Source organism: Rhinatrema bivittatum, chromosome 2 (assembly GCF_901001135.1).
Source record: "Rhinatrema bivittatum chromosome 2, aRhiBiv1.1, whole genome shotgun sequence".
Taxonomy (NCBI): Eukaryota; Metazoa; Chordata; class Amphibia; order Gymnophiona; family Rhinatrematidae; genus Rhinatrema; species Rhinatrema bivittatum.
This window is the reverse complement of record NC_042616.1, coordinates 246,310,718-246,371,091: the sequence shown is the minus strand read 5'-3', so window position 1 is coordinate 246,371,091 and position 60,374 is coordinate 246,310,718. Positions and strand designations below refer to the sequence as shown.

General features: G+C 44.3%; 1 protein-coding gene across 1 annotated transcript; it reads right to left on the bottom strand.

The window, feature by feature from the left end:
- Positions 1-7,129: 7,129 nt before the first annotated feature.
- On the bottom strand, positions 7,130-59,701 carry ENTPD3 (ectonucleoside triphosphate diphosphohydrolase 3). Its single transcript, XM_029587072.1, has 7 exons — positions 59,608-59,701; positions 40,838-40,972; positions 34,529-34,646; positions 15,923-16,073; positions 13,942-14,101; positions 8,532-8,762; positions 7,130-7,231 (listed from the first exon to the last, which is right to left on the bottom strand). Exons 2-7 carry the CDS (start codon positions 40,955-40,957, stop codon positions 7,130-7,132), a joined length of 882 nt encoding a protein of 293 aa, XP_029442932.1. The 5' UTR covers positions 40,958-40,972; positions 59,608-59,701.
- Positions 59,702-60,374: the final 673 nt, after the last annotated feature.

Genomic DNA, 60,374 nt, shown 5'->3' with positions numbered 1-60,374 from the left:
AGAGAGAGAGAGAGAGAGAGAGAGAGAGAGAGAGACTAGCCATACTGTGTTCTCCCCTAGATAGGTATTTGTATCCTATGGAAGGCCCACCTAGTAACTCGAGGTGAGGTGTACGTATTAGTATAGGGGGTCAGGGGCCACTATGACATTCAATGTTAGATGTATGAACAGAACAGTGGTCTCTTGTGAACATTTGATGACCCTCGGAATGAGGAAACTCTCTCCAAGATGAGATTTGTGCAATGTTCTCTCAAGCTAGCTTGATGTTACCCAGGTAGAGAGTCCATCAAGCACTCTCTCTCTCCCCCTCCCCCCCAACTTAGCTCTTCGCATAGGTAATTAGCGCAAATTGCGATAAACTGTATATTAGCATAAAACAAGCCCCTTTTGCTGTCGCATGCGATACTTATCGCATTTTGATAAATCTAGGCCTTAGATTGTAAACCCTCTGGGGATAAGGAAATATCTACAGTACCTGAGTGTAATCCACCTTTGAAGCGCTGATAACAATGGAATAAAAAAAATGTAAACCCTCCTCCCCAAATCCTCTTTCTAGCCTAGCCATTCCAGCAACAGTCCTTTGGCGAGAGGCTACAGCTTCCTTCAGAATCTGCTAAATGTTCTATCTGGAGTGTGGTCAATAGATGTCACCATTGGCTAATGACTGGAACACGTTATCTCCCAGGGCATCCTAAGTCCAGCTAACAAACCCAGGTCACCAGCACTGCTACTAAGCCAGCAGGCCGTTCCGAATGATCTTTTTTTTTAACTACAAATAATTTGATGACCAAGGGAAACAAACATAAATAACATTCCCCTTTTCATTTTTTAACTTCATCCCTGAATAGAAATAGCACTGGCTAACTCATTGCAGCTTCTGAAAAATGCATGGATTCATGCTATGGGAGCAGGAATCAACAAAAAAAAACAAAAACAAAATAGGCTCCAAGGGATCAATAACAAAAAAATGTATTCCACACAAGAGGTTGAGCTCCAAAACAAGAAAAAATAATTTATTGAAAGTAAAAAAAAAATCACAGTTCAGAAAAAGCAGAGAAAATAGTCCAAATCACACAAAACCAGGAGATATCCCTTCTTTGACACTTCACAGTTCTCAAATTGGCTACTTGCTCTTCCCTCATATAGCCTGAGACACTAAATAGAAGAATTTTCCAAAAAATCACCACTAGGACCACGTTGGTCCCAATGACAGACAGAAGACCTTTTCTGCACCCGAGGAAGATACTCAGAATTACGCCCGCCTTCCTTTAACTTACGAGTGGCTGCTCTGGCACAGTTCTTTCTGCTTTGGTGGCAGAGACCCAGCTGTTCCTTCTGATGGCGGCCCCTCCATCAAGCACCTCGCTCTCTCTCCGGCGATTTTGGCTGGGGGGGGGGAGGGAAATCTGATCGTCGTGGTTTGGTTTTTTTTTTTAAATCGTAAATCGGGGGAGGGCGGGAAAAACCGGCACACAAGCCAAAAAAACCCTAAAAACCCACCCCAAAACCTTTAAAAACAAATCCCCCACCCTCCCAAACCCCCCCAAAATGTTTTAAATTACCTGGGGTCCAGTGGGGGGGGTCCCGGCACAATCTCCCTCTCTCTGGCCATGACTGCGTTAATAGAAATGGCGCCGGTGGCCCTTTGCCCTTATCATGTGACAGGGCAAAGGTAGCGCCGGCGCCATTTTGGTTCCCTGGCTCCCGACGTCACGCGTGCAGATCGCCCCCGGACCCCTGCCTGGACCCCCAGGAACTTTTGGCCAGCTTGGGGGGGTGCCTCCTGACCCCCACAAGACTTGCCAAAAGTCCAGCGGGGGTCCGGGAGCGACCTCCTGCACGCGGGCCGTATTGCCAATATTCAAAATGGCGCCGGCGCTACCTTTGCCCTGTCACATGGTAAGGGCAAAGGGCCATTGGCGCCATTTTTTTAGCGCAGCTGATAGCGTGGGAATGGGAGATCGGTCCCGTGGCCCCCCTGGACCACCAGGTATGTGTAAAACGTTTTTTTGGGGGGGGGGGTCGGGAGGGGGGGGGAGGCTAAGGGGGTAATTTTAAAGGGTCGGGGTGGGTTTTCTTTTAATCGGGCCATCGGCGCCATTTATATTAGTGGCAGCCAAAATGGCGCCGATGGCCCAAGAGCGGGAGATCGCGCCAGGACCCCCCCACTGGACCACCAGGTAATTTAAAAACATTTTGGGGGGGTTCAGGAGGGTGGGGATTTGTTTTAAAGGGTCGGGGTGGGTTTAGGGGATGTTTTTGTGTGCCGGTTTTCCTGCCCTCCCTGGATTTACGATTTTTCACGATAAATCGGGGGAATTTCTATTGTATCGCGACTCTAACGATTTTTGATGATTTAAAAAATATCTGACGATTTTTTTAAATCGTCAAAAAACGATTCACATCCCTACTGGCCATATGGGCCTCTCTCACCCGCAGCGAGCGCCACCAACCTCTGCCCATGTAGCAGGATGCTACCACAGACACCACTTCCAGAGCTCACTCTTAGGTGCAAGCATGCCCAACATCGGCAGATATAAAGGGCCCACAGCACAAACAGCCACAGCACCCTCTGATGACCTCATTATCTCAAGCCCTTTATAAGGGCCTCTCTGATGCCTCTATTTTGCCTCAGCAATGGGTCTTCTCAACAGTCTGTGTAGTGTGTGTTGCTGCTTCTTAGTTCCTGGTTCATTTGTTTCCGGTCCTTGCCTCATCTCTCCAGCCCAGCCTTGCCTCATCTCTTCAGCTCTGCTTGCCTCATCAACTTGTCTCCCTTCAGACTGACTTATGGATCTGACCTCTACCTGGCATTGACCATTCTTGTTTACCACCTGTCTCTGGCCCTTGCATGGACATTGATCATTCTCTTTTACCACCTGTCTCTAACCCTAGCTTGGCTCTGGATTGATGCCTATGTCACTGCCACAGAGACTCTCACCTAAGACCTGCTGGCCTCCAAAACCAAAGAGCTCAACCCAGTGGGAAAGGGGTTGGTATGGATGAAGCTCCCAGTCAGTCTCTGTCCTTCATCTTTCTGCCAGCTGTCTGTGAGGGCCTCTTAGGCTGAGCCAATCTCACCACAACAGGAAGGGCCACAGATCTTACAGATTGTTGAGACTATGGACTCGGAGGACCTGACCTCGCTCCAGGCTATTCCAGTCCTGACCCAAAGTGTCCAAGAAAGCAGGAGGTTATTAACAGGTGACTAACCTGCTTGAAAGATTTCTGCACCGAATGGACGCTCTCATACAGACACTAGCTTATCTTCCAGAAGCTCCACCTCCTCTCCACCCTCTGTCTCCACACAGACTGGTTCCTCCACATTATCATGGGAATCCCACAGAATGCCACAGTTTCATCAATCAATATCGCATGCATTTTGAGTTAGTCTACTCTCTTCCCCACCCATTCTTTCACTGCTAAGTGGCACTGTGCTAACTTGGGCCTCCCCATATGGGAACGTATTGATCCTCTGCTCCAGAGCCTTCCAGATTTTCTCCAGGAGTTTCGGCTGCTGTTCGAAGATCCAGAACGGACTTCCTCCTTGGCAGCTGACCTGCTCCAGATCCAGCAGGGCTTAAGGACTCTCACAGAATATGCTATAGAATTCTGTATGCTGGAAACTGAACTGCACTGGAGAGAAGACAGTCTCACCCATCTTTTGGCAAGGCCTTTCTAGCAGATTCAAAGATGAATTGACTGGCCAAGACATTCCTAATTCCTTACTTATTTATTTATTTGCAAATTTATGAATTGCTTATCTTCAATCCTAAATGATTTACACAGTGCACATTCACAATTAGTTACCTTGATTTCAGTGACTGGTCATATTGATTGACGCTTCCAGGAAAGGGCTCGGTAGAATAAGGCCATCCGGTGCCCGGTAGTGTTAGCTCCCCATTTCCAGGATCCTCCCAGCCAGGTATCACCTTCAGAACCCAAAATTCCAAAAGAGCCCATGCAACTGGGACAAGCCAAGCTCTCCCCAGAGGAGAAGCTTCGGAGAAGGTAATTAAGCTTATGTCTATATTATGCTGATCATGGATACCGGGCATCACAGTGCCCTGAGAAATCGGGAAACTCCCGTGCCTAGGGTTGACTGAGGAGGCAATCCTAGGTCGGACACTCTCCTTCCCTCAACCACTGGCTCCCATTTCCATCTCCACAGGACAGTACCAGCTTAATACATAGGCCTTCCTGAATTCTGGAGCTGGAAGGAACTTGATTGATCAAGCTCTGTTTCTTTATCTTTATTAAAATGTGTTAATCGCTTAAAATCTAAGCGACTTCCATATGGCAACATACACAGTTCAAAGTACAAACAACCCACACAACTCATAAAATATCAAGTAAAGCAATATGTAAAATACCATTACTTAAAATATAATTTAGTAAAACTAAAATAACCAAATAGATAGGGTAAAAAGAGCAAATCTTATTGTCTCACTTATTATAAATAAGCCTGCTTGTATCAAAATGTTTTTAACAGCAATTTGAAGGAATTAAAGCATTCACAAAAATGAATCTCCTCAGTGAGAGAGTTCCACAAAGATGGTGCAGCCACCGAAATAGCACACTCTCATTATAGATAAATGTTTGATAGAAAGCACATCTAACAGACACGATGAGAAGATCTCAGCGAACATGTTGGTTGATAAATTCTCAAAAGGTTTGTCAGCATCAGATCTCTACCACCATCCTGGAACATCCTATAACAATCTCCTCAGTATATGGAAATCCTCTCCCTGACCGCCTCACTGAGATCTTAGTGCCACTCACCCTTCAAACTGGCTTCTTCCACAAGGAAACCATCTCTTTTCATGTGATTCCTCAAGCCATGAATTCGGTTATTCTGTGTTTGCCCTGGTTACAACAGCACCAGCCAATTATTGAGTGGCAATCTTTGGAATTGGCATGCTGGGGACCCACCTGTTCTGCCATCTGTCCAACACCCGTTCAGCCACCAGCCCACTTTATTCTGGCTGCCACTATACCCAGACTCTCCCCACTTGCCAATGAGTTCTCTAAACAGTGGGCTGAAATCCTGCCACCACATCATTCTTAACAATTGTGGCATAGACCTCCTTTCTGACAAGATACCACTGCGGGGAAGGATTTACCTATTATCAGTTCCTGAAACTGAGGCCATGAATCAGTACATTAAGGAAAAGATGGCAAGGGGCTTTACTCTGCCATTTTCCCCTGCTGGAGCGGATTTTTTCTTTGTGGGCAATAAGGATGGGATTCTCAGGCCTTGTATCAATTACATCACAAAAAAGAATTTGTACCCACTACCTCTCATCTCCAAGCTTTTTGACCACCTGCAAGGGGCTAAAGTCTTGATTAAGTTAGATCTATGGATAGCATACAACCACATTCACATCAGGGAGAGAGATGAGTGGAAAACTGCCTTCAATACTTGAGATAGGCATTATGAAAGGTTCGGCCTTCGTTATCAGCCGCCGCGGGAAATTTCATTTCCCGCGGTTCGGGCTGATTTTTTTTCGGCTGCCCCGAACCGAAAAAAACCCAAACCATTCCAACCCTTCAAATTTAATTAATTACAACCCCCCACCCTCCTGACCTCCCAAGACTTGCCCGACTCCCCCCAAAACTTGCTGAAAGTACCTGGTGGTCCAGCGGGGGTCCCGGGAATGATCTCTCGCTCTCAGGCCGTCAGCTGCCAGTAAACAAAATGGCACATTTGGCCCTTTGCCCTTACTATGTGACGGGCTATCGGTGCCATTGGCCGGCCTCTGTCACATGGTAGGAGCAATGGACGGCCGGCACGGGCCATCCATTGCTCCTACCATGTGACATAGTGGCAGCCAACGGCCCGAGAGGGGGAGATTGCTCCCAGGACCCCGCTGGACCACCATGGACTTTCGGTAAGTCTTGGGGGGGGGGGGGGAGGGTTGCAATTAATTAAATTTGAAGGGTTGGGGTGGGTTTGTGTTTTTTTAATTTTTTTTTAATTTGTCCTTTCTCCTCCCCCCAAAATGATAAGAAAACCACATGAAATTTCGTGGGGTTTCTTATCGTTTTGCCACCCCCCTGAAATGCGACGAAATAGGAAAAATTGTCTCTATTTCCTATTTCAACACAAACGAATGCACATCCCTAATGAATACCTTGTCATACTATTACTGCAATGCTCCAGCAATATTTCAAAATATGGTGTTACACTCAGCAGTCTGCGAGCTATTTCAATGGATCGTCATACTCACCTCCTGGCCGGCCGTGCACTGCACCATTGCCCACCCTTAGCCCGACGTGATACTTCCTGATGTCAGGGGAGGCCCCGGTCCAGAACACTCCAGTCTGCTGGGAGCTGCTGGCTTCATGGCTGTCCCTTCTGACACTGACAGCCTTCCTCCAGCACTGCTCCCCGGGCCTCCCATAGGCATGTGCATGCCCGATTGAGCTCCATTAAAGGGCCAGTGGCCGGTAATACAGCAGAGATGCCTTTTGATGACATCACAGCTTCTATTGGATAAAGGCCTTCTTGGATGCCCCTCCATTGCCTCGGCAATAGGTCTTTGCCTCAACATTCTTCTCTCCTGATGTCTGTTCCTGGTTCCTGCTATGCTCCTGTATTCTTGTGTCTTGGTCCCAAGTTTTCACCTTCCCAGAAAGTTCTCCTTGTCTGCCTTCAGTGTCCCTCCTTGTTCCTGTGGCTCCTCGTCTTCCTTTTGTTTCCTCGTCTCCTCGGATTGGATTTCTGGCTTGGACTCATCACTAGTTGACCTCCGCTTGCCTCTGACCCCTGCCTGTTTACTGCTGTTGACTGAATGCTACCTGGCCTGACCCTCTGCCTAGACCTTGAACCTGAGTGTACTCTGCCCGCCTTGACCTCAGCTTGAACCGATTCTGTTTGTCTGCCACCTGCGCTGACCTCTGCCTGAATGGACTCCACTTTCCTGTGCTGGCTGCCACAGCTCCATCTTTACAAATCTTCATCCCCATAGAGGCCTGCACCTAAGTCCAGCTGGTACGGCCCCTGAGGGCTCAACCTAAGAGGAACGAGAGCTGGTAGTGGCGAAGCTCCAGTTGGGCCTCTGCCAATGGTGGGGACCTGCAGGGCTCCTCCCTGCAGGTTGCGCCAACTCCCCCTCGGCTCAAGGGCTCACTTCTGCAACATTTGGTATATGAAATTTTCTGAGATCTCTTGTACTCCTATGTTGTGGTCTACCTTGATGAAATACTCATCTACTCTCAGTCCTTGACTCTGAACCGAGAACATGTTAAACAGGTGCTAAAGTGACTACGAGACTATCATCTATATGACAAACTTGAGAAATATCTCTTTGAACAAGGGTAGCTTCCCTTCCTGGGTTACATCATTTTTCGGACCGGCTTCCTTAAGGATCCTGCAAAGCAGAAAGTAATAGGGATGTGCATTCTTTTGCAATGAAATAGGAAATATCGTCTATATTTCCTATTTTGTCGCATTTCGGGGGGTTCCAGAAACAATAGGAAAACCCACGAAATTTTGTGTGGTTTTCTTATTGGTGTTTTTTTTGGGGGGGGGGGAGAAAGGGAACGTAAAAAAAAAACCCCAAACCCGCCCCAACCCGTCAGATTTAATTAATTACAATCCTCCACCCTCCCGACCCCCTCCCAAATCTTGCCTAAAGTCCCTGGTGGTCCAGCGGGGGTCCCGGGAACAATCTCCCCCTCTCGGGCCATCAGCTTCCACGAGCGCCGATGGCCCTTTGCCCTTACCATGTGACAGGGGCTATCGGTGCCATTGGCCGGCCCCTGTCACATGGTAGGAGCAATGGATTAATATTATATTTTATTATTATTTTTTATTTTATACACAATGAGATGATACAATTGAGTTTGTTTAATTTATAATTAGATAAAACAAAGGTAAACAAAATTAATTACACATTATAAAGGTTTAAATACTATTTATAATTCACTAATGACATGCGCATTTTTTGTAGATTCATTATCACTTTGCATCGCCCACTATTAGAAATTTGTTCTTTGATGTTTCCACATCATTCAAAATTTACCCGAGTCCCATGATTGTTCAAGGTAAAGATGGATAATAATATTGGTCATTATATATAATTAAGGAAAATTCTATATTTTTTAATTGTTTATACAAGCATTACACCAGCATTATTCTGCATGTCACATTTTCTATTGAGTTACAGATGTCACCATTTTACAATTTCTATTGAGATTCATAAGGTTTCTGTATGGTAATTGTACGTTTTTAATTTACTGATTATATTTTTTGTATGATTTGTTTATAGCCCCTGAGGCAGCGGCTGTGAAAGCTGCGAAACTCGGCCTGAGTCGGGCATTGTTTTAAAAATACGTCTCTACTTTAATAAATATTCGAAAAAGGACCAAGGCATCTATTTCCTTTGTTTTCCTAACGGCTATTTTAGATCACCTACCTCTTTGCTTTTTGGGACCATCCCTTTTGGTTGTGAATAAGGCCATGTTACTGCGATTATGGTCAACGGGGGAGGGAACAAAGAGTATTTAATGTGTTTCTGAAGTAGTACCTGAACTAATGATGCCAGGAACTTCTTTTCTGCTTCATCTCTCCCATAGCACTGGAAGCTGTGAGTGTACACATTGTACTGATAGCCGTACAGCGTCACCTGCGCAGTACTGGCGGAGCTTTGCCCAGACTCCTCAGGGATAAATGAGATTTGTGTGGAGGCGCCTCCCAGATCCAGAGCACCGGTGGTCTCCGCTCCGTGAGGGCGGGCCCAGACTCTCCAAATATTTTTCTAATGGGGAAAAAAAAAAAAAGGTTAGGCATTTTGTTAACCTGCATGTGCTTTTCGTCAACGGCTCTTCTCATCAGTCACTGTTTTTCCTCAGCACCAGAGTACCGCTGTAAAACAATTTTTAAGCTCCGAGCAGAAATGTTATGCTGACCCGAAGAGCTTGTCAGTAACAAGCTTTGCTCTGAACTGGTTACAATTTACAAGCTGCTCTTTAGAGATTAGATTCCCACAGCATAATCAATGAAAGAGAGAGGAGAAGGATAGTAGCCTGGCGTAATTCAAGATTAGATATCCAGGGTACATTAAAATGATGGCAGATACTGCCCCTGAATGAGGGAGGAAGACTCTCAGATTAATTTAGTGGGTTCAGGCATTAAGTCATGCAGCTGCTGAAGTGGATGCTGAGAGAAGCAGCTGGGTCTCATCACTTTCTCTTGCCTGGTTAGGGAGAGCATCATCCCTAACTCCTCTTCATGAACCTGGCCCCTAAATCTTCTCCAGGTGCTGGCAAAAGATATGTCTTAAGCACAGAGGATCACCACTCACAGATATAACTAAAACTCTCAACTTTATTTCTGGTTCCCAAAACCAGTCACCCGGTACACATTAATGTAGGGAAGAACATTTCAATACTAAATAATAAGAGTTCATGGGATACACAACAGAGTAATTAGTAGTAACAATAATATATTATTTGGTACCCAAAAGGGTTAAAGTACCAATCTTTCAGCCTTCACTTGAACAGCAATTAGATCATTCCATCCTCCCATAACACTCATGAATAGAAATAAGATCTCTTCATACCACCTCTTTATTACAGACTCCCCTTCCTATTCTCTCAGGTTCCTCTTCCCTTTAAACTCCATCCTCCATGTGTGGGACATGGGACTCACATCCCTGAGGCCGCTCATTCCCAACCCCATAAGAGCTACTCACAACCGGGCGACCTCAGGCACCAGGCACTGACTCACTCCAGGTCCTGGATCTTCTCCCAGTAGTGTGCAGGCATTCCCGGTCTCCTTCGCACTCCAGATCTCACTGGGGCCCTCCTCATCTTGGATAACCCCTTCCACTCCTTATCTCCCCATTTCCTCATGGGAAGGAAACTCCTCTTGCACTTCATGGCCTTGGGCCTCCTTCTTTGAGGGGAAGAGGCCTTGTGAGGCCCACTCCATATTGGAGGGGTCCCCAGGCCCCACCAGCCCATGGGTTGGCTAATCCATGCCATCCTGGAGGTCCCTCTCTCTCCAACTCAATCTAGAAAGGGCAACTCCTGCTATTTGACCTAGGATTCATACTTTTCCTGGGACACCTCTCAACCAACAATAATTCCCATTACCCTTAAATGGGATAATACATGACTCAAATTCAGTGCTCAAATGCATTCCATATCGCAGCCCCTCATTCCATTAATTCAGCATCACACCATCTGCCATCCTTGCCATTCTGCAAAATGCAGGTTCAACCATTCAAACATTTGTTCAGCACCATCAGGTAACAGTAATGCATGGGTCTTCCCAACTCAAAATATCTTACACTACTAGAATGGTAAAAAGACAACAATTTGGGGGTCCCCCCCACCATACTTGGTTCCTTGTTTGTTTTGAAAAGGTACCTACCTATTCATTTCATATTCTCTGACTTCCGTTTGGCCAACAGAGATGCTATGAGTTGGCAGAAGCTTTACTTGGGGTCCAAAACATACTGTATTGATCCTCAAACCCAAACCTTTGTAGGCCAAAGCTTTCCTCAGTTTCCCTTTTTAAGAAAGTTTATTGTCTTCGGGGTGAGTTCTCTGACTTTTTCATTACAGGCAGGGCTGGCTTTTACTTGTGGGCGCCCTTAGGCAAGGTGGGGGATAGGGGACCTTCCCCCCTCCCTTCTCCTCACCTCTGAGGTACCCCTACTGTCCTCTATAGGGGTGCTCACCCTGGCATGCTCGGAGGCCCTTCCCAGGCATGAGTTTCCATAGTAACTGGAAGCCCGTGTGGGAGGAAGGGTGGAGCTGGCAGGCCCCGTGCTGAATTTCCTTTCCCGAAGTTGCTGCTATTGTTGCGCCAGCAGGACAGTGGTGCGGCTGCAGGCCTGGATTGGCTGCATGGCAGCAGTGGCGCCTATGAAAATTTCGTACTGGAGGCAGTTGCCTCTGATGCCTAGGCTTAGATCTGCACCTGATTACAGATTAAATAGCGCTGTAAAATGCTAAAGAGGAGTCGGTTAGCAGGTAAGGAACCCCCATAGCACAAAAGAAATGTCATGAAAAGAATCCACATAAGTTGCTAATGCACATTGAATTCAAATGGTGCTTTTCATTAGGAATATTTGTCCCAAAAATAACTATTATGCATCACCACCTTGTTCTCCCCCAGTACCTCTTTTTTTCTTGGATTGTGTTTTTATCTTAAGGGCACACAAAATAATTTCTTTGGGGACTACCTTCTCTGCCACTTCCCCAACAGTCCCTTGAGAACAGCTATTTAATCTGTAATCAGGTGCAGATCTAGGCCTAGGCATCAGAGAAAAGAATCCTTTTCTGTTGGGGGAAAGTTAATCTTCTGGGCCCAGGCAGGTATAATCTCCCATGTCTGTATGCTACCATAGCTCTTTGGGCAGGGGAAAATTGCAAGCCAGACTGGTGGCCTCTGAATGTGTGTTCGAATTCAAGTTTACTGTGATTGTTCTTAAAAGAATCAAGAGATGCAAAAAATAAACGCCTGAATTTTAAGAGGCCAACAACACACGGGGGTTGCGCTCATGGCTGGGCCATGCGGACACGAAGCACATTTTAGAAATAGCCCAGTCACGCGTGTAGCCCCCGATATGCACAGAAGTGCAAGGCCATGGAAAAGGGGCTGGCTGGGGAGGGGGCTGGAAGCCGGCTGGCTGGCAGGCGGAACTTACTTCATATCTTCAGATGAAGTAAATTCCGAAATAAAAAAAATAAAGGTAAGGAAAGGGGTTTTAGGGGTCAGGGAGGAGAGGGGAAAGGGGAGGCAGAGTAGGAAGAGGCATAGGGAACTGGGGAAGGCCTACTTGTGTTGCTGCATGTTGGTTTTTAAAATCCCCCCCCCCCCACACACACACACATGCACGTGGGAACCATATTTTATAACATGTGCATGCCGACGCGCGCATGTTATAAAAACATCGCGTCCATGTGCGCTCGCCAGTGACCGCGCACACATGGATGCACACACACGCTTGTTTGAAAATCGACCCCAAAGTGTCCAAGTACATCCAGGGTCCTCAGATTTAGGAATTAAGTTTTAAATAATCTCTGCACCTGTGTAAAGTGTCCCTTCAGGCAGAGGCTTGAAACCTGCTAATCCCCCATGGAATGCAATGGGCTGGGGCGTCCTAACCGTGACTGGGTCCCCCTACCACAGCATCTGGGGCCCATGAAAATCCTGCACTCCAACCTGGCAGGGTCCTCCTGTGTCCCAGGGGTGGAAACTCCGTTGGAGCTCTCCAAATGTCTTTCTCCCCTTCTCTTCAATTGAATAGATGCAGCCCTCCAGGCCAAGTATTGAAAGCAGCCCTCACAGCATCCAGCTCTGGGCAAGAAAGGGTGAAAAAAAAAAATACTTCCTTCTCTCTGCAACAGGAAAAATCTCAAACTGGGGGGGAAAAAAACCCCCTTCTCTCTTCCTTAAAGAGCACTGTAACTTCCTCTTGGTCTAGGCAAAAAGGTACCCAGCTCCTCCTGATCACCCAGAGCAGGGGATAGAACTTGGGGATAGAACTTGGTTCAGGTCAAAACTGTAAAAAAAAAAAATAAAAACTTCAGAAAACTGCATAAATCCTTCCACCTCTTTCTCTCCCATCCAGTCCTATCAGAGGAACTGGCAGGGCAGCGTCTCTCCCTTTCTTTGATAGAGTGGGGGGTCTAACTTGGAGAGCACACTGAAAATAAACTCCTTCTCCTTCAAAATCAAATCTGCACTGCCACACTATAGACTGGGCTATTCCCTCTCCCCTCCTTGAGCCTCAAGGGCTCTCTAATCCAGACAACCTCCGAGGGGAGGTGCTGTATCTCATGGTATATCCCTTCGCAGCTGTCTATCCAAGGGCTGGGAACTAGGGCCATCTTTACACCCCTTTTTCCTATCTGACAAAAAAAAAAAAAAAGTGGTTGAAGACTTTCTATTACCCAGTTAACTTCCCATTTAGCTCTCCACTCACACCTCTCCAGGACGAGCGCCCACTGGCTGGGCAATTTCAGGTTCCTTTTCAGGTCAACTGCTTCCTCCAAGGCTGGACGCTCTAATGCTGTTTGCGCACCACCAGGGGCACACAATGCTCTTTCCTGGGTCCAGACACATCAGCTCTGCCATGTCTTTCCCTGCTGCTGGTCTGAAGGGAGAGAAGAGGAAGCACGCCATGGCAGAATCGTGGAGGCCGCTGAGATCTCTCAGGCTTCTTGCAACTTCAGAACCTAAAACCTGACACTTACGGCTACCATAAATAAGTCTTACGCAATACTGTAAAAAACTATGCCAGCGGTGCGACAGTTTATTAACTCCTTTCTTCAAGGGTAATTTTGGTACCAGAAGGCCTCCTCTTCTACTCAGGATCTGCAAACTAATTCATGAGAGCCCATGAGCATGCAAAAATTATTTTGATGCTCTCTCTTCATTTATTCATGATCCATGCATTGAAAATGCATTAAGCACCGTCGGGCCGACATCGCAGGAGATCAGGAAAAGAACAGAGGGGATACGAGTGAACACATATAAGATTTTAAACCTGGGACCTGCTGAAGGTTTTTGGAGTACAGGAGTGTGTTCAATTAATTTTCTTCCTAGGCTGTAGCGCTCTGGATGCAGCTTTTGGTTTATAAATCTGACCGCTGGATGTTCTGTCACACAAATGCAGCTGCAATGATTGTGCCCGTAAACATAGTTTATAGCATCCTTTCAGCAATCTGAATTTAAATCACATTTCAATTACTCTTCCCCAGAGATACACAGGAGATAGCATTTCTTTCATTTGCGCTCACTGATGTTTTTAATTAGTATAAATATTGTTAGGGTTTATGATGGCCCTAAGGCAAAAAAACAAAAAAAAAAAAGAAGAATCACATTATTTATTTCTGCATCATCTGCTAAGAAATCTTTTCAAACTGAACAAGATTAATGAAATAATGGTAGAAAAAAAAGCATGCTCTTATTCCACACACCTCCAAGAAATTGCCCATTAAATAGTTGGCTGTAATCCATCCGTACACCCCTTCTTCTTGCCCAGTTATGATCTGAGCACCCCTAAAATCAAAGGATTGGTTTCTGAAGTAGTTGTGAATGCCCGCAAGGATTTCGTTTGCTGCTTTCTCATTCTGTGACCTAAGCAATATACAGAAAACAACCTCAGGAGACGCTCATGTCCTTTCATTATGCCCAAACCCTGAAATTAAGGAAGATCTCTAAGAGATATCAGATGAATCCATGTTGTCTGAGATAGGCTGATCCAGTCCTGGTTTTGCCCCATGGCATATATGGAAGATGTAGTGTTTTTTCTCTTTGTAAATCAAGTCTGTAAGACCATGCAACCCAGGAATACATCAGGTGACTCGGAGTCATCTGGTAAACCAGATATCTCACTATATCCTTTTTGGAAATTATAGCTAAATTATTAGTTTTATTCTGACTTCAAGGCTTCCATGAGATAGAGATGAACCATATTGGGTTATATTAACATAAAATCCATTGAAAATGGCAACAATAATCTGTCTCTGAGCCTGCCCTCTGAAAGAAGAGAAGGCTTATGAGATCGCTGTGTCTGTGTGTCATCCTAATAATTTATTTGTCTGGTGTCCTGTCCTATCCATGCCAAATTTTCAGGACAAGGATGGAATCAGGCAAGAAGATTCTGGGGTGTCTTTAGATTCGCCATATGTTCGGACTGTAGATATCTGTATATGTGCATCCTGGAAAGTAAGCTCCTTTAATTCTTGGTGGAACTTCTTGCTTTTTTTCAGCCAGTACAGTTTCAGTACAAAGGGGTACTAATGTTGTCTCTGTGGCTCCTCTGAAAAATTCTTTGAACATTTAACAGAATTTTCATTTTGTTTTGTTAATTATTCTTTACATTACAATTCCTAATCTGCTACAGGACACAGACAGAACTTTGCTTTTACAGCTGATTTCAGCTTCTTAATAGCAATGAATAACGTGATTGATTGTTGTTTTATCCTAATTCTTGCTCAGTTTTACTGGGATATCTTTGCTTTCGGAGTAGATTCTCTCCACCTTGCCCCCTCACAGCCGGTGGCTTTGATCCCCACAGTTGTCGATGCTACTTCAGTGATGAAAGTAAAAGCACGTTCGCTATGTACCTGCCAATAGGGCCATTGAAAGAGGCGGGCATGACAGGAGCCCTCCCAGGGTGCCAAGCTGGGGGGAGCACCAGTGCGCCATGCCACCCACCATCGCTGAAGAAGAGAGAGCTGCCACAGCACTGGCTTACACCAGAAAGCTTCCCATGCACCACGCACAGAAGAATCCCTTTGGCTCCCGCGCTTCTGAACCGTTATCCTCTACCCGCTTGTGGCAGTGGCCTGATTCATGGCCTCACTCCATTTACAGCAGTAATGCATCTGGAGCTGTTCTTGCTGCTGCTTTGCATGCTTTTGCTTTACACTGCTCTGCTGGCTCAATTCCCTTTTGAATCCAGGGGAACCCCCAGAAGGGGTTCCCCTGGATGAAGGCATGCTTTTTGGGGAAGGCTCACCTCCCACTTCAAGTACCATAGAATTCTAATGAAAAATAAATGAAGGAAAGTTAGATTAATTAGGAAGAAGTAAGGAGTATAACATATGGCCATAGTCAGGACATCTGAGAATTTCTAATCTTATCTAATCTTTTTTTTTTTTTTTGGTGGGCTTTTCTTTTCTTGAGATGTTTGTTTTTTGTTTTTTTTTACTCCACCTGTTTTCTGAATTGTTGTCTTACTAAGTTATATGTAAAGCCTGTTGCTGAATTATTGTTCATTGTAAACCGATTAGATGTTCCAAACGATTATCGGTATATAAAAACACCAAATAAATAAATAAATAAATGTTTGTCACCATTAGAAAGCTAGTTAATATAAAAAGACATATTTTGTTACACTTCTTCATCTACTGCTTTTTGTTCGGCATACTGAGATAGAAAATTAAATGTTACCTGAGTAACCGCATTCCAGCTGTGGCACCGAGGTAAACAGGGGTGCTATTCTGCTGGTGACCTGGAATTTTCTCTTTAACTTTTTCCATACAGTCCTCGATGGATTTAGCAGCTCCTTGAGGATTATTCCCATAACCCGATATTCCAGAACCTGAAAGACAAGCAATAGTCATAAGTCCATTTTTTCTCTCTCCCAGCAACACTAATAACATTTTCAAAATCACATCAAGAGCATACTGTGTAATAAAACATACCAAATACTTTAGCTACCAGTTGCATGTACAGTAGCTTACCTTGCTGGGGGATTTTTGCTCCTTTTATGCATATATGAAATATATGTGAATATACAGTACCTTTTAGTGCCCAATATAGAGTTACACATGGTTATGCACAATAGAGATGTGCACTGATTTTTTTGTGTGTGTTTTCATTTCAGGTAGTTATCTGTTTGATTTCATTTTTAAAATGTTCAGGGTGTTTATTTTGTGTTTCCCTAATTTCAGAGTTAGTGCACGCTAAAGGAACTTAGTGCGCACTAACTGGATGTTATTTTATCCTAACTGGATGTTAGTGCGCCCATTAACTGCTATTAATCAAGTTTACTTAGGGAATAGCCACTGCTATTAATTGCATCAGTAGCATGAGATCTTCTTGGTGTTTGGGTAATTGCCAGGTTCTTGTGGCCTGGTTTGGCCTCTGTTGGAAACAAAATGCTGGGCTTGATGGACCCTTGGTCTGACCCAGCATGGCAATTTCTTATGTTCTTAACTGAAAATGTTACTGACAATAGGGATGTGAATTGGGTGCCGGAATCGGTTCCGGTTTTGCTATCGTGGACCCATGGGAAATTCCGTTTCCCGTGGTCCAGATGGTTTTGTTTTTCGGCTGTCCCAAGCCGAAAAAAACCAACCCACCCGACCCTTTAAATGTAATTATTTACAATGCCCCACCCTCCCGACCCCACCCCCAAAACTTTCCTAAAGTACCTGGTGGTCCAGCGGAGGTCCCGGGAGCGATCTCCTGCTCTCGGGCCATTGGCTGCCAGTAAACAAAATGGTGCCGGTGGCCCTTTGCCCTTACCATATTACAGGGGCTATCGGTGCCATTGGCAGGCCCCTGTCACATGGTAGGAGCAATGGATGGCCAGAGCCATCTTAAAAATGGTGCAGGCCAACCATTGCTCCTACCATGTGATAGGAGTCGGCCAATGGCACCGATAGCGCCTGTCACATGGTAAGGGCAAAGGGTCATCGGCGCCATTTTGATTAGTGGCAGCTGATGGCCCGAGAGCGGGAGATCACTCCCAGGACCCCCGCTGGACCGCCAGTTACTTTAGGAAAGTTTTTGGGGGGGTCAGGAAGGTGGGAGATTGTAAATAATTAGATATAAAGGGTCGGGGTGGGTTTGGGGTTTTTTTTTCTGTGTGCCCTTTCTCCCTCCCCCCCCCCCCCCAAAACTATAAGAAAACCGCACGAAAATTTTGTGGGGTTTTCCTATCATTTTCGGTGACCCCCGATACATGATGGATTTGAAAATATCATACAATATTTTCATCCGTCAAAAAAACGATGCACATCCCTAACCAATAAGTTAAAAAGTGTCAATTGGGGAGCAGTTCGTTAGTAGAGATATGGTCCTTCATTCCCATTGGCTGTCTCCTTTGTTACTTGTTTGTGCTGCCAAGATTGCAAGGTGATATTTGTGGGGTGATAGCCAGTGCCTGGTAACAAGTGATGTAATAAATAATAGCCTCAAGTTCTAATCAGCAAAAGCATAGCGTGTATTGCAAATGCATATTTTGAATTCGCCAAAACCTTTGTATTTTAGGAAAGGGGCCCTGGCATTTTTGGACATGCATACTTTGAATTTCCTTGGTGTGTGCTGGTGTGTTTGGGTGGAGGGGTGATTGGTGAGAGGGGAAGTGACTGGAGTGAATGTTTGAGCTGACAGGTGGGATAGAGACTGGATGGGGTGGTGAATGGTGAATGGTGAATTAGAAGCAGCCTGGTATGTGTGGCAGGTGACCTGACACCCCATACAGTTACCCCTCACATACACCAGGCTGCCACACTCTCCCACAGGTCACCCCATACAGTCACTCCAAGCACTTCCGCTCTCACCAGTCACACCCTCTCCCATACACGCAACAGGATGCCTCTCTCTCTCTACCAGTCACCATCACAACCAGTTTCTTTCCTCTTACCCCTCACAGTCACCCCAGTTATTCTCCCTCTCACCAGTCACCCCCACATACACCAGGCTGCCTCTGTCTCACCAGTCACCACCTCAACCAAACTCTCTCCCACCTGTCACCCCATACAGTGACTCCAGTCACTCCCCCTCTCAACAGTCACCCCCACACACACCAGGCTGCTTCTCTCTCACTAGTTACCACCCCAACTAATCTCTCTACCACCTGTCATCCCATGCAGTCACTCCATTCACTCCCCCCTCTCACCAGTCATCTCACACACACCAGTCTGCCTCTCTCTCACCAGTCACCACCTCAACCAGTCTCTCTCCTACCTGTCACCCCATATATTCACTCCAGTCACTTCCCCTTTCACCTGTCACTCCCACAACCAAACACAGACATACATTAGGTGAGTTCAAAGTATGCATATCCCAAAATGCTAGGGCCCCTTTCCAAAAATCAAAGGGATTGGCAAACTCAAAATATGTATTTGCATTACATGCTTTTGCTGACTAGAACTTAATGGTATTATTATATCACTTGTTTGTTTACATTTGTTACTAGGCACTGGCCATCCCCACAAACACCACCTTACAACCTTGGCAAAACAAATAAGTAACTAAAGAGGCAGCCAATGGGAATACAGAACCATACCTCTAGCTAACAAACTGCTCTCCCAATTGACACTTTTTAACTTATCGGTAACATTTTCAGTTATTGTGCACTAACACCAAGTCCCGTTAGTGTGAACTAACACAAAATACAAATTTTTATGAAATTTTGTCATTTTTTTTCAGTTTCATACTGCTCCTGAAACAAGATGAAATAGACAATTTCATTGCCATTGTCTATTTCGTTTAAAATGAATACTCATCCGTACTGTTAAATGTCAACAATAACAGAAGATGTGCTGCTCAAAACATTACACAAGTTCAGATGATGTTTCTAGAGGAATATCTCCAAAAATAGATTGAAATGTAATTTGAAGGTGCTTTTCACAGATTAATGCAAATTGGAGTGCCCTGACATGGAACCATGTTTCACAAGAAGCTTTGTCAGGAAGGACTTACATCTGTCAAACAAACATCAAAACATTACATTTGCTTTAACCTAGAAACAGTACTTTTAAATTACATTTGAATACATATTTTTGGAGATATTCCACTATAAATGTCATTTAGACTTGTACAATGTTTCAAGAAGCGCATCCTCTGTTTTGTTTTTTTTGTTGCTATTTGCTGGTGTGTCTCCAGTCAACCTGGTTTTGTTTGTTTTTTATGAAATGTCATTCATGTGCATAAGTACAGAATCAAAGAAGTTCACATGTGCTTGAGTGGCCAAATATTTCTGCCTGCATGCAGCCCTCAGTTCAGCAAACTAGAAATCTAGGAGTTCTCTTTGAATCTAACTTGTCTTTTAAGACACATGTCAAACTTCTAGCACAAAAACATTTTTGGAAGCCAGACCTGTTGCATAGACTAAAACCTTATTTGGAACTGGCAGAATTCTGGTTAGTGATGTAATCAATGTTACTCCCAAGGATTGATTATTGCAATTCTTTATTTTTGAGTCTTCCATAATTTACTATTAAAGCTTTGCAGGTCATTCAAAAGTCTTCAGCAAGAATACTATTCGTTTCTATGAAATGTGAACATATCACCTCCATTCTAAAGTCCTTGCACTCGCTACCTGTAGAATTCTGTATACAATGCAAAATCCTTAAGATGATACATAATGCTTTAAATGATGATTTACCTTTCTGTATTAATGTGTTATTAAATATTCACTGACCAGTCAGTGAAGATATGAGGGTCATTTCCTACTTGATGTGCCAAGTCATAAGGTCATTCATCTCTCTGAATCAAGAGAGCATCTGTTCTCAGTGGTAGGTGCAATGCTATAGAACCAACTTCCAGTTATTCTACGGAAACGGGCCTATAAGCATTTAAAGACTCACCTATTTAAACAGTCTTTTTTTATTAGAATTCCGTTAGCCAATTTACATTGTTACTTTTGTTCCTCCCACTGTTTATATTTTGCATAAAGTGATCAATCATCTCTTTACTGTAGCCTATATAAGTCATACATTGTATTGTATACATTTCTGTGATTTTTGTTTTTGTTTTAAATTCATCTTATGAATGTCTTCTCTGGAAATTGTCTAGAATATAGGATAGCGTGGCCTACAAATTTTTAAAAATAAAATAAATAAAATTTCACATTCTGATAGTCAGTGACTTAAGGGGTTAGGGGCCACTTTGACATTCAAAGCGAGATGTACGAACAGAACAATGCTCTCTTGTGAAGATTTGATGACCTTTGGAGTGAGGAAACTCACCCAAAGATGAGATTTGTGCAGTGTTCTCTCAACCTAACTTGATGGACTCTCAACCTGGGTAACATCAAGCTAGGTTGAGAGAACATTCCACAAATCTCAGCTTTGGGTGAGTTTCCTCACTCCGAAGGTCATCAAATCTTCACAAGAGAGCACTGTTCTGTTCGTATGTCTCGTTTTGAATGTCAAAGTAGCCCCTAACCCCTACACTAATACCTAAACCTCACCTCGAGTTACTAGGTAGGCCTCCCATAGAGATATAAATACCTATCTAGCATAAAGGCATTAGAGCTAGTCTCTCTCTCTCTCTCTCTCTCTCTCTCTCTCTCTCTCTCTCTCTCTCTCTCTCTCTCTCTCTCTCTCTCTCTCTCTCTCTCTCTCTCTCTCGCATAAAACACATCCCTTCCCTTTTCCTATCACATGAGATGCAATTGAAAGTTAACTTGGCAAAATAATGAAGGCTAAAGCAAAAATTTCAGAGATGGCCGTGCATCAGCAGTGTGAGAACAGATTGCCCTGCACTGTTTACTCCAGATGGTCTTCCGCATTTCTGCAAAATTCAGAGGTGAGACAAAATGTACGTAGAGAAGTAAATCTCTGTGGGGCAGAGAGGAATATTCCCTAAATTGGCCTAATTTGTTTTGCTGAACGAGAGAAAATGCCACAGGACTACATGGAGGTACTTGGCCAATGGCACAGCTCCAGAATGTTGCAGAAATGAGGCCATCGTTTTTAGACTGAATAAAGACATTTTAGTTTAGTTTACTTTATAATTTGATTGACCACTTTCTTTTCAATAATAAAATCATGTGTAGAATTCAGAGTGTTCTGGACACCCATTTCTAATTTCGATCTGTAGGTGGGTCATTTTCAAAACCATTTCTGCACATAAAAAAGTGTTTTATGCGCAGAAATTGGATCTTTTAAAATTGCCTACCCTAGATGCATGTAAAAGTGCATGCATTCTTTTATGTGCAGAGAGCAGAAGCATTCCTGGGGTGGAGTCCGGATAGGATTAGCACTTATGCATGTAGGCGCATCATTTTGCACAAATAGCAAGTGCGGATCTGTGCACATGCTTTTTGAGATGTAGTTTTCAAAGGAAATGTTTTCCTTTTGTAAATTTACATAAAGTCAGCAGATAAAAAAATAACCCACAGACTATACACATTCTGCATACAGTTTGAAAGTCGCCCATATTATGTCCCTGTGCCTATAAAAATCATTAGCAGCAAAAAATGTGTCAAACTTATTTTTAAATACTTCTGTAAAGATGCCTCAGTTAGATGCAGTGCTGATTAGGACAGGAATTCTGTGTTGCTGGCTGAAAGCCGGGCGTGCGCTGCCAAACCTCATGCCCACACCAAATACTGGACATGAAGTGTAATGCAGGAACTGAGGCATACTGCCCTTCCAAAGGCAGATCTCATGATCTGGAGTGCCTATTTCCCAGTCAGAGCATGACATTTACTATATTTTAAGCCTTGGTAAATGTCTGTTAATAATAATGATGTATGAAAATCTCTTTGTGCTTTCTAAAACGGCAAAAAGGTAAAACAAATATGAAATTCTAATGTATTTGCTCTCATAGCAGAAAAAGATATCAAATGGTAATGCAAATTAATTTGGTTGTAGAAAGACAACAAAACATGTGAAAAATGATCTTAAGTGGTAGTTCTAATAATATTGTTAGTTACTTCTCGTTTTGTGTCACCTAACCAGTTCTTTTTTTTTTAATGTATTATTTATTAAGTTATATCTTTTGTTACAATGAAACAATCCAAGAAAAAAAGGAAAATATACAAAATATAAACTTGGAATATATCCAAAAATATATCCATAAATTCAATCTTATTAGCCCACATCTAGAAGGAGGAGAGAGAGAACAAGATTCATAGGTGAGTCAGTTAACTTATTATACAGCCACATTATACCATTCTAGCCCAAACTAAGGTACAATAAAATATTCACTAAGTCTTAACTCTTAGAAAGCGATCTAACTGCAAAGGTTCCAGAAATACAAATTTATTATTCTGTAAACATTTACATGGAAATTTAAGGAAAATCTAGCACCAATATCTAGAGCTCTGTTTGAAAGAAAGGAAATGTGTCCGACGGGTTTCAGTAGCCCTGGAAACATCTGGAAAGATCTGAGTTTTTTTGTCCACAAAAAGCCAGATCTTTACACTGAAAATATTTATAAAAAACCAGATCTTTATCCTGCTTCAATGAAAAAGAGACCAACAAAGTGTTATGCTCAGGCTTGTGGACCCTTGGCCGGCGAGAGGATGGTATACCTTTTGGGGGGTCCGTAGGCTCTCTCGTCGGGTGGCGAGGCAGAACAGGAGGCAAGACCAGCTGACTCTTGGCACTGGAGGCTGAGGCAAACTCGGAGGCGATGAAGAGATGAGATAAGGCGCTGTGTCTTCACCACTGGTGGTCTGCGGTCCCCCCGGGAGGAGCCCGTAGGGACCCGACCGCTGGGAATTAGGTGGACCTAGGGAGGTCAGAGCAACGGTGCAAAGGCCAACTGGAACTTCGCCCTGGAAGCCCGCAGTCCCCCCAGGAGGAGCCCGTAGGGACCCGGGCCGCTGGGACTTAGGTGGGCCCTTGGAGACGGAGTCTTGAAGGAGTCCTAGGTTGAGTGCCAGAGGGTCGTTACTCACCAGTCCGAAGTCGTGCACCAGAGAATCACCGCTTGCCAATCCGAAGTCAGGAACCAGAGAATCACAGAAGCCAAGCCGAAGTCAGGAACCAGAGAATCACCGTAAGCCAATCCGAAGTCAGGAACCAGGAACACCAAGACGGAACAGGAACCGGAGTCCAAGCGCGGGGAACTCACCGAAGCAAGCAGACTAGACAGCGAGGAAGGACGTTGCCAAGTCACTGGATGAGCAGAGGAAGTTGCCTTTTATACTTCCTCTGCCCTGGCTGATAGAGAACAGGTGAGACCATTTAGAGGGATGGGTCCCTTTAATTCTGTGGAGGGGGCGTGGCCTCGAGCTGAAGCATTGCGGCGGCCATTTTGGATTTCTCCCGCAGAGGGGAGACGCCGCTGGGGGGAAGCAGGATAGCTTCCCCTGCAACGGGCAGCGCCGGAGACTGCGCAGGTGCGATGGCCCAAGTCGGAGCCCTCCCCCGGGGCTCCTGTGGCGCCGAAAAACAGGTAGGGGGCTGCGGTCGTGGGGCGCCACGGCCACAGAGCACAACACAAAGTAGCTCTAGTCAAGATATTGTCTAAAGAATCTTCTAGGAAAGTGGAAATGCCAGGACTTTGCAAGACATTCATTTCCTCTTCCTGAGTAGGTATCGCTTTCTTATTAGGAAGATAATATAGTTTAGATAAAACAGGAACCTTATCTTCATCAAAAGATAATACTTCACAACTATACTTTCTAAATAATTCTCTAGGTGAAACTAATCTAGAGATAGGAAAATTTAAAAAGCGTAGCTTACGTGATCTCATTTCATTTTCCAACACCTCAATCTGATCCTTAATAAAGGATGTACAAGCAATTTGCAAAGGGACAAACAAGAGTTAAACAGAGAAATAGAGCCCTCTCCACTTTTAATCCTATTATCTTGATCTTCCATTTTAGCTCTTGTTTCTGCTGAAAAAATATGAATCTGAGACAGTGAATCAGACATCTTTTTATCTACCTTAGCAACCAATTTCCACATGGCCTCTTGACTTTATGGATCCACAGTGTTTATCCCACGCCCCTTTGAAGTCCTTCACAGTTCTGGTCTTCACCACATCCTCCGGAAGGGCATCCACCACCCTCTCCATGAAGAAATACTTCACGGAGAGGGTGGTGGATGCCTGGAATGCCCTTCCGGAGGATGTGGTGAAGACCAGAACTGTGAAGGACTTCAAAGGGGCGTGGGATAAACACTGTGGATCCATAAAGTCAAGAGGCCGCCAATGAAGAGTGGGTGACTCGCCAGAATGATGGCTACTGCCTGGAGACAATACCCTTATTCAATAAACGTACACATGCTTACTGTGACTCCAACATCATTCTAGCTTCAACAGCAAGAGGAAATGTGGAAAAAAGGATCTGCACTCACAAAGGGGGGAGTAGCTGGCTTGTTACGGCGGTTACTACCCCAAACCAAATAAGCCTGTTACTTCAATTTCTATGCATATACAGCATAGTTCTCTGCTTCAACGGCAGGGGAGAAGAAAAAACTGATACTACACACATCCAGCAGAGCTCTCTGCTTCAACGGCAGGGGAGAAGAAAAAAAGGTTCACACTCACAAAGCGGGGAGTAGCTGGCTTGTTACGGCGGTTACTACCCCAAACCAAATGTGCCTGATACTTCACTTTCGATGCATATCCAGCATGGCTCTCTGCTTCAACAGCATGAGAGAAGAATAAACTGATACTTCAAGCATATCCAGCATAGCTCCCTGCTTCAACAGCAGGGGAGAAGAAAAACAACCAATAAGGGCTGTATAACATAGTCTGAGTAAAACAAATAAGCATGGGTGTAGCTTGCTTATTGCCGCGGTTACTACCCCTACTACCCCTAACTAATCAAGCTAGATATTTCACTTGGATGCAGTTCCATCACTGCTTTCTACATTAATGGTGGGGGTGGAAGTGAAATAGAACCAAGAGCTAAGAGAAACAGATAAGTATGAAAGAAAAAAGTGTGTGAAGCTTGCTGGGCAGACTGGATGGGCCGTTTGGTCTTCTTCTGCCGTTATTTCTATGTTTCTATGTTTCTATAAAAGGGTAACATTTTCTGGTTCTTCAATTCCCTCATAGAGGGTATTATTGAGGGAAAAGGTACAATTGGGGGGGGGGGGGGGGGGGTTACCCTCCGAGGCCAGCAATGCTAAAGAGCTTGGCCTCGGCTGATGTAACCAATGGAGGTTGAGAGGCTACTACTAGGGCATCAGAAAGTGACGTTTGCAGCAGGTTGAAAGTGTGGCTGAGTTGGCTCAGGACTTACAGATATCCCCAAGGGTGAGTTAACCCCCATACAGTCCCTAATGGATGACTCACCAATATGAGGAATGTGGTCATCCATGGGTCTATGCCTTACTGACGAGGAAGATACAGGAAAGGAGGTCCAGGCTTTAGATTTCCTTTTTCTCCCCATTTCGCTCCCTTTGGCGCACGGTTTCAGCTGCGCACCGCAGGGCCCTGAATTTAAAGGTGTTCCAGGCGCTCCTTGATGATGTTGATAGAGCCCAACTGGGGGGTGAGGCCTCTCCTCCTCAGGGCATCGGCACCGGCGCAAGCGGCGATTCAACCCGAGTATCCTTCCAGCTCACAAGTCCTTCCCCTCCTCCCCCCACCTAACCAGTTCTGCTCAGTTTAAGAGATGGCATCCATAGACTTGCTTTTTCTACTACAGTAAAGCCAAGGATGTTGGGGGGGCAGGGGTGGGGGGAGGGTCATCTAAATAGGATCTTGCAGGTAAATTATTTCTGCACACTTTTAATATATAGTAATTTAAATAATATTTCTGTAATTTGGCAAGTACAAAGAGTATAGGGCTCTTCAGGATTCACAGATGTGCTTTGAAACTACAGTATTTAACTATACTGTTCACTTTTTTTGGTCATATGGAAGTCAACATGTTGGAATATTTCTCAGTGTGTCTTTCGGAATGGAAAAGTTAGAATGGGTTTAATTGTCTCTCCACTGTCCTGTTTTAAAAAGCAAGTCCTATACACTTATTTGGGTCTTTTGAAAAAGTATTGAGGCCTGCCCTTAAACGGAACGACCATTCTCATCTCTTTCCTTCTTTCTATATCCCTTCAGGACGCACATTCCTGAACAACAGATGGATATGATGCCTTTCTAACGAGACTGCCAGCCACAGAAGATTCAAACAGAAACACTGCATTTTCTGTGCGTAACATCCCCTAATGTATGACAGGTTTAAACAGAACCATTAGAAAATATGTCTGCGTTGTACCTGTTGTGGCTGATCTAAGAGAGCGCAATCATTGTTAGTCATGCTTAAGCTGTAGACCGTCACTGGCAAACAGAAGGCTTCAGAAGGGGATGTTCACAATGGTGCTCGTGGTATTTAGACTTGAAAGCCAGAAAGGACTTCTACTCCCACTTTGCACAGTTTTAGGCTATACACAGATGAGAGAAGAGGAAAAGATAGGCTTGTGTGTAATCGCGTTGGTCTCCCACTCAGAGGAAGTTCTAAAACATAAGTTCTCAGTTCAAGCCTCATCAACGTGGACAGACTCTGTGAATGACCTTGGGCAAGTCATTTTTCTCCCTCTACCTCAGAGAGTCATTTGAAGGCGAGGCATGTGTCTTAATCTGAATTTCCTAATCAATCAATAAAAAAAGTATAAGCACAGTCATGTCAATCTGTGTACCATTAAGATTGGCATATTCTCATTTTTTTACCACTATAAGAGCAGATATGTATGACTGCAAATAGAGGTAAACATGGAATGAAAAATAGTAGCACTCTTTCTGGGTTTTCATGTAGCCCTTTCCTTTTTGCATCATTGATATGTCATACCACTCCAGTTTATAGGGATGTGAATCGTGTGATCGATCGTCTTAACGAACGATTTTGGCTGGGGGGGAGGGAAATCTGATCGTCATGGTTTTTTCTGTTAAAAAATCGTAAAAAATCGTAAATCGGGGGAGGGCGGGAAAACCAGCACACCAAAACAACCCTAAAACCCACCCCGACCCTTTAAAACAAATCCCCCACCCTCCCGAACCCCCCCAAAATGTTTTAAATTACCTGGGATCCAGTGGGGGGGTCCCGGCGCGATCTCCCACTCTCGGGCCATGGCTGCATTAATAGAAATGGCACCAGTGGCCCTTTGACCTTACCATATGACAGGGCAAAGGTAGCGCCGGCACCATTATGGTTCCTGTCACCCGATGTCACGAGTGCAGGAGATCGCTCCCGGACCCCTGCTGGACCCCCAGGGACTTTTGGCCAGCTTGGGGGGGCCTCCTGACCCCCAAAAGACTTGCCAAAAGTCCAGCGGGGGTCCGGGAGCGACCTCCTGCACGCGGGCCGTATTGCCAATATTCAAAATGGCGCCGGCGCTACCTTTGCCCTCACTATGTCATACGACCCCAAAAGTCCAGCAGGGGTCCGGGAGCGACCTCCTGCACGCGGGCCATATTGCCAATATTCAAAATGGCGCCGGCGCTACCTTTGCCCTCACTATGTCATACGACCCGTATGACATAGTGAGGGCAAAAGTAGTGCCTGTGCCTCCTGACCCCAAAAAGACTTGCCAAAAGTCCAGCGGGGGTCCGGGAGCGACCTCCTGCACGCGGGCCGTATTGCCAATATTCAAAATGGCGCCGGCGCTACCTTTGCCCTCACTATGTCATACGAGCCCCGCTGGACTTTTGGCAAGTCTTGTGGGGGTCAGGAGGCCCCCCCAAGCTGGCCAAAAGTCCCTGGGGGTCCGGGAGCGATCTCCTGCACTCGTGACATCGGGTGACAGGAACCAAAATGGCGCCGGAGCTACCTTTGCCCTGTCATATGATAAGGGCAAAGGGCCACCGGCGCCATTTCTATTAACGCAGCCGTGGCCCGAGAGCGGGAGATCGCGCCGGGACCCCCCACTGGACCCCAGGTAATTTAAAACATTTTGGGGGGGGGTTCGGGAGGGTGGGGGATTTGTTTTAAAGGGTCGGGGTGGGTTTTACGGTTGTTTTGGTGTGCCGGTTTTCCCACCCTCCCCTGATTTACGATTTTTTGACGATACATCGGGGGAATTGCTATTGTATCGCGGCTCTAACGATTTTTGATGATTTAAAATATATCTGACGATTGTTTTAAATCGTCAAAAAATGATTCACATCCCTACCAGTTTAGGTTCCCAAATACCAAGACTTCAGGCACAAAATGTCTCATATACTGAAAGATGGATCCATAGGTCTTAAGACGACACTATCCTCAATCCAGTGTTCATTACTGAGATTTTTTATCCACATCAAATGCAGCAAGGATGGGATGAATGGAGCAAATACGGTACTCAGTTGTATTTTACTATGTCTTCTTTAATTTAAAGATCTGTTTTGAGAGATGAGAGGAGAAAGGAGCTGATGCCAATTTCGTAAAGTACAAGGAACTCTACTCTCTGCTGTGATGAGCTCAGGCCAGCTGGTAAAGCAAATCCTCAATTACCAATTCAAGATCTTTGCCAGGAAAGAAGAACATTATTGGGATAAGGTTGTGTAGCCCAGGAAATCAGTAAATGCCACTCAGGGAAACACTAGTGCCTGATATATCCAATTTTCCTTCCTAAATACTAGCTTTTTAGAAATTATATTGTGTTGTCTTATATAAAAGAAGGAAACAGGTCTATCAAGAGTTCTTTTTTTTTTTCATTTTGTCATCTGACACTATGTGAAGACAATTAGGAATGTGCATTCATGTGCAAAGAAAATGAAAAACTCAACAAAACACCCTTGTCTCCTTTCATTTGTAAACAAAATGAAAATAAAATTCTGCTGAAATTCATATTTTTTTCTCATTTCTACCATTTTGGAAAATAGCACACACTAGTTGAAAACAAACTAAGGGGACTATTTACTAAAGGTTTTCTCTCCTTCTGAGGTCAATATTCAAAAGCCATTTAGATGGATAACTCAAAAGTTATCTGTCTAAATGGCACAAGTGGCATATTCAGCCACTTATCTGGCTAAATTATGGTCAGGTAACTGTGTATCCAGCTATAATTTAGCCAGGTAAAAAGGGGGCATTCCAGTTGTCTGGCTAACTTAGCTGAATATAGCATATATCCTACTAAAGCCTGGATTTATCAAAAGGTGTCAGACCTGTTGTATTTCCTGCATATGATGAGAGAGAGAGAGAGAGAGAGAGACTGGCCATAATGTCATCCCCATAGGTAGGTATTTGTATCCCTATGGTAGGCCCACCTAGTAACTCGAGGTGGGGTTTAGGTATGAGTGTAGGGGGTTAGGGGCCACTTTGACATTCTACGTGACACATACGAACAGAACACTGGTCTCTTGTGAAGATTTGATGACCTTCGGAGTGAGGAAACTCACTCCAAGATGAGATTTGGGCAATGTTCTCTCAACCTAGCTTGATGCAAAAACGCCTTATCGCATTTTGATAAATGACCCCCATAGTTAGCTGTAAAACCTTTGACCTGTCCAGATGCAGGCTTAAAGTTATCCGGCCTTGTCTGGCTGGATAATTTGCTACTTACCTGCATCCAGGCAAAGCATCTGCTGTCTGGTGCCACTGATGCAGCATTTGATGCGACCCCTCCCACTATCAGAACCCCCCTTCCCAGCAGGCTCCCTGGCCCTGTACAAAAGTAGCAGTTCAGAGTGAAGGAGCCACAGCAAGCTGCTGCCGAAGAAAGGAGGAGGGAAAAGGAGCCTGGAGCCATCATCAGGAAGGATGAAGGCTGTTGCAATGGCGGGGGGGGGGGGAATAGTGGGAGATTCGTGGTGAGGGACATAGTAGGCAAGGGATGGGGGTAGAGAGGGATATGCTGCTGAGTGAACGGGAGGGAAAATTATTATTATTTTTTTTTTACAGTCCTGGCTTCTATCCACCAAAACAAACTCCAATATTTACCTGGAAAAATAATTAGTCTCTTTTTTTCCCAGTGATTTTCTCCTGTTTTTGTTCTTATCATAATAAACCCTGATAAATTCCCTGGAAACATTGTAAACAATAAAAACCAAAAAATGAAAGCTGCGAACTATATATCAAGCTCTGTTGCCATTTACTAGGCCATCTAGTAGCGATTTACTGGTACTGCCTCTATAACTTTTTTTTCCCAATAATTACCTACAGAGAGACTCCAGGACTCCCCACCCCAAATCTCTCCCCTCACATGCTCCAAGACATGTACTCAATTTGGGGCCTTGTCCCAAATATAAGATTTTTAAAAAAGAAGGTTACACCAATGCCTCTGCATGTCTGAGCTCCAGCAGGCTCCCCCTAAGAGTCCTAGCAGCACCTGGAGGCTGTTTGACTGGTGCTCAAGTTCTATTTTCTAAAACCCTATATTTTGTAGGATGTATAACTGTACTCGGATGGTTCTCTTCCTTCCTATCTAATAGGTCATTCCAAGTTAAATTGGACAATCACATATCTGATACTTTCCATATTGATATGGATGTCCCTCAAGGTTCATCCCTATTGGCAACATTATTCGATATTTATATGCTTCCACTGTGTAAATTACTGGCGGATTTAGGGATTTCTTTCTTTTTGTAGGCTGATGACATACAATTTTACATTCCATTCTCTAAATCAATTGAACAAACAGTGTTGACACTATCAACCTATATGAAAGCAATACAGCAAGTACTATCTCAACATAAACTAACATTAAACTACCCTAATAAGACTGAAATCATTTGGTTAAGCAGAAATTCTTCTATGGTTAAACCACCGGTTTTCGACCTAGGTACTTTTCAAATTACTCCCTCAAATCAAGTACGGGATTAGGGGATTTAGGTATCCAGTTAGATGAAAATCTACTATGAAAAAGCACATCAATAAATTAGTCAATACAGGTTACGCCTAGTTGTGTATACTGATTTCGCTGAAACCTTTATTAACTTTCAAGGATTTTCGTACTGTATTGCAAACTCTTATTTTCTCATACCTAGACCACCGTTAACTCTCTATTACTTGATCTGCCCGCATTTCTCTTAAATCCATTACAATTATTACAAATCGCTTCAGCTAGACTTTTATTAGGAACTAAAAAATGTGATCACATTACACCCTCACTGATTTCACTGCAATGGCTGCCAGTACAACCCCAAATCTATTACAAAGTATTATCGGAGTGACATTACAACTATACACACCTTATCAAGCACTAAGATCTCATATTTGACCCAAGTAAGAGACCATGTGTTTTCTACAGCGGGTCCAAAGCTTTGGAACTCACTACCTGAGATGTTATGTTTGATACCGGATAGAAAGAGATTTAAATGTGAGCTAAAAACATGGCTATTCAAAAATGTATATAATCTTACTTTAAATCAACAGAGTGCAAGAGAATGACAGTATCAAGAAGGACGAGAAATATTAATTTGAAGCATGATGAATAAAGTGTAACGAGGGAGTGAGGGAATTTCTCAGTATTAAGAAACGATGAGATTTCTTTAGACTGGAAGCATGTAGGACAAATGCTATGAAACATGATTTACAATGTACTCATTATTATTTTAATAACTGTTATATTAATTTCCTGTACTATTTGTTTTATGTTTATGTTCTTAGTAAGTGGTTTAACATGTATTGGAGCATTTCATTCGATATGTGTTAATTTTTGTTTTAAAATTATGAATGTTACTTCTATAAACCGTTGTGATCTCGACATGGAGCGACGGTATATAAAATGTCTAAATAAATAAATACTACTGCTTTAACAACATTTACCACACATAATCCATTTTCATTGAAAGAGCACAGGGAAAAAAAAATCACAAATGAGTACTGTTTCCATTTTAAGAGGCAGCAGCAGTGCTTCCTGCTCACTGCAAAATGTGTATCTGCCCTGCGTAGGGCTCAGAAAAAGCAGGTGGGTGGCCGCAGCGTCTCTTACTCTATCTCAGTTTCCGTATCTCAGCTAAGTTACCAGTTAGGTGGCCTCTGATAATTCGTACAGGAAGAGAGGGTGGCACGAAATAAGGTTACTGGATATTTTTCCCCGACTTCTGCTGATTTATTAACTGGAGCTCCAACTTTATCTTTCCTGGATTCTTTTTAATGCACGGGCCGGGAGAGACATTTATATCAGTAACCGGTTGTCAGTGGTTGGGTTCTGATCCCTAGCCTGGTTACCAGGCTCTGGAGTAGAGATCGGTCAAGCACATGATATAATGGACTAGCCTCAATGGTCAGGGCTGACTAGATCCCTCTGAGGACTGACAAGGCTTTGAGACAGAGTTTACCATATAATGTAGATAGCTGTCAGTCTCTTATATTTCTAGGAGAAATGCCTTGTAATTCCATAAACATCGGACTGAAACGTTAATGGGGGATGGGGAATAGTTCCACAAGATCTGTTTCTTTATAGGAGAAAGTTATTGACATGAATCCAATCCGAGGTCATTCTCGTTGAATGATACATAACATCTATTTATTTATTTATTTATTTATTTAGAATTCTTATATACCGACATTCTTGTACAATTGACAAATCATATCGGTTTACAATCTAACAGAACAATCGCGGTTAAGGCGTTACATTAAAACAAAGCTTCTAAAAAACATCTTCTCAAAAACTATATTAGCAGCAATATTACATAATAGTTCAACTCTGGCACTCTCTAAGCTCAGTGGAGCTTTTTGGATAACACACTGGTGAGGCAGATGTCCTTTCTTGAACTGATCTGTACCTAACCTTCTGAATCCTACATCAGTGCAGTCACAAGTTACAACACAGATATATTACTCGCAGTTCTCCACCATCACCAGAAGTTGCTTCCCAGGAAAGGGGGGGAAAAAACCCCTCATTCTCTAAACTGTATTACATAATCCTCCTAGGGGTCAGCAGGAATGCTCAGACTAGGAAATGGATGGAAAGCTGAGCATCTGCATAACTTTGGGAGCTTCCCCTTCCCCCTCCCTTTGCTCTATCACCTCCACCCACCTTCTTTTCCCTCCACTCCCACCCCCAGTTGCATCATCACACTCTTGCACACCCCTCTGCTCCTACACTATCTCCTCTCTCTGACTACACTCACCTGAGACAGACGCCACACTCCTCCTATCCATCCTGTCCCCACTCGCCTGCCTGTCATGCGCATCCTCGCCCTCATACATGCCCCCTCCTCCCTCCCAACACACTGCATTCTCAGAGCAGTCACAAACTCTCACTCCGCTCTTTCTTGCCTAGAGGACGAAAACACAGACAGACAACAAGACAATAACAAAGCAATGCACTGCCGAGCTCCAATCAGAGACATGAGGAAGGGGGAACAGCAATGAGTAAACAGCACAAAAAACACAGCACTCAGCGACTGCAATAATAAGCTCCTAACCTGCCGCTAGCCTCTGGACACCTCCTACTCCCACAAACTCCAAACTACACCCACACTAGGTTAATGTAACGATCTGCTTTTTAGACTGAAAGGGGAGTGTCCTGTGATTATTGTCATGCGGGTACAGCAATCAAAACTGTTTGAAGATCATGCCACTGTACACAACCAATGAAATGTGCTACAATTTCCCGCTCTCACCTGTACAGCCAAAGCTGCATTTCCCAGGCTTACCGAAGCGGCCAATAAGAGCAGGCACTTCTTTTCCCGCTCTTACAAAGAGCCGCCATTATCGCTACCATGCGGTGTGAATTATCACCCATTATTATGGTTGCCATGGTTTCTACAGCCCACAGTAATTAGAAAATATGTCTACCCTATTCCAGGATCAATAATTTCACTAAAAAGGAAGCCCCAAGACGCGCTCGCAATAATTTCCTTTATGTGCATATCTTCCGTGCAGATTATCGGTGCGGATGCAGCTGCTAATTACATAGGCTTACTGCGCGTATGTGCGCCCGTTGCTTCATTTGTGCGCGGATTTGTGAAAAAAACCCGCGTTCACAACTAGCACCTGTTTCACCGTGGGTCTTACTACATGGGCCCCCAAGTAAAGTATATCTCTGTCAGCTTCCACCTGCAGAATCCTAATGAACATTAAAACAGAGGCCTCTAGAGGTCTTGCTAGTGCTATTTTTATGGAAGAAAAGGTGCTGGTGCTCATATGCAGGATCCAGGGGGTTTTTTTTTGAGGGACCACAGGGCAAATCAAGCAGATGAAGGATAAAGGCGGCAGTGCTCAGTATTGTCAAATACCCCTTGAAAAGAGCTCTGGAACTTACAGCAGGGAGGGGTCTACCAAGCTGTTCCGCAGGGGCTTAAAGAAGTGTATAGCCTGCCATATGGTATGTCCCAATAATGTACGGGAGCACCTAGTCACATTCATGCCATGGGGCTACATATCATAGACATCTCGGTCTCCTGATCACTACAATTTAAATTCTTCGGTACATAGGAGGCCACTACTGCTTTAACCCTAGCAGCTCAGGAAATCACAGTGGTCCTTACCTTTAACATTGCATTTGAAGGTTTGGTTTACTACTCCTGTATTATTTTCCTTTTCTGACGGCCACTGGTACACATAGACCGTAGTTCGAGAGGATCCAGCATCAAGCACTATCCCATACTAAAAAAACAAAAACGATATACTGTATTTTAAATGAGAAACTCCCTCAAATGTCAACAGTAGTTAATAGAAGTTTTCAAACATGCAATGCGCATAACTTGCACCCTGTTAAAAGATAAATTCTTCTAGCACAAAACAGAATAGAATTATAAAAAAAAAACCCCATATAACAGGCACTTTGTAAGTCTGACAATATCTAAATTACTCAGAATTAGTAAAAACTGTTTTTCCCCCTTTAAAAATGTGTGTCCGATGATAAATGTCTGTGTGATGAAATAAGACCTGCAGGTTGATAGTGCTGATTCTCAAATTTCCATCTCCAGTTACTTTTTTTTTTTACAGAATTACTGTACTATGAAATTAAAGCACAAACCTCAGAACACATTTTGACCCGTTAGGCTAAGAGTAGCTGTCTTGAGAAGGTCAGGAGAACATTTATGCATGCAATTCTGATCAAAACAGTTGCAGAACTATTGTTTGGCATTTAAAGCTGTGTTGACATTTTGAGACTGTGCTGTTATCAAGCGTTAACTGACCTGGCAGTGGGCCCTAGCTGTGGAAGAAGAGCAAGGGGAGGTGTCCTCTGCATCTGTACCTGCTGAGGCCTCCACGGCTGCAACACAGGACCCCACCAGCACAAAAGGAAGAAGTGATGTGGGGTTTAGCTGGCAGCACCAGGCCTCCCCAAAGCGTGCATGTGCCAATTAAATCTTTCCTCTCGTCCCTACCCCAAAGGACAGTCCTGGCCTGTGTTATGTAAATGAACAGGATGCTCCGTTTGACTCCAATGTTGTGAAACTAATAGCAGGGCCAGTACTTCCTGTTTTGCTGCCCTGTGCAAGCAATTACCAGGCTGTCCCTCCCACAGATTCTAATGGAGACTTTCAAGGGCTTCTCTGTTTTGCCCCAGTATTAACTTTATGAATGTTTGAAAACCATTTATAGTTGAATTGGGGTTAGAGTAAAGTTGTCAGGTTTCTGATGGGAGAATCTGTGGTTCTCGGTAATTAGCTGGCTACATTCTTTTGAATACAGCCGGTTAAGGCTAAAGTTATCCAGCCACTTGAAGCCCGATAACTTTAAACCTAAGCAGCAATATTCAAAAGATATCCAGTTAGGTTTATAGTTAAGATGGCTACAGTACACTGGATAGCTTTAATCAGGATATTCAGTGGGTTGTTTATCCCACTGAATATCCGGGACAAGTTTTCTGGCTAACTGTACCTTTAAATAAGGTATCACTTGTTAGGTGAAGAGGGAATTGAGAAATATGTATCATAGAAGTCTGTCATTCTTGGCGAGCGTAAATTGCTAGGGACCGAGATTTAGCACCTCTTAGCCAGATAAGCAAGGACTTATTTGGCTAAGTGGGGGCAGCTGAATATCAGGTCACATTCAGTGGCTGTCACTTAGCTGGATAACTACCAATCCGGTTATTTAATTAGCCAGATAAGAGGTGGGTGGGATTTGGATGTTCCGAGGAGGAACTACTTATCTGGTTAACTTAGGGCCTCATTTACTAAGCATTGTTCCCATAGACACGGAATGGGAGAAAAACCTCAGTAAACAGGGCCTTAAGCCAGATAAGAAGCTATATTTAAACTTATCCGGTTATGGCCAGAAAAGGGGCAGGGGGGGGGGCAATAGTATGCAGCCGGCTGCACTGCACACTATCGCCCCATAGCGCCACTGGAAAAGGTGGCATTATTTCCTGCGGTGTGTAAAACATTATCGCCCGCAGCGCTGCTGGGCCATAACCCCGCCCCACACTCCTCCCCTTCCCCTGATTTAAACAGTACTGCCATGATAATTGTACATTGTAGTTTTAAAAATGACCCTGTAAGTTAGCAAAATAAGTTAGACCTGTTCTATAGTGATTTATTCGGGGATATTGAGCGGCATAACCGTCCTGCTGAATATCTGGCTTAACATGCTTAAACATTTAGTTTTGAATATCTGCCTCCTAATGTGTTATACTTGGCTTTTTTATTATTATTCTGAAAATGTATATTAACAATCATGACTAGCATTCATGTCCTGGTTGCTAACAACTTGGGTTAAATTTCAAACAATCTATACTACTCAACTCTGCTGGACAGTAACTGACAAGAACCTCCCTCCCCATGGCCTGTTATTCCTTAAAGAATGCGATCAAATGGATTTTAATATTTTATAGTTGCTTAAATTATCTGACGAAATCTTAGCGTGTGATGACTTGCACACTCTTCCCTTTCTTCACCCACCTTTTCTACTCTGTTTCCTCTTATATCTCCCGTTATTCCTGTTTAATGTGATGATTATGTGCAATGAAATGTCATTTCCCTAAACTCTAGTGACCCATTTGGAATCTGCTCATTAGCACATGAATATGACTAAGACATTAGCATATGGCACCATCTCCTCAGAGACCTGGTGGAAGCAGTCAGCATGAGAGCACGGTAAAGGGAGGTGACGCTGCACATCTTGGCTCTGGGAAATTGCTTAGGCCCGGTATTTCTGCTGTTCTCTTTTCAGTAAATGTGCAGGCATTCTTCTGGGATGTCGTACTGTATAGTACCACCAATGCTTGTGGTACTGCTTGATGCCTGCTATTCAACCAAGATAAAGAGAAGGTGGAGCAAGACATCGAGTAGGTATTCTGTTAGAGCTTCATCATTTAGTCCTGGGGGAATTCTGCGCTACTGCAAAATGCTGAATTTGCGCAAAATTTTCCCCCTGGGCAAAATTGCCAAATTCTGTGCAGAAAATGGCAAAGATGGAGGAGATTCCAGCATGCCGCAAGCAGAAAATGTCCTGCTCGTGGTGAAGATGAAGGCCCCGGTGAGAGTGAGTGTGTGTAGGTGAGAGAAAGAGCCTGGGTGGGGAGGGGGGTGAAAGAGAGAGCCTGGGGGGTGAGAGCATGTGTGAGGGTTCTTGAGTGTGGGTGCCAAAGAGAGGGAGCCTATGTGAGGAGATTATGAAAGAGTGTGTGAGAGACTGGGAGCTGATGTGTGTGAAAAAGGTATTGTGTGTATGTCAGGGTGCTTGTTTGTTTGTGAGAGAGGGAGCCTGTGTGAAGGAATGTGTGAGAGAGAGACATAGGGAGCCTCTGTAGGTGTGTATGCAAGAAAGAGAGGGACATATGAGAGGATGTGTTTATGTGTGTGAGAGAGAGAGAGGGATCCTGTATGAGGGGATGTATGTGAGCAAGAGAGAGGGAACCTGTATGAGAGGATGTGAGTGTGCACCTTAGAGAGGGAGCCTGTGTGTGTGTGTGTGTGAGAGAGAGAGAGAGAGAGAGAGACAGAGGAAGATTGTGTGAGGGACAGTACTGAGAGAGGGGTCAAACTCTGGGAGTGGAGATAGAGTGGAAGGGCTTGAGCCTAAAGGTGGAGGAAAGAGATACTGTCAGGTGGAGGAGTTGGAGCCTGAGAGGCACAAAGTGGCCATGGGAGTAGGGAGAGAGAGAGTGGACGGGACACTCTTACAGTGAACTTCTAGGGAAATTCTGCTCAAAATATTTAAAATTCTGCATCTTTAAGTAATAACCTTTTTCTGTATTAATTATAATGTAATTACTTAAAGGCTGACATGTATATTGTGTTATGTTGACCAATATAATATAAGCAGAATTTTGCAGAATTTTAAGTTTTGTGCACAGAATTTTAAATTATTGTATGCAGAATTTTAAATTTTTTTACACAGAATTCCCCCAGGAGTAACCATTGGCCATTTTTAAAAATAGCAGCGATGCCATCATGTTACCCTGACATGATCAAACTTAGAAACAGCATATCCTGCAGCACTGTAAGATAACTATGCATGAGTAAAGAGTTCCTAGTAACTTAAGGGAGAAAATTTCAAAGGTTTAACTGACTAACTTCAAGAGTTAGCCAGCTAAACATCTGATTTTAAAAATGTATCCCTGCTGAAGTGGTTAAATTTAGTTTGCTCAAAAAATGGACAGCCCCAGAGTCTTGGATAGGTCAGGGGACAGAACTTGGCTGTCTAGTGCTGAGCAAAAAATAAGTTGGCCAGATTTTGGCCAGCTAAATTAGGAGAATTTTCAGTGCAACTTCATAACCTACCATGTTAGATTGTGGCTGAAAATTGGCTTACTTTAGCCAACTAAATTTAGGGATTCAATATCTCATCACCCATTGTGTACTACTCTTGGATTTCTGCACTTCAAATGCATGAGACAGAACTTTATGCTTAGGGACGCTAATTCTCCAGCAGCCTGTACGATATACATGCAGACTTTACCCAGTATTTTCAAAGGTAACGTTTGTGTGCAAGTTTGTTTAGAAAATACTCGAGTAATTGGCCCAAGTATTGTGCCCTAGCAGCTATAGCTTTAATGCTAAAAATGCGGAGTAATGCATTTAGGGTGCAGAAAAAACAAAGGAAAGGTACAGTATTGGAGGTGAAATTCTTCTAAAGAACAAAGGAAGTGCGGAAAGTCTGGGGGGTAATTGTATCTGATGATCTTATGGTTGGCCAAATAGGACCTTGGATACAGCGGACGGTAAAAGCCAGAAAGATGCTTGGCTGCATAGGGAGAGGAATGGTCAGCAGTAAAAGGGAGGTGATATTGCCCCTGTATAGATCCCTGGTGAGACCTCATTTGGAATACTGTGTACAGTTCTGGAAACTGCACCTTCAAAAGGATATAAACAGGATGGATTTGATCCAGAAGGGGTGGCTACTAAGATGGTCAATGGTCTTCATTCTAAAGCATATAGGATAAATGTAAAGATCTAAACATGTATACCCTGGAGAAAGGCGAGATGGAAGAAATGATAGAGACATTCAATATCTCAAAGGTTTCCATTCACAGGAGCCTTTTTTCAATAGAAATTAGATTCTAGAATGAGGGGTCATGAGATGAGGTTGAAAGGGGGTAAACTCAGGAGTAATCTTAAGAAATATTTCTTTACAAAAAGGGTGGTGGATGTGTGGAACTGCCTCCCAGTGGAAGTGGTGGATACAAAAAATAGTATCTGAAATCAAGAGCATGGTAATTAATACAGGGGATCTTTAGAGAAGTGATAAGGATTATAATGCTACATTAATTGGATGGATGGGTATACTGGTTGATAGGGATGTGAATCGTTTTTTGACGATTTAAAATATCGTCCGATATATTTTAAATCGTCAAAATCGTTAGAGGCGATATTTAATAGGAATTCCCCCGATTATCGTCAAAAAATCGTAAATCGGGGGAAGGGGGAGGGCGGGAAAACCGGCACACTAAACATCCCTAAACCCACCCGACCCTTTAAAATAAATCCCCCACCCTTCCCGAAACCCCCAAAATGTCTTAAATTACCTGGGGTCCAGTGTTGTGATCTTCCACTCTCGAGCGTCATATGACAGGGCAAAGGTAGCGCCGGCGCCATTTTCTATCAACGCGCCCGACGCCTGAGAGTGGAAGACCACAACGGGACCACCCCCCCCACTGGACCCCAGGTAATTTAAGACATTTGGGGGGTTCGGAGGTGGGGGATTTATTTTAAAGGGTCGGGGTGGGTTTTAGGGATGTTTTAGTGTGCCGGTTTTCCCGCCCTCCCCCGATTTACGATTTACACGATATTTATAAAAACAAAACCGCGATGATCCGATTCCCTCCCCCCCCCAGCCGAAATGGATCGTTAAGATGATCGATCACATGATACACATCTCTACTGGATGAGCCATACAGTCTTTTTCTGCCATCATTTTTCTCTGTTTCTCTGTTTCTATTCACTCATGTAAAGTTACAACTCTTCTTTGGAGGGCATAACTTAGGCGCATGTTGTAAAATCAAAGAGAGAGTGCTTAAGTGCTATCTCCTCTCCAGTTCCATCCCTTAGAGCACCTCTGCTTAATATGCATAAAAGTAGTTGTGTAACCGAGTTGCATATTGTATGTAGTTTTTACGTTCACTCAGCCCCTAGTGCAGCCTTTTAAAATGACACCCTAAATCTTCATTGACAAACTCTTAACCTCTCCTGAAGCTTTCCTAAATCATTTAGATTGCCTACAACGTACCCCATCACTACTCACATGTGGTGATGGTGGTGGTGGAATCGTGTTAGGAATCTTTTTATGGATATATCGAAACCAACGTGCAACCCAAGCATCGGCATTGTCATGAACTAATTAATCAGCTGGTAGAAATGATGGCTGTGGACTTGAAGGGTTTGATCCTCTGCTTCCTCAATGCTTACCTTTAGTCCTGGAGAAAGAACCTCCTTTTTGTGAATTTGAACGAATGCAATCGTTATTATGACCGCAACACTTATCAGCAGGAACACCAAGGCAATGATGACTGGAGTCTTGGAAGGCATCGTAAGTGCCTAACACTGAAAGAATAATGAGCATATCATGTACCTTTACTTTCTTCAACACGAGCATGATCACTGGTTCTTTCCCTAACCATCTAATAACAAATCCTCTTGGAAAAAGAGATGGTCCAAATCAATTCATATGAAATTTCAAAATATCTCCTGAAACTCTCTCAAAGATATAAATCAGAAAAAAATATCCAGATCAACAGCACCTTCAACAAAGAGTAAAGACATCATAGCTCTGTTGGGTCAGCTTTACTTTTAATCTCTACTTAAGTGACCCAAAGTGTATTTTTGAGGGTTTATGGGAGAATATTTAAATATAGTGTACTAAGCATTGCTATGCTATTTATTGTACCAGATGTGATATGAAGCACTTTTTTCCCACTCTTTTTCTGCTGTATTAGTCAGGATCTTTCTAATCTACCTCGTTACTATGGTGACTTGAATTTGTAGTTGTTAAAACATGAACAGATTGTGAGGATTTGCAGAAGGGCCTGGAGAAGTGCAAATGAGACACATAGGAAAAATATAATCCTAACTGTAGGTTCACAATGTAGGGTTCCTTATTAGGAGCAGGGGCAGATTGCAGGGAAATATCAGCCTGGGGATTTTTTTTCAAAACCGGCCCATAGATTATCTGATGCCCTCAGGCACTTTCCCTGCAGCACATGTATCAACAGCTCCCAAAAGCATGCCAAGTCAACCCTGGAGTCTGGCAGAATTGAGCCAAAATATCTCCAAAATAAACTTCATCTTTCCTAAATAACTAAGAAGTAGAGCACATTCTAGTCCAGAGGTGAGCAGAACTGCATCCCCCATTCTATCCATACAAGTTGGTTGGACCCCCTACACATCTGCTATCTCTTACAGAGATATATCCTGGATTCCCGGTCTGGCTCTTGAACCAATTCCAAGTCATGACACTGCCAGCCATGTGAAACACATGCATGCTCAGTCACAAACAGAGTTGTAGATTGCAGAAATTTTATTGGCATATGCACACTGACACAGACGACACATACCCTTTCTCAGACCCAAAGGCCATACCTGGGAACTTTTGATTTCCGGTCACCGTGAGATTGTCATGGAGTGGCGAGGTGAGGGAGAGTATGCACACATACACACATGATCACACACACTCACTTTCTCTCCTTTCACAGCCTAATACACTCTCATTCAAGCCTACCCCTTCTCCAGTCCTAAGTAAAGCCTCTATCATGAGAAGAAAAGGGAAAACCCATGGTTGGAAGTGTGAATAGTTGTTTTAAAACAAGTAAATAAATAATAGCAAAAACAAATTTTACCTGGGGGTTTGCAAGATGCCCCTTACAGTGGGTAATCAGGTTGGAAACTGGTACTGGCCCCTGAGTAGCATGGCCCCGGTAGTTTGGGGGATGGTGAATGGCACACTCGGAGAGAGAGGGGGGCTTGGCGGTCAGAAAAAGAAAGAAGAGGGCCGCCTCTGGATCCCATTGCAACGGTGGCGAAGACTAGCAGAGGCCCGAGCATGATCCGACCGGGAGCAGGAAGGAGCCCGCTCAGCTGCTGCTCCTTCTTCTGGGCCAGCCCCATGGTATTCAAAAATCGCGGGGCTATCTCCTGGGCCAGCCCCGCTGTATTCAAAATTCGCAGAGCATGCACTTCCTTCCTGCTGATTTTGTGCATCGCGAGATCAGCAGAAAGGAAGTGCTAGCCCCGCGATTTTTGAATACCATGGGGCTGGCCCAGAAGAAGGAGCAGCAGCTGAGCGGGCTCCTTCCTGCTCCCGGTCGGATCATGCTCGGGCCTCTTCTTGCCTTCTCTGCCGGTGATTTGGGGTTCTCCGGCCGGCGCTCAAGGCCTGCTTTCTTCCTCCGCACTTGGAGTTTTCGGGTGTTGACCCGGAGACCCGGCAATTCGTTCAGAATTCCGGAGTCTTCTGGCCAAATCCGGAGAGTTTCCAGGCATGCCAAAGACACATCCACACACAGAGTGTGGGTGTGTGTCTGTGACAGAAAGAAAGACACAAACACACACTCTCACAAAGTATGTATGGATGTGTGTGTCTCTCTCCCTGACACAGACACATAAACCAGCTCTGCCATGCTACTGTTGTGCTGCTGCTTATGTGCTCACACGGTGAGCGCCCCCAGTCCAGCACTGCTGCATCATGGTGTAAGGCTATTGCTTGCTGCCAGCCCTTCCCCATTCTGCAGCAGCCCCCTCCCTTTCCAAATCTCATTCTCTAGGAGACTCGCTGGTTCCACAGTCAGCTGCTTCTCTCAGAGCTCAGTACAGTCACCTCAGACAGAAGCCTCCAACATTGCACAGGCACTTACTCCTGGCTTACCCACTTCCTTCCTGTGCCTGTAGCTTGCCTCCACTTCTCCGCAACCCTCCCACCACTCTAGTGCATTCCCATTGACTGCAGGCTACACAGTCTGCTGCTTTTATGTTTCCTCAGGCTCTGTTCTACCTTCCTACTCTATGGGGAGGGGGGGAACAGAAGTGACCCATACTGTTTCCCTGGGCTTATAAAAGAGAAAATTAAGCCCTGGCCAAGACTGTGAAGAGTCACTAACCCAAAGTGTTATATATTATTTACATTACTGCTATGGTACCAACCAGAAACTTTGCAAAAAGATTCCTGAAGCCAGATGTTAAGACTATTGTAAAGCATGTCAGCATTCAGAAAGCTTTGAGTAAACTGAATTACAATATAGTAAACCTCCTATATGAAAACAGCATAATGCCAGTACTCATTAACAGTAACAACCCTACCTATGAAAAGGCACAGTGCAAATATTACACCAAACCCTAAAACCCCAATACATCTGATATTAGGAAAACAGAACAAATCAACTGTTATAGATCCCTATTCAGAAACTACATGCTAGCAGAATACCTACCTCAGTCACACATGCAGAATACACAACCCTCATTCAATACAGAATAAAGAGACAATAAAATTTAACTAGAAACATACAAACAAAAACTGATTGGAATCCATAACAAGGCAGACTCTGTATGCAGTGCAACAGTAGAAAAACAGAAACATCATCATTCCTCATTAAACATCAAACAATAAAATCAAGATATATAAACCATCAATCATAATAGTAAAACCATACTCATAAAAAGAATAAATATTTCAAGCAGCTAATGAATAGAACATCCAATGATTAAATCACATTATGGAGCCCCCATCCCTTCAAGCCAATCCTGCAGCTGATATCCCTAAATGGCAAAGGCTTCCGGGCCATGGAGTATATTGCTCCTGGCACCAACAGCTTACAGAACACCCTGAAACACCCCTTAATTTTTCACCTAAATTGTAGCAGATTAGCCGGATCAGTGCCACCAATATTCAAATATTGGCATTTATCTGAATAACTCGTTATCCTGATAAATGCCTTTGCATATCAACCTCAATGTGTAGATCTGAAAATCCAATATATGTGCATTGTTATCCACCCCCACCGTAACATGCCCCTGGAAACGCCTCCCCTCAATTTGGCTAAAACTGCATGTGCTATGGAACCGCATCTATACTTTTAGCCAGACTGAGGTGAAAGCAATTCTTGGTCAGGCAATTTACCCAGGAAAATGGCTTTAAAAATTGTCCTTTTATGATAGAAATTGCATCACTGTGTTTCAGGAAAGTAATTTAGTAACATAGTGAATGGCCATAGATAAAAACCAAACTGGCCCATTAGAAGTGCCCAGCTGAGGTTTAAATACTTTGGTAGGTGCACATATGAGTTACCACATCCAACCTAATACCAACTCCCCTCCTCCCATGTCTTTTAATTGACCTGCCCATCCTTTTCCTATCTCACCATATCCTCCCAATCATACACAAAATCTGTTACAGTTATGGCTCCACCATCTCTGCACCATCACCGTCCATCTTAAAATCTGGTCTCCCCATGCTCATTGAAGTTTAGATCTAAGCATAGTTCCTCCTTGCAGGTCTCCCAGCCTTACTGGAGGCTCAATGCAAATATGCCACTGGTGTTTAGGACTGTAGTGATTTCCTCATTCTGGTTACCTGAATGCCTACTAGAAAGCAAATACCTTCTACAAAGCACAAGACATTGCCAGTTCTGCTTTTGGACTGAAACTGCTGCTCCATGTAGGTTACCCCAAGTGTCTTCAGCACAATGCTGTTGTAGGCTGTACCCACCACTACATGCCAGTTACCCAGTGCTTCATTCCCATTGTCTTTCCACCAAGGATCCTCTGTGTATATTCCATGCGTTTTTGCATTCCATTACTATTTTTGTCTCTACGTCTTCCCCTAGGAGGATATTCCAGATATCCACCACCCTTTCTGTGAAAAAATATTTTCTAATGTTTCTCCTGAGGCTACCCCTTTGAGCTTCATATCATGACCTTTAGTTCTGCAAATTCTTTTCCATTGAAAAAGGTTTTCTTCTCGGCTATTAATACTTTTCAGATATTTAAATGTCTCTATCATGCTCCCTCTTTCTCTCCATCTTCTCCAGGGTGTAGCTTAGTGTATAGGTCTTTCAGTCTAATTTCATGTGGCTTTTGTTGCAGATCCCATATCATTTTGGTTGCCTTTCTGTAATGTCGGGACAGCCACGGTGTCACTGCCACGGTTGGCCTCACTCACCCACTACAGGCCACGCCAGAACACCATCCTCCCTTCTAGGCATGAGCATGCGCATCTCACTGCTATTTACTAGCTCCATCACAGGAAACCGCACCACAGTGTCATCTGATATTGACACTCTGGCTGGGGATTTAAACACCAGTCTCACATCCTACAAATGCCTTCGCAACAACCTTCCTACTCCTTTCTTGTGTGTTCCTGCCTGGGCGAGTTTGTCTCTGTCCTGTCTTGCTCTTGGCCCTTCCCCTGTCTCCCATATTCTGCCTCATTCCAGTCCTCCTCCTTTGTCTGTATCTCTGTGTCCTTCCTCTGGCCTGCCCTTATCTCAGATTGGACCTGGACTTCACCTTGCCTTCTGCCTGCCCTGACCTCAGACTGGACCTGGATTTCGTCTTGCTGTTAGCCTGCCCTGACCTTGGACAGGACCTTGACTTAACATTGTTCACAGCCTGCTTCGACCCCAATTGGCTCACCAACCGAGCCTTCCACCACCACCCTACTTTTGTGAATAGTCAAGAAGTGGGGCTGAGCCTCTCACAAAAAAAACTGTCACAGACGGACATTCAAATGCCAGCAGAGGAAAAGAAGGAAAGTGCAGCCTGCCAGGCAGACCTAACTGCTGATTCTTCTGCTATCTGTTCACCTTTTTGCAACTAAGGATTCTCTTTGTTTATCCCAAGTGTTGAAAAGGGTATAGGATAATCACAGAGAATCCTTAGTTTCAAATGTAGCAAGCTATTATAAACCAGGTTCCTGCTCCCATGAGCTTCTCATGTATTGGAGCCTTTTAATATGGATCATGTTGTGTCTAGATCTGAGAGATGTGCTTTGGACCTGTCGAAAAGGGGGTTTCAACCCTACAGAGACTGCAAGCTGCCACAGCCAAGGTGAAAGAATATAAATAATCATCAAAACCCCTGTTGGGCTCTCCTGTGAATGACAAATGTTCTGCAAGAACCAGCATCCATCATTCACAGTGTTAACAGTTGGGAAGAGGGCTGTACTGCTTAGCCTGCCCAGAGAACAGCACTACATAGTCTGCAGAGGAGAAAGCCAAAGGAATGCTAAGAGACCATTTGTTATGAATCTCCGTGCGGAGTTGGCATCTGTTTTCAAAGCTCTGTAGAGAAAGCTGGGAATTAGCAATCTGTCAGAAGGCTCTGTTGTTAAAGCTGGTATTAGCAATCTGTAGTTATTTAGAATAGTTGTGGTGGATCCTTGGACCAGTGGCAGGTGACCAAGCCCTCGGGGGAAATCCCGAGAGGAACCACTGGTCAGGCTTAGTATAGGAGACGGACACACAATAGTATTTTTATTAGACAATATGGTAAACCACCAGAGGTGGCAGTAGTGAGCTGGAAGCGCTCGGCTGGGCTGTAGTCCCTCAGGTATTGGAACAGTGATCCCAGGGTGGCTGAGCTGTAGAGAAACTAAGACAGTGAGTAGGCAGGATAAGCAGAGCTCTGGAACAAGTCCTTGATGGTAACACTCACACAATAGTCTCTTAAGGCAGCCCAGGAGATGGTATACATTAGGCCCTCGAGGAGCGAGTACCTGTACCCAGGGAAAGCTCCGAGAGATAGATGGAACTCACAATGTTGTAAGCAGCGATGACTTCTTAGCAGAAGTGGTATTCAGGAGCAAGTCCGGGACGTGGGCCCTCGAGGAGCGAGTACCAGTTCCGGACTGCGACCTGCAAAGACAAAGAGAGAGCAAGGCCCCCGAGGAGCGGGTACCTCTAGTGAAGTCCGAGGAAGCAGAGTAGCTAGGGTTGCAGAGAGCGAATCCCATTCGCAGTGACCATGAGGATGCTAAGTAACCAATCCCTTGCTAACTCGTCTTGTTAGCGAAAACTAAGACCTTAAATATTTGGAGCTGGTGACGTCATCTCAGGGGAACGCCCCTGAGGTTCGCGCCAACGCTGGTACATCAATCAGGCTGCATGCGCACATGCGCGCCCTTAGGCATCTGGTCAACATGGCAGCTTGCAGCGTCAAGCCGGTCTGGGAACGCCGGAGGAGAATGGCCTGGAGAAGCTGCAGCAGCTAGCCTTCCATCAACCCCAAAGGGAGTCGCCAACGAGGTAAGGTGGGCGGAGCAGCGACGTCGGACAGCGACGGACACAACACCATTTAAGATAGAAAAGGCACAATTTGGCTGGCTCTGCCCGTGTGTGCAGGTTGAGGATCGCCAGTAGTTGAATCCAGAAACCAGGAAGAGAGGAGTACATCTGGCAGCCCTGCAATCAGTTCTTCTCCTTGCCTTTTGTGAGCTAGCCAACTTCACCATCAAGAGTGACATCTTCATTTTCTTAATTCTTTTTTCTTTTCACACAATTTTGTGGTTGGGACAGGGTACACCCTTTACAAACTGGTGACATTGGGGTGGATCTGTTTCCCACACCCCCCTTTATTGAGTACTCAGGGGTAAAGACAATTTTGAAAGCTGTATACTTCACTGCTTCCCCCCGCCCCCCCCCCCCCAAATCTTTCTATATTAGCATTCCTTATTTATTTTTTTTACTATCCATATGAGTTTGTTGGTTGCCACGGCTAAAAGGCCATACCCAATGTTATTTTTGCATTGCTTGATTTAAAATAAAAAACTGTAAGTTTATATTATACTTCACCACTGTACTTTTCTCATTTAATGTTCTGGTTGGATTTAATGTATACTTACACAATACTAGTAAGAGGGTTAATTACTGTTTTATTCTGGTGTGATGATTTTTATCTGGTCTGATGATGCCACCAGAGGGAAGTTGTTTGGGAAGGGCACAGAATAGTGGTAGTGGGGGTGACTGGGACCCTGTCTCATCCCCCACTCAGGCTATGAACCTGAAGATAAATCATATTAGTAAATATAATTACTCATGTGGTACTCCCCACCCAAGCATAGGGGTAATTCATAGTCCGGACTGGGGGAGTGGGGGGGGGGCACACAAAAATTGAAGAGATAGCAGATGAATTAGTAGCTGGGTCTGTCTGGCAAGCTTCACTTTCCTCCTCCTTTTTCTCTATGTCCTCTATTTACTGGGCAGACATCTGAGACATGTATAGTTTTGGTCTGTTCTTTTTCTGAAGAGCGAAAAACAAAAAAACAAAAACCAGAGCATATTGTGGATAGGTTGTGTCTGTCTGTCCATCCATCTGTCTGGGTCAAAATGATGCAACGGATATGGCTCAAACGTGGTGGGTTTCCCTTGCTGATGGCTCTTATTATGCTCCCTGCCAACTTTGAAGTGTGTCCAACCAGCAACTGTCATTTCCAGGGGGGCTCTGCCAGGGTGTGACTTGCTCATCATACGTGAAGGGAAGGACGAGAGCTTGAATAAGAAGTATTATAATTTATGTATCTAACACTGACAGCACTGTAGGACTGAGGAAGAGTGGTGGCTGTATGTGAAGGGAAGGGAGAGATCTTGCATAAGAGATACACTATTGCAACTAGGGGATATTTAGAGAGGTGTGAGGCTGAGAAAAAGCAGCAGGTAAGATATGCATCCCTATTAAAAAAAAAAAAAAAAGAACACTGTGTGACTCTGGTTACATTCTCAGAGCACATACCTTTTTGATGTGTTCCTCCCTGTGAACTTTCTGCTGTTTTTATCTTCCTCTCAGTCTCTTCGTGTATATCAGTCTCCCACTTTTTCCTCCTCAACGATATGCACTCCCCATATGTCAGGCTTACTTGCACGCCCCTTGGGAGTTAGCAGACGTCAAAAGGAAAAGAGAACCTGAGCATGCTCAGTTTAGTGAGATAATGCAATTTAGCTTCCGTTTGGTAAAGACAGGCCTTATGCTAAGTTAACAGCAGTCTGAGGTAGGTATTAAATAAATAGTGGTAATTTACTGAGCACTTGCAAAATAGCATGGCGGGTGAGGATAGCACGCTATGTAGCAGGAGGTCGGTAACCCTTCAACTGCATGCACAGACAAGCACATTTTTTGTGTGCTCACACTAGAGTCTTCTAGAACTCCTTTAACGTAAGGCCTTCCTGCACAGTTTGCTATTTTTAGCATGTACCAGAGGGCCTTAATGTGCACACTATGGTTTATTGCATAGACCCCAAAGAAGAAAATGCATGCCTTCTTAGAGCCTGGCCTGGTCTCTTTATCTGTTACCCCATATTTGGGAGATGAGGGAGGGAGGGGAGGAATTGGGTTGAATGCATTGTATATATGGGGTACTAGCATAATTAGTTTGCCATCTTGAAGATGAGGCCAGATGAGCCCTTGTGCTTTTTAGTAGTGCCTCAGGCTGGAATCCAGTTGTTCTGAAGGTGTCCTCTCAGTAAGCTCTGTGCGTATGAGTGTGTGGGTACATAAAAGAAACATAAGATCAGAGTGCAAGTGCCTTTATCACCTGGGAAAGGAAGAGAAAGCCTTTATCACACACTTTGACACAATTCTAAAATGTTCTGGAACTAGAAAAAGAAACATTGCCCTTACCTTTAAATTAAAATAACTTTTAATTCTTTGATGTTTGCATCAATTGCAGTTGTTTCAGTGAAGCTAGAGCATAGTGTCATCGGCCACTGTTAAAACTGCCTTGGCAAAAGTGCTCACAGAAAACTTGCCATGCATTATCATATGATACTCTCTGACAATTGCTTGATTTGTATAAAAAATATTTTATAACAATAATGGAAAGCAATATGGAAATTACTGCAAACTGCAGCATTCTTCTCCCCATACTTAACATTTGTTGAACTTGAATCTACAACACAGCAGAGCTCCAGGGAATACTATCAGAACCATAATTCAAAAAGTTTGATTCCCTGTTTTTCTCATGATTTGCCATGTACTTACACTCAGACTCTCATTTTCTAAATATAAATATGAGCCATTTTTTAAGTCCATGAGATGCACTATAACTAAAGACTGCATTACAAATCAACTATAAAATTTGTGACTGGGATTAGAATACTCATGAGCAAGCTTGCCACCAAAATATTCTGACTGCAGACAGTATATATATATTTTATGGCCATGGGAGAATAATGGTATCACACAGAACCAGATTCTGATTAGTAAACTTGGTTAGGGTATTTTTATTGTGGAATGTTCCTATTGCCAGGCTCATGCCCTGGGAATGTACTGTAGATAAAAATATAGCCCATCCAGAAATCTGAGTGAACATCCCCTGGTGTTTTATAACGGGATATAAGAAACACCATAATATAATATATGATAATGTCAAGTTTTCTTGCAGCTTACAAAAACAGCATGTTTTAAAAGATCATTCCCCTAATGCAAGGGTAATGGAGGAGTCTTTTTTGACTTGGGATGGGGGCTCAACCAACTAAACTCTACCCCTCCGTCTTGCTCTCTCCCCATCTCTCTCTTCCCCTTCCCCACCCCTCTCACTCCCTTCCTTTCTCCCCCTTCCTATGATCCCCTGCCCCACCTTCCCGAAGCTGATCAGCTGCAGGAGAGGAGGAGAGCAGTGGGGTCTCTAGGCTTATGTCCTTCTCCTCCTCTGTTATCTCGTCTGGCCTGACCGTTGCTTTGAATTGCTGTTCAAAGCAGCAGCTGGGCCCGAGAGCTGCAGAGGTGGACAACATGATGGAAGCACCGCTGCTCTCCTCCTCCTCCTGCCACTGAACAGCTGGTGCCTGCCTGCTGACCCAGCCCTGGCCTCTCCACAGCGATTCTGCAGGAAGGCTCAGCTGGCGGTCAGGCCATGGCCCCTGTGGCCCGCCCCATTTCAATGCCTGTGACCTAGTGTCGCCAACTGGCTTGATTTCTTCTAGTCAAGCTAATCCGGTTCTGGGTCTACTCCTTCGCATGCATGAACCTGCAAGCCTGTCTTTCTCAGGGAAATCGGAGCCCATCTCCACGCATGCTGTGAAGTTTGCAGCCAGGGCTGCACCAGCTTGACCAGCGGAAAATGGGGGTTTACTTCAATAAAGGCGAGCAGGAAAGTCTGCAGGAGGAACTGATGATCACTCCCTTCCAGTTCAAAGAAGCAGGCTTATTATACTGTTTGCTTCTATTATCAGGATTTGCATATAAGCTTCCTGTTGACATGCATTAAATTTTATATTGTAATCAATGCCTAATGGGTTTAGTTTCACTAATGCTCATCCTTTTGCAGTTCTCACTAAGAACTGTTCCCCTAAAGTTATTGGCCAGGCGATTTCCAAGTACTCTGTTTACAAAACTGCACCCTGTTTTTCACTCACGACAGTTGCATGCCTAGGGTCACCCTTTCTTATAGGCCCCGGAAGGATTAGAACTCTAGATATGGTTTTAGGGTTTTTACTGCATGAGTGCTGGCAGTTAGTGCTGTTTTGGTATGGGAGGTTTACTATATTGTAATTGTATTTCAGTTACTCACGGCTTTCAGAAGACCAAGCCCATGCCCAACATGCACTATAATACACTATTTACTTACTTACATTTGATTACATACCCTCCCTGCCCGGCTCTGAGCATGGTACAATCAATACATCCATATAGGGTACCAAGTATCTTTTTTGCAGAGTTTTACAGCAGGGCATGTAAATATAATATACATGTGATATTTTTATCACAGAAAAACTGTACTTTGAATGTCCTTTTTCATTTAAAATCTGTTATAAATGCATAATGTTTAATTGTGTGTGGGGAAGGAGGAGTCAGGAGTGCAAGGTTGTAAGATTTGACTAGGCTGCCAGTGTTCTTGCATTAGCTCTGACTGCACTGACTCAATGTGGGGAAAGCAGGATTCCATCTGGAGCTATGTAAGCAGTCTCAAGCAGGTCTTAATTTTCATTTTTTAAGCCTTGAAGAAAGCCAGCAGGATGGATCAATTCTGGTTCCCCTTCCCCTGGACTAGATAGGCAGAATCTGGGGACCGAGAAAGCAGCAGAAGCTGTGTAACTCGCAGTTGGAATGCAAGGGAGTGGAGAGAGAGCAGGAGAATTTGAGGAAAACTTCAGTCACAGAAAGGGCAGGGGTGAGTCAGAAAGAAGTGCCTATGGAATGTTAGTAAAGCTTCTGTCTGAAGTTGACTGGGCTGAGCTCAGAGGGCGTTGGAGCCATTGAGTCTCCTGGAGAGTGGGAAGTGCCAGAAGGGGTGTCAATGGGAAACAGACAGGGCTGCTGAAAGTTGGGGGAAGAATGGCAGTAAGCAAGAACTTTCCATAATGATGCTGTAGCACTCGCAGGAGGCACTCACTGAGTCAAGTACATGAGCAGCAGCACAATAGCAAAAAAGTGTGTGTATGAGTCAGAGAGTCAGCGTGTGTTTGTGACAGTGTAATGTGCTAATAAAGTTTTCCCAAACTGAAAATCTGATTAACAGCATGTGTATGTGTGTGTGTATGTTTGCACATGCTTGAGACATTGGCTGGCAGTGTGGTTGTCTTATTGCTTGGCAACTGGTTCAAGAGCTGGTTAGCAAGAGATTCAAGAGCTGGTTAGCAAGAGATTTTGACACCAAGCCAGAAATCCATGATATTGTATATGTATAGGAGAGTTTTAACCAAACTCCCAACTGATTGCATGGATGGAAAGGTTGCTCTCTCCTGATCTAGGGTGAGCTCTACTTTAGTTATTTAGGAAAACTGTGAAATTTATATTGGAGATTTTTTGGCTCAATTTGACAGGATCCGGATCACATGATATACCTTTCAAGGTCAGTTTAGCATGCTTTTGGAATCTGTTGAAGCATGTACTGCATAGAAAGCACACAAAGGAGTCAAACAAATACCTCATGGGCTGGTTTTGAAAAAATTTCCCAAGCTGATATTTTCATGCAATCCACCCCTGTCTGTATAGGTTGATGTAGAAATCTGGAAAATGAACTCCTTGTTTCAAAATTAATTTTGAAAAATATCCAAAATGAAGTCTAGGAATGCTGAGGCTTTTAAATATTACTAATTCAGCTGACCTATTTCTAGTTTGTGGAGTCAAGGTTTGGCTAGCTGTTGCTGTTTATTGCATCGTTTTGAAGTCCTTCTTCCAGCAAACTGGGGATGTGATACTAGGACCCATCTGACTGAGGAGGAAGTGAATAGAATTATGAATGAAGAGATAAGCTCAGCCAGTCTTACTATTAGATTTTTTTCAAAGGTCAAAAAACTCTGGAATTTGTTGCCAGGGCATGTGGTTAGTGCAGTTAGTGTAGCTGGATAAAAAAGGTTTGGATAAATTCTTGGAGAAGTCCAATACCTGCTATTAATTAAGTTGACTTAGAAAATAGCCACTGCTATTACTAGCAACAGTAACATGGAATAGACTTAGGTTTTGGGTACTTGCCAGGTTCTTATGGCCTGGATTTGCCACTGTTGGAGACAGGAGCTTAATGGACCCTTCGTCTGACCCAGTTTTTAAGACAGGTAGATGGGAAGGTGGCGAGAGATAAAAAAGGAAGATTGGATGGACAGAAAGAAAGGGAAGTGTTGCAAGCGGCAGTCCACAGGCTGCTCCCGCAGACCTCACCTCCGCCCCAGCCCAACACAGTTGACTGGGACACGTGGTAAGATGCCCGGGATGCTGCCAATGCGTGGCGGACGCTGCTGCTGCTCTTGTTCTTCCTCTGCCCCTGGGACGTCTGCTCTTCTTCACAGTGGGAAGCTGCTGGTGTGCAGCAGACGTTGCCGCTTCTGCTCCTTGCCCTGTTTCCTAGGTGTGCACATGACATACAATGATTGAAGTGGACAGTGGTGGAGAATGGTCCCATGGCCACTGAGAATGACATCATGAGTCCTGGCCTATAAAAAGGCTCTTGCCTGCCTTCAGTCCTTGCCTCGACAACAGGTATCCTACAGTCTGTGTAGTGTGAGTTTCCTCAGCGTGCCTGTCTTCAGTTCCAGCGTCCTTCATCCTTGTCTTTGGTCCTGTGGTCCAGGTCTTGGTCTCCATCTTCCGTGATCCTTCTTAAATTCTTCAGAGTGCCTTGCCTCCTGTGCTGCGCCTTCCTCCTGCACTGCCTATCCATCCCTCCTTCCCTTCAGATGGATACCCGGTACTTGATCTTGGCCTGATTCCTGGACATTCTCATGCGCTGCACAACTGACCACCGCCTGACTTCTGAATCTTCTGGACAACCACCTGCCTCCAAAAATTGCCTGCCACTGGATATGCCTCACCTTCTCCTGCTCTGACCCCGCTACTTCCACAGATATCTCCACAAGCAGAGGCCCCCACCTAAGACCTGCCAGCCCCGGTTCCCAAAGGCTCAACCTGAGGGGGAACGCGGGCTGGTAGAGGCGAAGCTCCAGTTGGGCCTCTGCTTTGTCCGGCTCCACCTGCCGACGGTGGGGACCTGCAGGGCTCCTCCCTGCAAGATATGTCAACTTCGCCTCCGTCCAAGGGTCCACACCCGCAACAGCAAGAGGATGCGATAGAGAGGTCTGTCAAATACAGCAGCTATCTCATTAATTGCAATGAAAATACAGAAAGGCATAAGAGATGCAGATGAAGAACACCAGCTGTGAAGCTCATCCTGCATCTTCTCACTCCTTCCCCCGCCTCTCCTCCTCTCCCTGCACACACTTCCTTTTCTTCTGCTCCATGATAAAAAAAAAAACAAACCAGCAGTTGTGTCTTGAATTGCAGTAAGTTACTAGTACAGAGTACTGCTTTCTCTTAGAGAGCTCCTGTTGTAGTGAGCCAAGGATGAAAGTGTTCTGTTACTTTAGATTAACCTAGTTCTATTTGATTTCTCACTGGTGCAAAAGAGCCATTCCAACAGTCCTTGAGAGCCATGCATGTCCAAAGCCTGAAGAAAACGCTTTTGACAGAGACCTTGAGAGAAACCCCCAATAATCAAAAGCCCCAACCAGCATACCCTATCCTAGCATCCCAGTACACAGCTATCGTTTACCACTTTAAGCTGCATAACTTTACATTTTATGCCCCTTAGGATGTGTGTGTCAAACTTCGGTGTAAAGGCGTGCATTGACTTGCTTCTGTCACTTTCTCTGACAAGACTATTCCACACCCACAACCTTCTGTGAGAAACACTGCTTCCTGATAGTTCTTCACATCGCATCCTCTCCCCCTCTTGTACGTCTGATAGTGACCCATTGCAAGCACGTGCTGTCTGATTCTATCCTCCCTAATCCCAAATTACCCTCACTTCTGGGAATACACACTGTTGGGTTCACTGATAATCCTTATTTTGGTTCTGGTCCCTGCTGAGATCTTTCAAAGACAAAACTGGAAATATCTAGAACATTTTTCTTGGTTGGAAAAAAAATTCTCTTCTTTGAACTTGTCAAGCCCCCATACTTACTGCCTCAGTCTTGTTTAGCTGTAGATTTTATGTGCCAGATCTTTATTTATTTATTTTTTTAAACTATTATTTCACAATGCTGTGCCTGCTATTGTAAGTGTTGTCCAGAAAACATTTTCTCTGATGTTGCATAAGGATTTCCCTTTTATGGATGAATCCTTACAATGTGAATCATTCCTTTTGCTTCAGGAACTCGTAAATAATGCAGCATGCCCCAGCCTGGGTAATTCCTTCCCGAACAGCAGCAGTTGAAAGGGAATAGGATTTAGCAACAAATTGATTAACCTTTCCTCACTCCTAAGCCACATGGTTTTTTTTTTAAGTACTAAGGAAACCTTCTGCTGCAAACCACATGGCTTTTTGGCAGCTTTTCTCTGGAAGCACACATTGTATCCTGGAGTGCTCACAAGGGGTGGGCGTGGGAGAAACATTTAAAGGCACCATGCTGGGCCATGCATGCAAATACAGTAAGCGGGAGGCTGCGTGTCCCTGGGATGAAATCACAGCATCCAGTGTTTTGGATTTCAGGCAGGATGCTTGTGTCAACATTAAAATTAGAGGTGATCAGACAGCTACCTCATTTTCCAGAAAAAAAAGCTGAAGCAGGCTGTTCAGGCAGGCCTTCCCCTAGCTTTCACTTGCAATGACCCGACTATCAGAACTCTCGAGCAATGTCTATACCTTAAAGACCTTCGGTCTCTCTCATTTGGCTGCACCAGACGCTGGCCTTCTTCTTAATGCATCACTACCCTGCACCCTTTGCTCTAAATTCTCGATCCTATTATGAATACTACCAGCTCTTAGAATACAACCCTTCCTAACCGCATCCCAACAAAACCTACTATATCCCTACAAACTAACTACTCACAGTCCTCCTTATTAATGCCTTCTCTGTACAACTGCCCTACCTTCCTGTTCTCTACTGCAGGAACAAGAAGAAATTATTGCATTGATGCTAGAACCAGAAACTGATGTCTCTTCTTTGGGATCACAAATGACTTTCCATCAATGTCACTGTAATTCATTTAAATTTGATTGTAATTCACTTCGAGACCATTCTTCATATAAGGCAGAATATCAAATATTAATAAATGAATCTATCAAAGGACAGATGCACGTTGCTCTAACTGTAGAACAAAAGGATATAACATATCGGAACAAATTCTAACCTTGGCTAAAAGGAATATGATGTGTCTTGAAAGAGCATTCGTCCAAAACCTTGGTACATTCTTTTTGTCTATGTTGCAAGAGGCAGGTGTCCAGTGGCAATTTTCTGTCAGGTCATACCAGGTCAGCAACCCAGAGCCTTCTTGAATTTCCTTCCTCTTTTCCACTGGGAAAAAGCGGAAGATGGGGGCCACATTGGAACCTACCCAGTGCTTGGAAATTACCACTGCAGGTATCGCTTACTGTTTCACAGGAATTCTGATTGTTTTTGTTGTTGTTGTTTGTTTTTAGGAAGGAGGAAATAACCCATCTTTTAGCCTTTACCAGGGGTATTCTTAAACATCCCACATAACCAATTTTCAAAGCAGACTCTTTGTGTATAATTTCTGCTTTGAAAAATGGTCCCATGAAATCTACCCTGCACAAGTTACTGTCTGCACTGGTGCCCATATAATTTTCCTGAAATTTAATGTGCGTACTGCTGAATTTTATAAAGTATGGACACAAATCCAAACCTCTTCCGAACTCCAACCCCAGCAACGCCTCTGCCCAGTCCTGGGCATACTTACCTGCAACATGAAATAGGCACTTCAGGTTATCCACAGCAATTATATAAAAAGCCACTTCTGCACATAAAATACTGTTGTATGCTAGAAGTCCCTCTGCAAATTACCACTACATGTGCTGGTAAATAGTTGAAACCTACATTTGTATAAATTATGTCCATGGTAAATGACAGGAGGTGACATTCTTAGTATTTTAAAGTGGGAAACATGTTGCTGTAATTGCTACAGGTTTCCTCACACAGTTTTGTTCAACTTAACAAAAAAAAAAAAAAAATCTGCAGAAAGTCTTTTTGCTATGCCAGAGGGGAGTAATAGAAGCCCAAAACCTCAGAGTAAAAAATCGTATCATTTTAACTAACCCTCTGCACACGCAGCTGCATTTTGCTCAGGTTTCCTCAGATCTGTGGTCAGCACTGGCAATGGGCACTAACGTGTGTAACCGCTACTCTGTCAGTGCTGCAGTCTAAGCACAGCAAGATTGCATTTTTTTTCCTTCCCACACGGAACCTCAGCCCCGTGCCTGCAGCCACAAGTACACGTAACGCTGGTCTTTCTGCTCTGCGGAAACCGGAGAAGCCCTCCTCTCCTTACCGTCCCGAGGCTGCGATGTCCCAGGCTCTTGAGCCACTCCCGACGGAGCGATCAGATCCAAAAGATAAATATATAGAGGAGAAGGGAAGGGAAGACCACGGAGCCCTTACAAGGCAGGGAGGCTCCTGCGTGCGAGTGGTGTTTCTCCTGCCCCGCATCCCCCCTTAGTCTCCCGCTGCTCTAATAGATGCTTCCGCTGCCGTAGGGTTATTGCTGCCACCTATCGGTCAGCTCTTCGGAGCAGACGAGAACAGATAGGGTCCCGGATCCGTCATAAAGGCAGCTCAGGTGTTTCCCAGCCCTCCCTGCCCCGGTGGATGCTCCTCGTTCGTGTGACTTGCGAGGGGGAGTGGGGATGTATGCAGTGGGGGTTCCGGAGAGGCTGAGCCGGGTTTGGAATCCCTGCTCTGAAGGGTCCTGGAAGCGGTGCGGTCTTTCTACATTTTGCAGTCGGTAATGAAATATTGCGCATGGACCAACACCGCTTCCTCTGAACCCGTTCCATTCTCACTTTTCCTCGTAGCTCGCGGTAACCGTGCGTCAGGTCACAGGAAGATGACCTTCCACTCTTAATTTTGCCACCTCCTTCCTTCTCTGTCCCTACGTGCACTGCTTCTACACTGCACCTGCCTGCAGAATGTATTATTTGGGATGACTAATCTGCAGATTTTGACAAACTGGAAGGAGCCACCTCCGTAAATAAAACTGAGGCCGACAGCCCCCTCTTTTCTCTTTGCTTTATTAAGGTTAGGGAGACCTTTCCTTTAATCTTCTCAATCCTGAATCCTTACCTAGTCAGCTGAGATACACATGCATATATTCTCCTCAGATGAATCTTAACTAAAAAAAAAAACAAATAAAGCATAAACCACCTGCAGCCCCTTAGAATCTGGCAGGCTGCCGTGAGCTCCTTCCGCGCGGGACTCACTCTGCACTGCCTTCATCTGCTCGCAGCTTGCCCTCATCTCGCTCCAGTTTCTGCCGAGGCAGTTAGCATCTTCTCACCAAAAATGTGCTCACCTTTTCTGAGGGGGCTCAGATGACGAGGGAAAGAAATGGTCTCGTTTTGTTTGCAAGCAAATCCTTGAAAGGTGACAAATTCAAAAGTACTGAACTGATGCACACACGACTCGTTTTCTGGAGTGTGCTGTGTCTAGGAGTCAAGGGATATGGGCACCACTGACCACTAAGGAAGGGCAGGCGAGTCTCCCAGAGTAGTAATTCTGTCGCCAGGAAGACATCGCATTTACCCTGGGCATCGCCCACCTCTGACAGCGCTGTACAGTAGCTCTTGGTTAACAATCGCGTTTTTTCCAAACCTGCTGTAATGCCTCCAGACATTTCCTGCAGCCCCTCTAGGTTTGACTTCGGCAGCCTTCTTTCAGGAGCTGCATTTCGGCAGCCCTGGTTATCGGGCTCTTTCTTAGCAGGACGACCCCCCTGGCTGCCCTGCCTCCCACCCTGCCCTTCCTCCTTACCGTCTCTCGGTCCTTCCCGGGCTCTTGCACCGCTCCACGCAGACCAACCAAATGGAAGCGGAAGCGAAGGCAGCGCCCCCCGGGGTTGCGCTCCCCTCCAGTCCCACCCTCCTCAGCCCCCACGGGCGCACATTCCTTTCCTGCTCGGGCAGGCCCGGCGCTGATCACGTGCAGGCGTCTCGTGTCAGAGGTGCAACCTCGCATGCCGAGTTTCATCTCAGCCCCCATTCTCCCTTTTCCCAGTTGCCTGGCGCGCTAAATTTACAGCACTAAATGGTACATCGGGAGGGGATGCACTTTGGTTTGGTTCTTTTTACTGCTTTCGGCCAAGAATATTTTATTTCAAACTGAAGTGGTATTTTGAAAAAAAAATACGTTCTCTTTCTATTTTGCTTATGCAGTAAGTCGAATGATAGCTGTATTAGTCCACTTGTACAGATATAAAGATCAACAAACAAACACAAAATAAAAGAAGGTGATACCTTTTTATCGTACTAACACTACATTCCTTGATTAGCTTTCCGGATGTTTACACTCCCTTCCTCAGGTCCTAACAAAATCTGTTATGTCCATGAAAATGTGTACATCAGTGGAAAAAAGTCTGACTTTGGTGGATGGATACAAGAAGAAGATGCTTATGGACCTTTCATCAACTTTTATTTTTAATTTAAAAATCAGAGGATTTTATATTTCAGTGGGTTTTTGCTGGTCTTCAACTGAATGTTAAACACAAAACTACCACATGCAAGGGTCCTTGGTAGCCTTGA

Excerpts from the sequence above, each read along its gene's own strand:
- ENTPD3 (XM_029587072.1), bottom strand. The coding sequence starts at position 40,957 with ATGCCTTCCAAGACTCCAGTCATCATTGCCTTGGTGTTCCTGCTGATA. Across the intron at positions 34,647-40,837 it reads TTCTTTCTCCAGGACTAAAG|TATGGGATAGTGCTTGATGC; the intron begins GTAAGCATTGAG and ends TTGTTTTTTTAG. Across the intron at positions 7,232-8,531 it reads TCCTGGCATCATTAGTTCAG|AGTCAAGGACTGAGAGTAGA; the intron begins GTACTACTTCAG and ends TTCTCGGTTCAG.